General features: G+C 35.9%; 10 protein-coding genes across 12 annotated transcripts; 5 read left to right on the top strand and 5 right to left on the bottom strand.

Annotated features, from left to right (window-relative positions):
* Positions 1-7,704: 7,704 nt before the first annotated feature.
* Positions 7,705-8,963, top strand: LOC106618574 (uncharacterized). Its single transcript, XM_014236369.3, has 2 exons — positions 7,705-7,861; positions 7,961-8,963. Exons 1-2 carry the CDS (start codon positions 7,831-7,833, stop codon positions 8,860-8,862), a joined length of 933 nt encoding a protein of 310 aa, XP_014091844.2. The 5' UTR covers positions 7,705-7,830; the 3' UTR covers positions 8,863-8,963.
* Positions 8,964-13,747: 4,784 nt separating this feature from the next.
* On the bottom strand, positions 13,748-14,672 carry LOC106618563 (uncharacterized). The gene is made up of 3 exons (XM_014236359.3): positions 14,645-14,672; positions 14,165-14,532; positions 13,748-13,983 (listed from the first exon to the last, which is right to left on the bottom strand). Exons 1-3 carry the CDS (start codon positions 14,670-14,672, stop codon positions 13,774-13,776), a joined length of 606 nt encoding a protein of 201 aa, XP_014091834.3. The 3' UTR covers positions 13,748-13,773.
* Positions 14,673-17,288: 2,616 nt separating this feature from the next.
* Positions 17,289-22,402, bottom strand: LOC106618571 (collagen alpha-1(IX) chain). Of its 2 annotated transcripts, none has more exons than XM_036360593.2 (7): positions 22,075-22,402; positions 19,126-19,580; positions 18,873-19,064; positions 18,511-18,819; positions 17,977-18,457; positions 17,819-17,920; positions 17,289-17,761 (listed from the first exon to the last, which is right to left on the bottom strand). In XM_036360593.2, exons 1-7 carry the CDS (start codon positions 22,157-22,159, stop codon positions 17,355-17,357), a joined length of 2,031 nt encoding a protein of 676 aa, XP_036216486.2. In that variant the 5' UTR covers positions 22,160-22,402; the 3' UTR covers positions 17,289-17,354. The 2 variants fall into 2 exon arrangements, with proteins under 2 accessions (XP_036216486.2, XP_014091841.2); XM_014236366.3 differs by having other exon boundaries at positions 19,126-19,571; positions 22,075-22,329.
* Positions 22,403-25,938: 3,536 nt separating this feature from the next.
* Positions 25,939-27,749, top strand: ImpL1 (Ecdysone-inducible gene L1). Its single transcript, XM_014236365.3, has 2 exons — positions 25,939-26,610; positions 26,665-27,749. The coding sequence occupies exons 1-2, from the start codon at positions 26,580-26,582 to the stop codon at positions 27,621-27,623; spliced, it is 990 nt and encodes a 329-aa protein (XP_014091840.1). The 5' UTR covers positions 25,939-26,579; the 3' UTR covers positions 27,624-27,749.
* A 3,440-nt stretch (positions 27,750-31,189) lies between these two features.
* LOC106618564 (uncharacterized) lies at positions 31,190-33,001 on the top strand. The gene is made up of 2 exons (XM_014236360.3): positions 31,190-31,672; positions 31,763-33,001. The coding sequence occupies exons 1-2, from the start codon at positions 31,618-31,620 to the stop codon at positions 32,917-32,919; spliced, it is 1,212 nt and encodes a 403-aa protein (XP_014091835.2). The 5' UTR covers positions 31,190-31,617; the 3' UTR covers positions 32,920-33,001.
* A 2,043-nt stretch (positions 33,002-35,044) lies between these two features.
* Positions 35,045-36,875, bottom strand: LOC106618569 (transmembrane protein 19). Its single transcript, XM_014236364.3, has 4 exons — positions 36,618-36,875; positions 36,273-36,521; positions 36,064-36,216; positions 35,045-36,003 (listed from the first exon to the last, which is right to left on the bottom strand). Exons 1-4 carry the CDS (start codon positions 36,733-36,735, stop codon positions 35,522-35,524), a joined length of 1,002 nt encoding a protein of 333 aa, XP_014091839.1. The 5' UTR covers positions 36,736-36,875; the 3' UTR covers positions 35,045-35,521.
* A 119-nt stretch (positions 36,876-36,994) lies between these two features.
* On the top strand, positions 36,995-38,802 carry rept (RuvB-like helicase 2 rept). The gene is made up of 2 exons (XM_014236371.3): positions 36,995-37,620; positions 37,686-38,802. The coding sequence occupies exons 1-2, from the start codon at positions 37,153-37,155 to the stop codon at positions 38,646-38,648; spliced, it is 1,431 nt and encodes a 476-aa protein (XP_014091846.1). The 5' UTR covers positions 36,995-37,152; the 3' UTR covers positions 38,649-38,802.
* Positions 38,803-39,446: 644 nt separating this feature from the next.
* nes (lysophosphatidylcholine acyltransferase 3 protein nessy) lies at positions 39,447-42,793 on the bottom strand. 2 transcript variants are annotated; one of them, XM_014236370.3, is made up of 5 exons: positions 42,548-42,793; positions 41,233-41,361; positions 40,435-41,172; positions 40,086-40,378; positions 39,447-40,015 (listed from the first exon to the last, which is right to left on the bottom strand). In XM_014236370.3, exons 2-5 carry the CDS (start codon positions 41,339-41,341, stop codon positions 39,671-39,673), a joined length of 1,485 nt encoding a protein of 494 aa, XP_014091845.1. In that variant the 5' UTR covers positions 41,342-41,361; positions 42,548-42,793; the 3' UTR covers positions 39,447-39,670. The 2 variants fall into 2 exon arrangements, with proteins under 2 accessions (XP_014091845.1, XP_036216488.1); XM_036360595.2 differs by lacking the exon at positions 42,548-42,793 and adding an exon at positions 42,144-42,496.
* A 647-nt stretch (positions 42,794-43,440) lies between these two features.
* Positions 43,441-44,375, top strand: Bet1 (blocked early in transport 1). Its single transcript, XM_036360597.2, has 2 exons — positions 43,441-43,575; positions 43,644-44,375. Exon 2 carries the CDS (start codon positions 43,774-43,776, stop codon positions 44,119-44,121), a length of 348 nt encoding a protein of 115 aa, XP_036216490.1. The 5' UTR covers positions 43,441-43,575; positions 43,644-43,773; the 3' UTR covers positions 44,122-44,375.
* Max (MYC associated factor X) lies at positions 44,291-45,768 on the bottom strand. Its single transcript, XM_014236361.3, has 5 exons — positions 45,530-45,768; positions 45,353-45,418; positions 45,020-45,127; positions 44,832-44,955; positions 44,291-44,734 (listed from the first exon to the last, which is right to left on the bottom strand). Exons 1-5 carry the CDS (start codon positions 45,572-45,574, stop codon positions 44,574-44,576), a joined length of 504 nt encoding a protein of 167 aa, XP_014091836.1. The 5' UTR covers positions 45,575-45,768; the 3' UTR covers positions 44,291-44,573.
* Positions 45,769-69,970: the final 24,202 nt, after the last annotated feature.

The following is a 69,970-nucleotide window of genomic DNA, read 5'->3' as shown; positions in this document are numbered from 1 at the left end:
GCCACATAATTATTTCAGATATATATTTTATTTATCGAATTCAGTTTGAAAACGATTATAGGTATGAATTTATTGGTATATAATATATATTATATTACGAAAATAATTCATAAATGCATCAGTATTTTTCAATACAAATTAAGCAACATATCAATATATTATGAGCCCTCACTTGACACGCCTATGTGCATGGTGGCAAGCCAACGAAATAACGGCGAGTTCGCGCGGACATTGTGTTGTTGAAAAAAACCAAATGACGACTTTGCCGACAAACATACATATTTATATACATACATACAAACGAGCTCGCATACATATTGACGCCAAATTTTGCGCATCGTCGCGGAGTTGACAAAATTTGTTTCAATCGACAATTTTGCGACAATGTCGATCGGCTATGTTGTCTCGTTTGTCCTTTTTGCAGTGGTTTGCTATTGAAAATTGACTTATGCTCTTTTGAAATATTGCGATTACCAATTGGGCTGCATTTTCATAGCGTCGTATTTAGATAAAATGGGCTAAATCGAAAAACTATGAAACAATGATAATAAGTAAACATATAAAAGTACTATATGGACTGTGCTTAGAATATATAGAAGTAGTTAATGATTTCATATGAATGTCAATTTGATATAAATTTTATAATTTAATGCCATAAATAGTGCATGATATGAAAAAATATAAATATTATTTAAACTCGAATAGGTCATGTTGCCAATTCTCCTTTCTGAAGTGAACATCAGACAAATTCTTCAATTTCTGATTTTTAGCAAATGTTGTGAGGAAGCAGCTTGTGGACATACAAATGCGAGGGGGATGGTAGGATTTTCAGTGGTGGCTGTCAAATTGAATTTTTCTCGTTTTAATTTCATTCATTTATTTCGCATATGCGTAGGAATTCTATATGAAAACCAAATGTGGTTTACCAGGCGCACAGAAAAAATAGCGCGGCGCAGAGTTATGAACGAACGCACTTTGCTTTGAAGCAGCGCACGTTCCTTATGAATGAATTTGTTGTCGTTGTAATATAAAATACTTAGAAAATAAGCCGCGAGTTTGCTTGAATATTATTGGCCGATGCTGGTGCGTCTACGTTTTTTTGTCACTTGCGCGAATGTTTGATTTTTTGCGAAAGACATATTGAGGGACATACATATGTACATATATGCAAATATATTTGGACATGCGAATGAAAGAAGGCAATTTCAAGAATATTCACATATGGACATATGAACATTTGAAGCAAGTAAACAATAATAGCTGTTTGAATTCACAGATTAGACTCAAGAGCTTGAATATTGTCTGTGGTGCTGCTTGTATAGCAGACTTCTTTATTGCAATGTGAAATATTTTGCCTAAGTTCAAATCCTATCAGATATTTTTTTATACTCATTTTTTATTTTTATATTCCTTTTTTATTAAATGATATTTTAATTCTATTTTAGTATTATTTCCCTCATTATTTATATTTTCTTGTCGGAAGTCAATTACTTTCATTTTTATTATTTCAATTTTTGTTTATGCGCATATCAAAGAACATCTGTGCATATGTATGTATATACATTTTGCTTATAGAGTGGTGTAGTTCGTTGCGTAAATTGACAGCTGTGGTGACATTTTATTTTCGAACTTGCGCGTTTTCGATGTTCCTTCTTAGCAATTAACATTTTAGTACTGCTAACATTTGCTCCTTCTCTACTCTTCAACATTCTCTGCATTTGCTCCTTCTCTATTCATTTACGTTCTCTGCTTCAACATTCTCTGCTTTGTCTATTCATTAACATTCTCTGCTTAAAAAGTAAATGGTTGGAAACTCAGCTACAATAAATTCAAGCGACAGCGGCCTCTAATGGTCAATGTCAGCAACTAACATCCATATATACACACACAAACTGGGTTGACGGAAAGTCATTTAGTGATAAAAATGAAAATCAAACAAAGGACTTAAGCAACAAACTTGATTTAAAGCAGTGATATATTTATTTAACTCAATTCAATTATCATCATATTCGACTACATCATATATGTAGTCGTCAAAATTATAATTAACTCTGACGGTACAATGGCGAGGTAGCAGCGCCGGCAGCCGATGAATACTGAAAGAATGAAAAAAAGTTGTAGTGAATTTATTGAGTAAGGAGTATTGACTGACTGTGTACTTAGCAGAGTTCTGTCGACGGCCTACATTGTTCTGTTGGAAATTCTGGCGCGCTCGCACTTTTCGGCGCTTTATACCTTTGATGATGAAAATTTCGAGAGTGAATTCTTTTTGTCTGAGACTTAACTCACTTTAATTAAGTAGAACGTATTAAAATTTTTGGTGACCTTTCTAAAGCATCAGTAATTTATGGTTTATTCAAACGCTTGGATGGAGCTTTTAAAAATATATATGTTGGGAAATAAAATATGGGGAGCAATAAACTATTTTATAGACAAAAAAATCATAATAAAGAATCACATTGAGATAAATACCAAATTTGAAAAACTAAATTTCTACTAAATTTTCCAGACAATAAAAACCGACTTTTTATTCTAAATAGAAAAGACCGTTTGAAAACATGACGCTAACAGCGCTTACTTTGTACTGTAAGTAAGCAAGTAAAAGAAATGTCTGGTACCACAAAATTCACTCATCTACACACCTTATAACTTTACTCCTACACACCCTCATCTACGCAATCACTATAGAATCAAAGGAATGACAGCCACGTCTACTCATCGGTCGTAATCTCAATAATCTGCCTGGCTATGCAACACCACACCGCATTTGTATGCCGGGCGCACGCGGTAGTCCTGATGAACCAAGTACGGCTGAGGTGAAGGCACCACTTGGCGAAATTGCTTTAAAAAGACCAAAGGGACCACAAGCTGCTATTGGTGCGCATAGTTTGCCTGGGCCCACCGGCAGACATGACCTCCTCGGTGCTCGTAGACTACCAGGTCCAATGGGTCCCCCTGGCTTACCAGGATCGCAGGGAGTGCAAGGTGCGCCTGGTGTTGCTATAAGTACAACGTCCACAATATCGTCGACTTTAACGTAGTGGTCATCTACGCGGCGTTAGAGAGAATTAATTTTAAAACATTTGTCTTTTGTAGAAATCGGATTTTCGCCGTAATCTGTATAATAAATTGTGTAAGAGAAATTTCATTCAAGAGGAAGATATTTGAAAGATAGACATAGGAGCTTCTGCATCAGCCTGTGTTTCGTGTTTGCACAGCATGGAGAAATGTTGAGAAGCTTTAATGTCTAGCGTCGGAGGACCTAAGTTCAAACGCTGCTTTCAACCATTGTCAAGAATGTTAGGTCGTTCGTACGCAGATTATGAAAAGCCTACAAAGGTATTGTTTCTATAAAAAAACTTCATATAAAAAAGCTATGCTAACCCACAGGAGCACGGTTATATATTCATAAAGTGACTGGTATAATTAATTGTTAGCTTTTGAAACCAACTTCAACACCGAATACTCCATAAAAAAGGAAATCAAGTTCCTTTAAGCCAAAGTGAAGAGGATTTAGAAAACGTTTAGCATCAATAAATTAGGAATATAAGCCACGACATTTCCGCTCGTATGATTTGAAGATAAGAATATTGCCAACAAAGGGGTGAAGTTAAACAACTTTAATTTTATATAAGGTGGTCTTCTAAAGTCCCCACTTTCGTATCGAAACCAGCCGATGCTTTTAAGTATAAAACATTGCGTTTATTCAACCAGACATTAACTATCTTGATCTGTTGGGTATATACTATTATACGAAAACCAAAGAACAAATAGCTCGTATAAATCACATATAATTAAATAATGATAGAATTGTAAACGGCTTAACCACTCTAATGTGGCATTGATATAAGTACTTTCTATAATAAATTTAGTTGGATAACTTTGTTCTTGCTCTTATTTGTAATTTTTTGAGTTAATAACAGAGCTCAGTAGCGAACAGAACAGTGGTGAACTCAAGATGGTTTATATACTAAAATTACATCCGACTTTCAAGTAAAAATGTAAATTCTATATTACATATGTATGTGTATGATTGCTTGCTCTTCTGCATTATCGAAGACCTCTTTGACAGCGCTGTTACCTTACCTCGAAAGACTTTCGAAAGAGTTTTACACGCAATCTTAGCAAAGCGATACTAGTTTTATGATAAAAAAAAAATTTAGTATGGTAAACTTTTCTAGTAGACGCCCGATCTATAATTTGAGCTCTATAATCATTTTGATTCAATTTCATATAGATCAACTGACCAATTTTTTCAATAGCAAAACATTGTGAAAGCGTCTCCATAAAGTCGTATGCCCTTAAGCATTGTCTGTCAGCTTTTTCATTTCAACAATATCACATTAATGATGCTGTGTAAAAATACTTAAACATATGCACATACACACGATAGCAGTTTTCTTTTCAGTAATCACTCAACTTTCCACCGCTCGCTTAAACCCGCTCCCCACAAAGACTTTTAACACTCTTCTCTATAACTTTCAACACGTGATTTACTTACTTATTTTTGCCTATTCCTTTTGAGGCATTACCTACGAAAAGAGCTTACAATTCCAGCATCACCTTAACACCGATCATAATCATTAATTATGCATGTCGAGCTTGTCGAATGGCAACCAACATGCTACTACTGTTGTTATTCGCGCGCCTCTGTTTTGGCTACATTTTATGTTTTGTTTTGGTCCAACTTTAATATTATTTTCTTTTTTTTTAAGGTATTTCTATTTTTCTTTTGTTTTTAATTTTTATTTTTTTTTTATTTTAATTTTTTTTTGTGTTGGAAGGTTAATGCACCTTCTGTCACTAAGCGCGCAAATCAGTGTGTGTCATTGTGTCTCTTGGTTTGTTGAAAGGCAACAAATACATACACACAGCAGACGAAGCTAAGAAAAGGTCGTGAAGTAGTAGAAATAAAAATGAAATGAAATAAGATGAATATTGAAATCGATCAATAAAACCAATAAGCATTGACGTTGCTTTTAAGTGGTAAAGAAGAAAGTTCGTCGCAGTCAATCTTTTGAACTTGAAGAAAGTTGTTGAAACGCTATTAAATTAAAACAAAAAAGTTATAGCGCAATAATGTTAATGTGTAGCAAGTACTAAATAAAGGGCTAAGCACTGGCAGAAACGAACTCGCCACAATTAAGGAACAAGTAATTAGCATTGTTTTTGAAAAAATACCATTATCTGGAGAAATTGTAACTATCTCCTATAAGACAAACGTTCTGAGAGTGAGGAATCGAACAAACCACTATTATAAATCAAAAAGCCTTGCACAAACAAATACGAGGCGTGTCCAAAAAATAACGGAAATCTTCGTTTTTGCAAACATTTTTTATTCATTTGTGTACATTAATGTTGTCAAAATAGTCCTTCAAAATAGTCTCCATTCGTATTATGCACTTCTGCCAGCGCTTCTTCCATCGTCGAAACACTACTTAAACTCGATTGTCGGAGCCTTTAGCTCTTTCAGCGATGCGCTTTTAATGTAATCTAGGCTTGTAAAATGACGGTCCTGGGACTTCGTTACAGTATTGTTTTTGGTCAAGAATTCACGAACGAATTCTTTGATCCATTGTAGCTTTAGCTGCTGCTAGAGGCAAAGTAAGCAATGAATACAACGGAAAATTTTACATATATACATTATTACAAGGTAATACTACTTTAATGAGCTATACTCTAACTCTTTAAGATCGAATTTAACTGTATAACTTTGTTGTTGTAAATTTTTTGCCAATAGAGCAAGATTCAAATAGATTTGACAGAGATTGACATAGTGTGGCTCTACCTATAGTCAAGCTATTCAGGTCCATTATTTCCGTATGTATGTATTTCAAAAAAGTTAGTCAGTTGGCCTGATCGTTTAACGTTGCTTTAACTGATTAATTTGGAAGGTATTAATACTAAGTTGCTTAGCTAGCTATTTTCTTGGACGGGACTTATTTCGGAGAGAGAGAGAGAGAGAGAGAGAGAAAGAGAGTAGTGAATATAACTTTCACTGTGACACATTCCATTCCAAATCCAAAAGGTGTAGACTTAAAACAGGAGTTATGTTCACTTATACGGCATCTTAAAAAAGCTTAAAAAGATACCCATAGTCAGGGTTGCGAATTTCTTAATTCAAAAATTTGGGCTTAAAAATTTAATTACAAATCTAATTACAATTTTTAACCCCGATGTTGGCATGATAATTATAAATTAATTTTTAATCCGGTGTTTGGGGTTAAAATTTTTTTTTAGCTTTTGATCCGGTATGCGTAATTAAATTTTTTTTAATCCTGTCTTTGGAATTAGAAAATGTAAAAACAATTTTAATTCAATTATTTTTTTAATGCATTATTTGCAACCCTGCACATAGTGTAACCTGTTTTCTTCACTTTGCAAACTATTCATTTATAAAATGACTTTAGAAACCGTTTTATTTTCAAGGATATATAGTTTTGGCAGTATATGATACAAGAAACTTGTTACAAGGCAGTAACTATTACGGGTTTTTGTTTGAAGATGCGTCAAAGGTGTTGTAGCTGCTCCAGTCTTTAACCTTATTATTATCTTACAGTTTCGCTCGATCCAAAGTGTTTCGTGAAATGTTTCTGATTAAAATATAACAATTATAATTTGAAATAGTCGATTTTTATAAGCTTGACCCTCCGATTCGAACAAACGGTTTATTACTACTAATTTATTCATTAATAATAAAATATAATGGTTTTATGTTTACTATAGCTTATATGTATATGGTAGAATCAATATATTTACGTGCGAATTTGGCTTGTTTGAAGCCTTCAGATGTCCTTCTCTTTATTTCATACGAAATTTTTAAAACTGAGCACCTATGATATTAGGTAAAATTATAATAATACAGATTTAGTGATGCCACCTTTTACTTAATGCTATTTTACTGCTCTTAATAACCACTGGAAAACGTATTGTCGAGCATTCGTGGGCTCCCTCAGTATTACAGTATTTCGTTTGATTTTTTGTCCAGTGTATTCCTAAGTTCATTTCGTGATTGTATCGTGTATTTTTTAAAAGAAAAACGCTAGTATTATTCAAAGTTTACGCATTATGTAAGAGTAGGTGACGTATCTACAACTGTTAGGCAACTTCTATGTGTCTATACATATTCACATATGTATATAATATATACGATATTTTTTGCCAATAATAAAATTTACTATTTCTTTCTAGGTGCAAACTTATAACGATACAAAACGTAGTGACTCAAATACAACAAAACTGAGTGAACAACTAAGGTGTCAGTACCAAAAATCAATATGCCAATTTTAAATCGATTATTTAAACCGAAATACTAAAAGCAAATTTAAATAAGCAAAAAGCCGAAAATGAGAAGCGCAAATAATTTCGCTTTCTTTTGAAAACAGATTAACACAACATATAAAAAAAGAAGAAGCTTAAAAACGCAAGTCCGAAATTTCAAGATGAGGCGCGAAGCTCTGGGCCATGCAAATCGAGCATAAAACACATTCAGCAATTTGAAAGATGCTGATCGAGAGTATTGCGAGCAGCTTTTTTTCCTGCGGCAAAAGCGAGCTGCGACGCCGCCAACACACTGCCGTTATTGTCATTGTTGAACGGCGAAATTGATTTTGATTTTTACTTTCATTTTTACATATGCCAGCAACTGCTAGTACAATTTTTCGAATATATACACTTTGGTGTATGTATCTATGTATATGTATAACTGTGTATGTGGTTATATATCCGTTAAATGTCCAAACATGGCTGGGTATATAAAAGACGACGACGTTGCGCTGAATTCGCTCATAAAGATCGCGCAAACTGCAGACTGAGAAAGTAAAATACGAAATGGGTGTCCGTGTCTTCAACTGTTGTGCCGGTGGGTTAAACTTAATTAACGGCAAATAATAACAAAAAAACATTTAGAGTTTCGATTAAAATTTTGTAACTTTTCAACAAACAATTTTGTCACTTTCAGTTTTATTAGCGGTATTTTACGTGTGCTTCGGCGCTATTAACGCCGCCACCATAAATGGTGGTCCTCGCAGCGCAATCGCAGCTGCCTTGACGCCAGCCAACGTAAATGTGCACGCGCTGCGCATGGCGCGACAAGCTTACTCTGATGAAGATGACTCTGAGGAGGAAGATGATGTGCAGGCACAAAATTTCGCACAACAGCAGCAACAAAAAATACCTGATGATTCGCAAGAAGACAGCGATGAGGATGATGCCGACGATGATGGTGACGATGATAGCAGACGTCGGCGTCGTCGCGACACACAGACCGTAGAGGCTGTGCAATCAGAGTCACCAATGCAGGAGGAAACCGTAGCAGTACCGGAACCTTTGCCAGCGCCGGCCACAAACGGACCGACCGATACACTCGATAAGGAACCCGAACACAGCGTTGAGGCTAATGCACCTACCGTGGCGACTGCGCCCAATGCGCCCTCACGCAATACTTCTGTACTCATACTCATACGCGATGCGCTGAAAAAAGTCACCACATTGCCCACCGAGCAAGTGGCCACCAATGCGCTGCAGTACTTCCAGCTCTTCGAGCATTTCATACAACAGACCATCGAAAATGTAATTGGCGATGATGATGATGATGAGGATGAGACAGCTGGTGTTGCGGCAACTACTATCAAGCCGAGTGGTATTTTCACACCTGAGGAAGAAGAGATTATTGCCGGTGTTGAGGAGATTCTAAAGGAGCCCGAATTGGTCAACAAGCAACCAACACAGGAACCAAAACCAGCGGATACACCAGTGGAAGTTGAAAACGTAATGGGTGAAACGAAACCAGTTCCAATTCCGGACTTGCTCATGGAAGAAAAACCAGCAACGGCGGCGGTACAAGCTGCGAGCGCGGCTTAATTGGCGCCGTTTAATTGGTATTCTATAAAGATGTAGTTGTATGTATTTATTTATTTATTGCATAGTTGTTTAGAAAAATAATAAAGAAGTTGTTCATCAAATTAGACGTTTTTACCAATATGGGTAGTCCTCCAATTCCTTAATTCGAAATTAAATCCTGCTGGCTTCGAAGAATTTAAACTAGAAGGTTTTAAGAAAAAAAATTGCGACCCAACTAATTTTTTTCACGCACATAACATACACGACCTACTAAGTATCCTAGAACTCTTGTAGTTGTTACAACAACAACATGAAATGACCAAACAAATCAAGTGACAAAAGGCATATTCCGACTCAGGCTGACTTTAAATATTGTATATATCAAATCGAAAAAGTGTCGAAAAGCTATTAACACTTCCTCCCGGAAAGTTATTAACCATATCGAAGAAGTTTTATTTCTTTACATTTCCACATTATCGGCGAACATGAGTTCATTCTACAATTTATAGATAATTTTTTTTGAATATAAATAAAAACTTCCTATCGGTTGAGGCATTTGCCGATTTCGACTTTCTCAAAATATTTGAAAGCATAAAATAACTCTCTGGAGCTTTTATTGGAAATTTTAAAAAGTAACGGAGTTACCACTTTCATTTAGTTGCAGTAAGTGCTGGGTATAGGTAAAGGCTTCTCATTTCTTGACTCCAAGAGGCCACCGGAAGATTAACGTCAAGGAACAAGAGTTTTAAATACTTAGACAGTTGTACAATACTTCATAAGACTTTGTGGTACTATATATCCTATCAGTGCATGAATTCTTCTCAAATTTTCAAATAGAATGACTTATTAAGCACATTTTCGAACTTGTCGTAAATCGCAAAAAAAACTGACTGTACTAGCCCTTCGATATTTTGGGTTCTTGGAAATATGTTTCATAGTAGATATAAATATGTAATTCATAGCGTATAATTTTACTTATATGTATAGGTGGAACCTCTAGAGAAGCAACTAAACAATTTATGCAGGGTAGAGACAAAATTTTTCTGAGTTTCACCAAGTCTAAATGAATATTTTGGGTTCTTTGAAATTCTCTTCACGCTAGATAAAAATATGGCGCAGCTCTCAAAAATCACCTAAACAATTTATGACAAGCCCACAAAAAATTTTTCTGAGTACCCAAAAGCGAACACTAACTGCTTTTGTTCAAATTTCCACCACACGCCAAAACTTCGAAAAGAATCTTTGAGCCTCTTTCAACGTCAAAGTAATACGTCTGTGTTAAAAAGCGATGAATAATATGAACAGCTTCACTTGTTTGCGATACTAATTTGGCTTTTGAGAAGAGAGATTAATGTGTTTTCTTCAAACCAAGTAATAAGTATCTAAATATCTAACCGAGACGGAATCTTACGATATTAATAAAGGTTTTTTCTGGACGAATTTCGGAAAATAACCTCTAATTTTCAAATTTTTTGACAGTGAACGAGTTCTTATAAAAATTGATCATCTAAAAAAATTCGATTGTTCTAAACCTGTACATTTGTCCGATGATATCTAGGAACGCACTACCAAACAGAGAAGAAATACCTAGATTGAGCCTTTTGTGGTTTTAGTCTTGACTAAGCGCTTCTAAATTTTATTCTATTTTATTCTACAATATAACTTTTTATGAGAGCACAATTGCTGGACCCAATGGAGATCGATGGCACCAATTATTGTAATATAGTACTGAAGAAAAGTTTAGTGCAATACTGCAGCTTAAACGGAAATCGGAAAAGAAGCGTGAATGGTTTATTATTTGTAAAGAATATCAAAACTCATCTATAAAATGTACAGGAAAACAAGCAACATTTTCAAAATATGCACAATTTCTCTAGCTACTTAGAAGCAAAAGTTTTTCGGTTTCCAGTCGAGACAATGCAACCGCTGCACACTTTCACTTTCCTAAACAAAAAACCGAGAAAGAAATCATATCGAGCGGGGAGTCAAAAACAAGTTCTATGCAGCTAGTAAAATGTAAATTCGGTGGCATTTAAACCCATAGTTACATCATTCATCAATGGGTGTATAAAAAGACAATGATGACACTTAAGTGGCGGCAAACGTTAAGTGGAAGACAAGCCGAGGAAATGCAATTCTGGAAAGCAACGACAGCAAGCTGCTTTTGTTTGGGTTGGAACAGTGAAAATATTAGAGCAAGCTTTACCTTTTCACACTTCAAACGCCGCCAGTGTTGGACACCTAGTCACAAATACTCGTATACACCAGTCGCAAAAGCATGTGGACACTCATTCTGGTGAAGTAACTAGTCGTGGCGCAAGCTATAACCAAGCCGATTATGATTATGATGAGAAGAAAATGAGGATGAAGAAGCAGAAGAGGAGGTGGAAGCGGCTTTAAGTGGTGCCACAAAGTTCGGGGGCGCAAATGTGGAAGCGGAGGATGAAAATAATGGCAACGATGATAGATGATGGTGATGAGAAGGGGCGTGCATTGAAAAGAAAATATTTAATAAAAAAGTTTATGAGAATAAAAATGTAGCAGGAAAACTTTATTTCAAATAATAAAGCTACTTTTCTTTTCACGAAAACAATTTGAAGGAAAAAAACTTGTAAAACCTGAACTGGGGAAACGAATTATTTCTATACTCTTGCTACAGAATATAATAATTTTACACACCAAACGGTTATTTGTATCACCTAAAATTAATCGAGATAGGTATGGAGTTATGTGTGTATAAATGATCAGAATGACGAGACAAGTTGAATTTCGAGTGACCTACTGTATATACAAGGTGCGTTCCAAAGTAAACAAGACTTTAAAAAAAAAGACAGAACATATGGTTTTATCTCCTTCTGCTTTAATGAAGCTTTTTGCACGGTCCAAAAGCATGTCAAATGAGTGTTTTAGCTCGTTGCCCGGTATAGCCGCCAGTATGCCGGTGCAAGCCTTTTGAATGGCCTCCCCGTCTGCATAACGCTTTCCTTTCATCCGCAAATCCATTTTTCCGAAAAGATAGAAGTCGCACGGTGCCATATCAGGTAAATACGGAGAGTGGTTGAATGTTAAAATGTGATTTTTGGTCAAATAATCGGCCACAAGCGTCGATCGATGAAACGGCGCATTACGTGCAACAAACGCCAACTTCCATCTTTGCGATATTCGGGCCGAACACGTCGAATACGGCGCAAGAAACGCTTCAAAACTCCAAGGTAGAATTCCGCACTAACGTTTTGGCCGGGTGGAACAAATTCTTTGTGGAAAATACCATTGGAATCATAAAAACAAATCAGCAGTGTCTTCACTTTTGACTTATCCAGGCGCGATTTCTTGGGTTTCATGTTCATCGCCATTTATGTCCTCACGACCACTTTGAAAACGTTGAAACCACTCGTTCATTCTGCTACGGGAAACATGTTTCATCAATTGAAACGTTTCGGTAAAAGTTTTACCAATTTTAAAACAAAATTTAATGTTGGCTCTTTGTTCGAAGCTCATTTTCGCACCGATGGCAAAAACATACTGACGCTTAAAACGCAATAACTTCACTTCCAATAGATGAAATGTCATGAAATTCGCACTAGTCGACATATAGATGGCGCCACTAGAGTTTACTTTGTTACTTTTTTACTGTTTACTTTGGAACGCACCTTGTATATATATACATACATATATAGAAGTGTTATATATATATATATATTATATAATAATATAACTATAATAACCAAACTTTCTCAGGACAAATCTTTTTGACATCCTTGCCCACCCTGTGAAAAAGATGAATTCAGATTATAACTCTGCCCACGCCCCATATAACGGTTTTGTTAAAAACTACTGAAAGTGCGATAAAGCTATAACTAAATGCGCCAGAGACATAAATTTTACACCCGAGATGGTACGAGAGGGCTTTGTAGGAGCCAGTTTGCCGCATTTAGATGAACTCCACCGATTTCACCCACATTCGGTAGGTAATATTGTCCTCAGATTCCTACATTACATTGCAAAAATGGGCAAAATTAGACAGAAACCACCCCTACTTCCCATATTACACCATTTTCAATTCCATCTGATTCTTTAACTTTCCAGTATAGAAAAAATTAAGAACCAATCAATGTGTCCAGATAAAACTTTGCAAAAATAGTGCATTTGACTTGTGCCACCTTATGACCGAATAGAGTTAGAAATGAGTCTTGGGACAGATATTCCGCCGTGGACCCAAAAAGGCTCTGGATTTTCATCTTAGTCATACAAGAGACTGTTCTCGCAAGACTTGGAAGATAAAAGACAAGTTCTGCCTTTAGTCTGATTTTCTCTCATAGTATTGTAGTTTTGTATTCTCTCAAAATTTGCGGAGCATTAAGGGATATAGAGATGTTTGTATTGATGACCAAGGCTGTTTTTTAAGGCAAACAATTTCACAATAGGCAAGAGCTTATATATCTGAATTAATAATAATGTGGAGTCTTCATCACCTCTTGCATTCAGAAAAAGCTGCTATGATTGGGAATTTTGTTAGAAAACTAAATTTAATGCCAACATGCAATACAAGGAATAGTAAAGACTATCTAACAAAATGTTGCTAGGTAAAAGGCGAACCTTGATTCGACCTCAAATTTAATTCCATATTTGAATGTTAATTGATTACACACAACAGTGTTACGTAGACGGTGTTCTCTGCTTGCGGAGCAACAGTTTCGTCGCGGTTTCTCATAAATCTTCCCTTATGACTTGTCTTATGTCTTCATCAGCTTCATATTCTTATTGAGAAAGGTTTTTTCACACAGAAACGCCTAAAAACTGATAGAATTCGGTATATAATGCTTAACGGTTGATTTGGTACATAATGTTCCTACAATAACATGAAGATTTGCTCTCTTTCGTGAGAAATAAAATGAATATCAACAAATTATATACATTTACTTTATTTCTTCTCTATGGCAACTTATTGTATAGCGATGTTGGAGAGACTTCTCTCTTTAAAGCACCCTTTAAACCGATACGATTTGCTTTAAAAGGAATCTGTTGACCACCAATCGATAGTGTTAATGGCAGACCTGCCGATGAATTCACATATATGGGTATGGTTATATAAATAGGATTTCCGCTGTCTACGGTAAGAGGCTTAGTTTTGTGTGGTTTTAACTAGGAGGAAAAGATATAAAAATGTAAAATTTAATTAATGATAGTGGCCTGATCATGCCAAACAATATTCTATAAATATATTATCGATATAATTAAATGATTACAAGACGATAACTTTATGTTGCGATAATGATTACTTTGCATTACTGTACTGATTAATTTATGTTGCTACCACACTCACCACAGCATTATCAGCTACACTTTGTGTATTCTCCGCGATAGTTGCAATGTTATTAATTAATTCACCGTTACTAGCATGCTCCGCTGCTTCTTTTTTGTTCATTACATTTTGCATGGTTTCTTTTTCTTCTTCACCATCCAATTTCTCCTCCTCAGCGGACACAATTTCCTTAGCACTTTTACGCGAAACTAACGGTACTTCCTTATATTCATAATCTCCAATTCGTTCAGCGTTGGGCATTACATGTAATTGTGTTGCAACAACAGTTTCTTCTGGCACCAGTGACTGAACAGCGGGGTCAAGCGTAATCAAGTGTCGATAAGGTAGTGCGCTGGCGAGCGCCACAAATGCGTTGACAAGAAAAAATGCTACAAAGAGTTTACACTTTTCATTAGAATATTACCACAAATGTTCACCCAAAAGTTCAAAATTTATAAAGAATTTAAAATCCATAAAGTATTATTTTGAATAAACGCCTACCTAATAATTTGGTGCTGGACTGCTTCATCTTTACGCTTTGTAAATAAAACTAAATTTCTTCTCGAATGTTTTCGCCTTTTTATAGAAATAGCGCAGATCTGTAAATGTGCCAACTCTCGCAAGATTAGGTGTGGTAAAATTTGAAAACATAAATAAATAAAAAATAGTAGTAAACAACAAGAAACCCTATGATATGCTGCGTTGAAAATGAAAGCAGCAAAAAAGAATAATAAAAAACGCGCAAACCCGTTAGAATCTATTAATCTGATGTGGCAACTTTCTATAAATAAAAGCAGTGCCGGCAAAAATAATGATTATTTTAAAGTTCGAAAATATATTTATATATTATACTCCTTACTTTGTGCTTCTCCGCATATTATTTCGCATGATACCACTTTAGGATTGATTTAAAACTCTGTTCTACTAAATGTTAGTCACGAGCTAAATACAGTCGCCAGCTTTGTAACCAGAACACATACGTATTTATAAGCAATAGAGGACCAATTAAATCTCTTCCATTACCGACCGAGCCATTAAATATGTGAGAAAGCAATTTAAATAAAAAGAAGAAAAACTTTAACATAAGCTAAGCCCTTCACAAATATAAAAGTTTTCCATACAAGGACTTGATTTTGATCGATCAGTTTGTATGGCAGCCATGTGCTATCCCATCTGGACAATTTGTTCGCAGATACGACCTAGATACGACCTGATTACTCGGGAAACATATTGTTTATTTTAATGTCCGCAAGTTACATTCGCCATGCTAAGCAAAATATCGGAAAGATCAGGAAAGTATTAATATCCATCAATTTTTTTCATACCGAGCTCTAAAACCTTTATACTGCTGACAGCAGACTAAACTCACAGTTCAGCCATGAACTACAAGGGACTATCACTAACGAGTCAATCGCTACTTATCATAGGCCGAAATTCACAGAAGAGTACTTTAGTGCAACTAAACAGATTGGAAATACCATATAATCTTCTAAGCATACCCCAAAACTCGTATTCCCATCTTAAACTTTATACAGGCAGGGCCCGATCTAAGGGGGGCAGCCGGGCATTTGTGCAGAGCGGCAAAAACTGAGCGTCGGCAAAATTTACTTATTCCTATCTTTCAACTTTTTGTTCGATATTTTTTAGGTATCGATACTTTTAACAAAAGTTAAGTCACATCATTAGATTTGGGTCGTAGAGGATTACCCTTCTATATAGACAATAGCATATGTTTAGAGCGTGTGTTGTCAGTTTCTCGTGATTGGTACCTTTTTTCCCATTAAGTAGATTTGTTTTTATCAATTAAGTAAAAAATTGATGCAGCCATAAACTCTTTAGAATTAAGTTTTTCCCAGATTTCTAAGCACAGTAAACATTTTACTTTTTTGTATATCATATATGCCTTAAGTGAACTTCCAAAAGATGAATTGTTAGAACATTGTAAGAATCTCGAGGTAAAACAGCCTCATGAGAACACAAGCGATATAAATGCATTAGAACTTTGTGAGAAGTTGTCAGCCCTTTGTATGTTTTTAAATAGTAATTTATCTCCTCAAGATGTTTTAAAATTTGTAAAAGATTTAAGATTTGGTCCAAATATCAGTATTGCGCTCAGGATTAACTTAAACTTTACCATTAACAGTTGCAAGTGGTGAAAGAGGCTTTTCTAAATTAAAAATAATAAAAAATTACCTGCGATTCACCATGACACAGAATAGATTATCTAGATCGGCTATGATTTCAATAGAACACAAGATTTGCGACAGTATAAATTTATCAGTTGTTATTAATTATTTTGCAGAACAAAAAGTGCGAAGAAAATTACTATAATTACGAGATAGAATTAAATATTCTGAGAAAAACTGTTTAATTTTTGGTTTCATTATTTTAAAAAATAACTGATTTGTTTTGTAGTAACATAATTGTTTTTTGATCAGTAATAAATTTTAAAACAAATCTTTTGTTGTGTCTTTTTTATACGAATTGTAAGAACCTTAACTTAAAATATATGAACCGATTGACCATAATAAACAATTAAACAGCTTGTTCCTAATATTTTTAACTTCTGAAATGATTTTGATGAAAATTTTTTATTGTTCCTTTAGTTAAAGCCCGAAACAGTTAAAAACAGCACAAGGGAAAGGAGGCGCAGCAGTGAGTCGCAATGGGTTGATGATGATGATAAAGTTGAAAGGTACATAACTATGTCGATAAAAATTATATCAATTTCTGTGAAATTCCTTATAAAGACATACATTGTATACTTGCTAACATAAAAACACACACCAACTTTCGTATAGGCATTTCTTCAGAAGGCCCAATAGACTGACGTGAATATTATAGAAAGGTTAAATCCAAAAAATATCACGTATTTTATGTAAGTACTTGTATACTTAGCATCCCCCAACAAAACTAGCTAATGACTTACAGCTTTGTGTATGTAAAGGGCGGCGAAAATGATCTTCGCCCGGAGCGGCTAAATAGCTAGTTTGGGCCCTGTATACAGGTACGCTAGTCTTCCCATAACAAATCATAGATACAAAGTAACTGAATTTTTACAGATATACTGTGCTCTCCTGAAGACTTTCTAAAAAAACAATATTTTTAAACACTCAAAGGCTTCAAATACAAAAACTTTTCTTCCTTCATTTAAAGAAAATTTTTATTTAAATTAAAAAAATTTCAACATTTTAACAAAAAACAATTAGTTTTAACCCTTATTGTAGTAATTGGATGGCCCTTTATTGTTGTAGTTCGGTGGACCTTTATTATTTTGTTGTTGCTGTGCCAGCAGTAGAGGATACGCATAAGCTGCTTGATAGGCATTACAGTCCTGGCAAACTCCAGGCTGGCCAGGAGGACCGTGTGCACCAGGTTGGCCAGGTGTACCAATAGCACCAGGTTCACCAGGTCTACCAGGCAAGCCATCCACACAACGACCTTCAGGACCTTGTGTACCAGGTAAACCCATTGGTCCGGGGTGACCAATACCATCTTCGCCGCGATCACCTTTTTGTCCCTCCGGACCTTGCGGACCAGTCTCACCTTGTGGTCCCTGCATACCTGGCAGCCCAGGATAACCGCGTTCACCCGGCGGTCCCTGTACTCCAGGATCACCTAAATAAATAAACAAAAGTAGCAACTAGTTTTGTTAATATGTGAAATGTATCATACCTTGTGCGCCTGGGTGTCCTGGTGGTCCGGGGCGACCGTAACCACGTCGACCAGGTGGACCAGGGGGGCCAGTTATTGTTGTTGAAATTTCACTTATGTAATCTTATGACCAATTGATTAATATATAATAATTACAATATAATTGTTCTTTTTGTTACCTCTTACAACAGCCAAACAAATCTCACGTATTTCGCGTTCTTCTATATTTCGCACTTCATTATTTGTTGTGCCAGACTCACCGGGAGGTCCAGGTAGTCCTGATGGTCCTGCCATACCCGGAAAACCTGGTTCTCCCTTTTGACCTAGTAGTCCTGGCAACCCGTCGAAACCATGTTCTCCTTTTTGGCCATTTAAGCCCGGTAAACCACTATCACCTTTAGGCCCGGGCAGGCCTACAGTCATATTACGTATATTTTCTGTATTACGTACGTCCGCTGTAATAATTCCAGGTAGACCTGGTGGTCCAGTTAAGCCGGGTTCGCCTTTTGCACCTGGTAAACCATCCAAACCACGTTCTCCGTCTTGGCCGGGTATGCCAGGCAAGCCAATATCACCTGGTTCACCTTTTTCTCCTCTATTAGGACGACCATCTTGCTGATTGGCATACGAATATGACTGCCCCGGTGCACCCACTCGACCCTTTTACAAATAAATTAAGGTCAATTCCATACAATGCAATATTATTAGCTCACCGGCGGTCCTTGTGGGCCTGGCGGTCCAGGTGGCCCTCTTGGACACACTTCAGGGCATGCATGCAACTCCTGCCCTTGCAACGCAACTGGAGTAGAAGTCAAAAGTGCCGGTCGGTAAGTGGTAGTAGTTAGAAATGTCAAATCTGGGCGCTGTGGTATTGGCGACGACACTACAGTTGCACGCGGCGTGGTATATGACTCCTTTGCCGAAACTCCCTTAGGGGCCTTTGCAAATTGCGGAAGATCTTCACACGTGGCACGATTAGGTTTATCAACATCACAACTAAAGATCATCCATTGCAAGTCAATCTATAAAGGAACATGTTCAATAAGTCTCCTGGACATTTTTACCATTTACTTACAGGAACGGTGCTTTTAGTTTTGCAGTCACGTGCCACAGTAAAAGCACCCTCAGTCGAATCAATTGGACTACGCACATCAAGTGGGGTATGCAAACTGCCACTACGATCCGGTACGGGTTTGCAATCGACCCAAAGGCGCACAGCATCCTCTGTAACTCCAAGCATAACTTTGTGCCATGAATGATCGAATATCTGCATTAAGTATAGGAATATAATTAACAACAATGATCATAATTTCCTTGCAAGTATTTACCTCCAGCTCCTCATACGTAACCGTCTGCAAGGTACCATCATATTTGGGTAATGAAAATTCCAGCGCATTATAAAGCGGATTCATAATGATGCTCATCTGTGACTCGTATCTATAATTTGAGATTTCGAAAAGAAACCACTCATTTGGTGGATCGAATTCCGGTACACGAAATGTGCATTCAAATGAGAAGGCGTCGGGTACACCTTTAGGAAATGCCTGCGACGACTCGATCGTCATATTGGAGTACTCTTCAAAGTGATACGCGGTTTGGTAGCCAGTCGAACCGACAATTTGTTGAACGCCTTGGTATTGATGATACGCCTCATCGAAGCGATAAGAAGAGATGATATCATAATTGGTAAGGTCCGGATCACCAGCTCGTTGTATGCTGCAAGGGCTCACCGGCACAAAGTCATCATCATCAAACTGCTCATAAGTGTCCAAGTCTATGTTTTCTCATAAAGAATAGAGAAAAAATGCATATTTATAAATATTGCTTTAATTATAAAAATAGCTTAGAAAGCAGTTAGCATGAGATCCCATGAGTTTAGGCCAAAACAAATCTTACTGTAGGTATTTTACTATTTAAGGTCTAGTAAACAGAAATCCATTATTTTTTCTTGAATTTTATTCAGCATATTAAAAATGATCCGATTTATGTTAATCAAATATCTATGCACCCTAGTTCCGTACTACAAAAAACCAGCCAACCAAGCTTCCGGAACTTCTAGCGAGTAACTATCGATATCACATAGCAACACCTATTAAACTGTCAATACTGACATGGCCACCAATTGCGCCGGCTCACCGCGATTTGACCACAACCGTTTTGGATTTACGTAGATATAAGTGACCCACTCATTTCATCAACAGTCACCATTCGCTTCAGATATGGATGGAATTTGTTGCGATTCAGCAGCGATTGAAATTCGAACTATGAGGTTTTTCGCATTAACTGGTGTGACACCTATACAACGGGCTTTTAATTGTATCCAGCCTTATTTAAATGGTTTAAATCAGTGTTTAATGCAATGTTTAACTACTGGGCAATAGAAACTATGTTTACATAATAGTGGGACTCAACGAATTAAATAAATCGCTATTTTCGACAATTGACCTTCCAGAGCATGATCGTTGATCTAATATTAGTGGTATGATCATGAAATATCCTTTATTTATATTACATCATAAATCTTCCTATTCTAAGGATTTATTTATGATAAAATAATAATTTAACTAACAGTCTAATTAACTTTCTTTGACGCCAAATAACTAATTTACTGATTTACTTTTTATTTATAGAAAAGAAGTAAGGCAAAATATAAAAATATGTAAGTCGGAAATCGGCGTTATAGTGGATCTCTAAAAACAAAATATACCTATAATAAAAACACGTTAAATTCATTGCTTATAAAAAAGTCTACTTAAACTTCCTTGCTTCTTTATTCCGCAGTTTGGTCCTTCTTACTCGTTGTCTTTTTTATTGCGACATAAGTTGACCGAATTATAATTTGTTAGGCGTTAACAATTCAAATTGAAGTTTAATCTACAACATCCAATTTCTTTTACAATACTTTTCTATATTTAGTGCGCTTTCTACATGCATTTCATATTTGTCTATTTTGACTTATACACTTTATTAATGTGAGCGCGCGCTATGCGCTCTTCCTCTGACTGAGGAAATAGTGTCAACAGCGGAGGTTATCAGCAATTGTGTGCACTAATTTTAATTTAGCTGTATGTTAGCGGCTTGGTGGACTACATAATATGATATTTCTTGGAGCAAATTTTGAGAGGTTTTTTTTTTGAAATTAGCAGTTAAGTAATATCTGTCGTAGTTATTTTCCTACTTTTTATAGAAATCTTGCTGATTTCGATCGTTATTGTTGTTTTTTATTTGTTAATTGGGAATTTTTAATGGGACTTAATTTATGAATATATGATATTTTATTCAATTTCTATTTATTTTGAAAAAATATAAATAACAAATTTTTAATTTTTACTTTATTTAATGTTATTTATAATATTTTATTTTATTTTTTATTAGTTCCATTTAATTTTATATTATTTTCACACTCTTTTTTATATTACTCAAATTAATTTGTCGCCTTAATTTAATTTAAGTTTATTAATATTAATTGTATGTTATTTCATTCCAATTCATTTTGTTTCTTTATTTTATTACATAACATATTTTATTTTCTTTTGTTTTTTTTTTCTTTTTTGTATTTTCACATAATATTTTTTACCAGTAATTTATGTAGAGTGTTTATTTAATTGTGCTTTAAATTATTTTCATTTGTTTTATTTCATTTTACTTTACTTTACTGTATTTAAATTTTTTTCGAATAACTTAATTAAATATTAAATCTTTATATTTATATTATTTTAAATTTATTTTATTTTATTTTATTTCGTTTTATAATATATTTTTTATATTTCATTTGTATTTTAATTTTTATTTTTCATTTTATAATATCTCCGTATTAGTTGTACATATCATATTTGAATTTCTTTTTTACGTTAATTTAGTTTTTTATATATTTTATTTGATGATTTTTGTTTATAAATATCATATTTTATTTCAGGTATAATTTATAATGTATATATAATTTTAGGTTTTACTCAAATTTTTTTTTGTAATTACTTTTTGTTCCATTAAACAAACGTTTTTTTTTACTTTTTAAATAAATTTCAAGAATTTTTTTATTAGTAATTGAATGTTTTCTCTATTATTTTTCCGTAACAGTAATTTAGTTTATTAATAACTTTGTATATAACTAATTACAATATTTTATTAATTTAATTTTATATATAATATTATATTATATATAATACATACTTTATTTGATATATGAAATTTAATATAATTTAAAAACACATTTCCTTAATATGTTCATATTTCTAATCAAAAAAGTTCTCTCCAAAAATTTCAACACCGATACACACCACTTTGACGCTTTGACACAGCAGCTAGATTAGGCAGAGGCCCCAAAATGAGCATAACTGCCAATATTTTGGAGAATAACTTCATTGTTTGTTAATTTTTTTTCACAAAATTATTTATAAAAACACTATTTTAATCAAAGCCTTTGCATTTTAAGTATAATTATTTCACACTTTTTTCTTCTAGTCAAGCCAAAGCTCCTTGGTCAGCGAAGACCGCCACGCAACTAAATAATGGACTACTTGAGTTATCTCAGGCAACCATGCCCAACGAACTACTCCCGAAACATAGACTCATACATACACTTATGAGAAATGTATAAGTTTATATTGTATTCCCCTAATCTACTCAGTTGCTACATTAACGAGATATATTTATGAATGATGCTCTTTTTGTTTTAATAATTCTTATTTCATATGCATTTGTCATCTACTTGTATGTCTAATTTATATGCCCCATCTTATCGCTCCGCACTTTTGTGTTGCCAATGGGAACAAGATTTTCATTTTAATCGATCTAACAGTTGATCCATTAGAACTCATGGGTAGCATATGTTGATCATTTAGTGTTGCTAGAAGTATGATCTGTTCACGACTCTACTCTCTTAGTGAGGTAATGAAGCAATTCTTTGTATGTCCGATGTTGGTTTGTTTGACAATTTTTATACCTTTTGTAATTTCGAAATATAATATTATTCCTCACATGAGTTTGCACCTACAGTGGCACATAAAAATTATAGTATCGTTAAGAAAAACTATGCAAAAAGGAGGAAGAAAGAAGTGAGAACGAATAAGCCGAGTTAAGTGGTTTGATGGGCTGTGAAATGAAATTACTGTGATCTAATCGACTTTGGTTAAAAATAAAAATATATTAACCTTATTTCTAACATAATATATATACACAATATATTAGAATCCAGTACCGATTTAAAGAAAATAGCATAATATTTCATACTACAGAAGTATGATGTGGACAATGCAAAACCTTAAGGTATTAGAGTTTTTGCTGAAAACACTAGAACACTTCCTAGTAAAAGACCTTGGGTGGAATTGATACTTACGATTTCTCCTCCTTTAGACGATTTGTATTCAATAGTAATTGCTTTACCAAAAGAATACAATAACTATTGCATGAACGTACCATAAATATCATCAGATACTGTACGCTATAATGTATGGTATAGTCATAGGCAGAATCAATCGAAAAATTATGATTTTTGTTTTCAGTAATGACCTTGACCAAAAAAATTATTAAAGCTGTGCAAAACATAAATATTGTTAACATATAATATTGAAAGGTCATCAATTGAGGGTTTTAGAAATAATTAGAAATAGCTCGGTTAGACAAAAAAACCATTTAGTTTTTTTTTTACTTATTTAGGTTAATAATTTATTCGAGACTCAATGTTAAGAATTCAAAAAAACTTTTTGTGTTTTATTTAGAGCGATTTGTTGTTGTGGAAATAAATTAAATAGGTTAAGTTGGCTTAATTCACAATTCTGACTATTTGAATTATCCTGTACAACCAGTTCGAGACTCGACGCTGTGCTTTCTCTTAAACAATAATATTTTCGTTTAGCATAAGCGAGAGATTTAAGTAGTTCTGACAATTAAGCTAAACAGCTTGCATAAGACTCGACACTGCTCAATCTTAAAAACCAACTTCGAATCAGAAGCCGCAAGCTAAAATAATAGATGTCAGGTAAAATCAAAATATAGATAAAGTGGATTTAAATTTTATCAAGCATCTTAGAAAGTCTTTCTGCTTTCTTATTAAAATTATCGAAACGTTAATTTGACCACTTTCAACTGCAAAGTGATCTAGAGATATTAGGACGACTTTTAACCAATGCAAAGTATCATAGTGTGTCAAATTAGCCATCGGATTTTTTTTAACTCTGCTATCGGAGTTGATTGTAGCTGTTGAATGTTCTAACTTTTTAAATAGTTTTCCCTACGCGATCCTCTGTCAAGAACCATTAAGAAGCCCGTATATTGTATTGAAACCGCAAAACTAATCGTCCCAGTAATTTAGGTATTACTACTTGCAATGGAATTGTGTCCATAAATTTAGGAAGATTAACTAATTTAACTAACCACCGATGGCATCTGCTCAAAAATCAAAAACATGTATTCGACCCATGAAAATACTAAAAAAGAATAGAAACACAAAATATGCAAAATGGCAGGTGGAGCGGTGTAATAGTTAGACTAACTAAAAAAATATGTTCTGGCATCAATCGCTTGTCTGGAGGCAATGGAAAAATTTTGATTGCATTTCTGACACGAAAAGCTTGTCTTAGATTAAGACTTGTAGAACTCTCCATTTCTCGGTTAACTTTCAACTAAAAATATACCACAAATTGACAGAGAAACTCGGGAAAGTTTCAGTGGAAGCGTAGTAGAAAGTATATAAGAAGTATGAGCTGGAGTCTTCTGTCGGGAGCTCTCCACTAACTCTAGTTTCAGACCACAAGATTACCGTAGCATTTTCAATCGGAATTGTCTGCTATCAAGGAAGCAGTAGATGTACTGCTCCGAAGTGCAGCTTCCTTCAGAGAGGTGTGCATTCACTCCAAAAGCCGAGCGGCTATTCTAGCTTTGACCTCGTTGACTGTGATCTCAAAGCTAGTCAAGGAGTGCATGATCTCACTAGCTGTAGCAGCAAGATTCTTCCATATTGTATAGGTACTCGGTCACAGCGGAATCGCCGGAAACTGCAAAGCCGATGAACTTGCTAGTAAGGGCTACCGTTTCCCTTATTTCATCCGATTTTGAAGCTAGTAAATTTTTCGTTGTCTTCTGGCGTTCTAGAACCTTTGGACCTCTAGTAAGCTCAGCAAGCACTGGTCAACAACCAGAACATGTGCAACTACGAGATCCTTCGGGTTCAGAGCGAACCGTAAGCGGTCCACCAAATTACTTGCTCTTAGCAAAGTCAATCTCGCCACAATGGTATGTGTTCTGACACGACAGTGTTCAATAGGTTCACACGGTGCGGCTATATTTTTTCGGACGCTCTTTGCCAAAGCTGTTTAGAAGAAGGCGAAGTGAAATCATCTTGTCAGTTTTTCCTCTATTGCCCGGCTTTTGCCAGACTAAGATTGAAATGTTTCGGTAGACACGACTTTGGTGAAACTAACAAAGTTGCTGTGATTGATATTAACCGCCTTAATAAATTTGTGGTAAGCTCAAAACGCTTCGTCGATCAGTGAAGATCTGATGATCCACTTTTTTGAGTTTATGAGTAACAAAAAGTACAAATATCTGTCCAGAGAGATCCATCAATTTTGGATCAACCCTACGACCTAACCTAACATCACAGATGAGCCGTATAGAACACTGTTGAGTTAATCAAAGAACGCTGTTGAGTTAATCAAAGAATTTAGTAAACATTTGATGGCTCTCTTGGGGCTCTTCTCATAGATTAACAAACAAAAACGGTCGGTTGGAGTTTTCTCAAGGCAGTAACTGAAAATCGTGAGTTTTTCACTTCTGATTTTGATTAAATTTCGCGTTATTCTCATTTAGATTTTTCTTCTTTTAGAAATGATTAGAAGTGTAGGCCACCCTTAACTTTTCTGTTAATATAAGGTTGTGGGGATAGATCAGCTTAACCGTAGACAAGAAATAAACGCTTAAACATGAGAATACACTAAATAACTAATCTTCAAGCCGCTGCTAATTTAAGAATCAAAATTTGCAAGATTAAAACGATTTTTCACACATGCCGGCAAAAACTATGCGAAATCGTGATGCGAGTTGGTGAAAGTAACGCACTTCAGCTGGGTTCAAGTACAAGTACCCAACGTGTATACAATTTCTTTTCAAAAAACGAATAAATTTGATAACAACAACATTTCAATTTCTCTCAAAAACTTCTTGAAGCATACGACTTTTTTTCTGTTAAGTGCAAACAAAATAGCATAAGAGAAATAATTCAAGCGAATCAAAATAAAAATCAAATGACCCATTTACCAAAAAACCGGCTGAGGCTATACTCAACACAATAAACCGCATCTCCACTCGATATTTATTTGTTCAAAACATTAAGAAGCTGAAACTTCTAGGAAGCTGAGGAGCGAACACCACCACAAACACGGCAGACGCGCATTTAAATTTCACCCAAATGAACTGCGGCGGCTTACAAGCACGCAACGAGAAAGCGGAGAAACAAACAGAAGCAGCCGCAACCACAGCTGGAACTATGCGATAAGCACACCAACTACCGATAAAAAAGATACCAGAAAACAAAGCTTGAACAAACCAGTCAAGAAGAAGACACTAAAAGAATTCCCAGTTAAACGCTTTTTTATTTTATTTTGTACTTTTTTTCACCTCGCTCTTACAAGTTCACGTATTTTTAAGTTACTTAAGCAGCCCGCGGCTTGCTAGCGAGCGCAGTTGTATTGCGCCTGTGCTTACATCCAGTTAGCTCTTACACGAGTGCATTCCTACACAACAGAAACTCGCGTCACTCATTCGAAATCGCGTTCCAAGTCAAAACATGCAGTTTTACAAGATCACATTTATTTCGGGTAAGTTGATAGTGCTTCCAAGCTAAATCGTTCACTAAACTTGCATGCTTCCAGTGCTCATTGTCTTGCTTGCCATCGCCAGCGGAGAAGCCAAAAAACATAAGAAACACAGATCCTCGTACGGCGGCGCGCCTTCAAGTAAGACCAAAACCAAAACTAAATGGTCCACTTCCACCGATCTAGGACACAATGGCGCACAGCTCGCCACCGAGGAGCACGGCTACTATGTGAAACGCACCTTCCTGCCACTGAACGCTACGGCAACACCACGTAGTCCACCCTACTTGGGCATACCGATTGCTTGGTACGCTTGTGAAGGTGCCGCATGCACCAAAGCAAATACGGCGGCCATAAGCAGTAGCGCTGCGGTGTTACAAGAGGGTTTTCTTTGCGATGATGACTGCGTAGAACCGTACGAGCCCATCTGCGGTAAAACATCTAGTGAACTGGCTGTGTTCTACAATAAATGCAAGTTAAATGTGGCCAAGTGTCGTTCGCATGGATTGTGGTTGGATGTCGCCTATGAAGAGTGTCAGAAGACGCACACCAAAGCGGTGGCATATGCTGAGCGCAAATTCAAGACATCACCATATTTCAAAGACACCAAAACTATCGCGGTGCAGAAGAAAAAAGACAACGATAACTCATCTTCCGAGGAGGATGACGTTGTATTCGATGTGGCATTGCAGGCATTGGACAAAATAGGTCATCAAATCGCGGCCGCCGAAGCAGAAGCTTTGGACGAGGCCGCCACCACTAGCACAGTGGTGAAAAGTGAAGTTTCGCCCATTGCGAAGCCAGTTCAGGCGGATCGTATGCAGGAAAACGTCGCGATCATTAAACCCGTTAAGGAAATCAGCACAACCGCAAAGCCTATTAAAGCGAGCGTTGCACAAGCAGCAGTGGAGAATAATGTAAACAAACCTGTTGAGAGCGATCTCCTAAAGCCAACAGTTGATGTTGCTGTACCGGTGACTGGGAGTAATGTTGCCACCGTAGTTGTTAAGAAATAATTATGCGCAGGCATGGTTATGTGATATTTCTTTATCGATATTTTTAGAACGCTGTTGCACTACAAACATACTTACCATATACCTACATATAATATATTAGCGAATAAATATTTATTACTTTGAAACTGACGAAGCTACAGACTTTATGAAGCTAAACTTCTATGCAATAAAGATGGTTTGAGGGAAGAAAAAAGTATTTTACGCCTTTAGCTTAGCTATTTTATTTAGGTTGTTATTTTTTTCATTTAGAACAGAGCAATAACAACAATGAAAAATTCTCGAAACAAATGAAATAAATAAAAATAAAATTGTCTATATCCATCAACCACCAATAATTGAGCAGTATGAGGTCAGTGAAAGCACGACGAAACTCAGGTATACTTTATAAACTCGAGGTTAAATACAAGAATTGTTTCGTCTAACGTGAAATCATCGACAGACACCGATCCATTAAACAACAAGACTCGAGAGAATGGCTTTAAAGTCGCCTGAATGTTGAATAACTACCTAACTCTATATAATGACATTTGAATATACCTCCAGGTTAGTCAGATTTAGTATGGACTTCTTCGAGATGGTTCATATTACAAAGAATTTCGGAAAAGGCGACTCACAATCATTTCATTCCTCTAGCAGCCACTTCCATTATTCCATAAACAACTTTTTTCCACATGAAAACCTTCCAAGCCGTCCAAACCTGATGAAAAATAAGCTTAAGAAAACTACTTTAGAATAGCAAAATTACCGGTTTTTACCATTATCCAGCCAGAAATGTATTTTTCTGGTGGACTATGTAACGTTTTTTGTTTTTTAGACATGTGGTTTTCAATGAGGCATTACTATTTCCAGAATTAATCTTTTTAACAGCTGTCACCTGACTTATATCAGTTACCATTTTATATCGAACAGAGGGACTTAGCAACAATTCTTGAAAATCGTACAAATTTGTTACCAAAATAATGTTTAGGTTAGCGCGACGTCGAATAGTGGATCGACACAATCGCCAAGCAGAATCAGTAATTAGAGCGAACATGATTCAGTTTCACACAACATTTACTCTAGTAGAGAGTATCTAAGAAGACCGGAATAAGTCCATCCATCATCGCGCGCAACATTGGAGCTCCATCCACTTTATGGAAGATTTTGCGGAAGCATCTTGGTTTGCGGACTTACAAAATAGAAGCCGAAACCATCACCCGAATTGCTGCAAAAGTGGTCGAAAACCACTCGGCTAGAATTTTTTCGAGTCACTAGCTCGAAATCCGTTTTAAAATATAAGGGCAAACCCTTATCTTTATAATAAAGCTAAATTTTTGGCCATAACAGTAGATTATATATGTTATATTTCTTCTTGAACACCACATTTCAAAAAAAAAATATCCTTCTTTGCGTTCTTATGTTACCCTCTTTAATAATTAACAATTACTTTTATTTTCAAAATATACTATTTCAAATATTTTTTCTGCAAAATTTTTGCAGTTAAATTTACTTACATGTTTGCACGCAAAAAACTGACACAATTAATTTGAAGTGAATAATAACCGAATATTTACTTGTGAATTCGTTTTTTCTAGCACTCATTTCCACTCGGTATTCATTTTGAAAAAAAAATCTGGAGTTTAAAAAGTAAAAGTGAAATATATTGTAGAACACCGAAAGTTGATTTGCTTAAAATTCACACGGAAGTGAATTACAGAATCTGCTTATGTATCTCTTTTAATTCTGTTTATAGACGTCCAAACATGACATCCAGCAACTGTTTTCAGCCTAGTACTTTCGTCGAGCCTGTATAAGTTCACCCTAAATTCTTTCTTTCAATTTTTCCTAATGTTTGTTATCAAAATTTGTTTCGTAATGAAAACTTCTCTGACTGCTAGAGCTTATTATAAAATATTATGTGTTGATATATTTTTCTTTAGTTTTTAAGCTAGTAAGCTCGTTGATGACTGAAATCATTTTCGGGATAAAATAAAGTAGAATTGCATATTTCATTAAGTAGTCTGTTCATCTAAATGCATTCTTGCTGAGACTAATCTTTGACTCACATACTAGATCATCTCATTTTGGTGCTATACATTGACATCACCATTGAATCTTATGAGTTGTTTGAGTCTTCAGACTTCATTTACATAAAACATTTCAGTCCACAAAAGTTTCAAATCTGAGTAGTAGTCTACTGCTGCCTGCAGGTGGTGCTTCCATCAACAGAGAAGAGTTTTAGAAACGAAGACTCTGAGTCTAAAAAACACGTAAAAAGAGAATTTTTGCCAATTGTTGTTATTACCAAGAATTCTCTTGCCACTTAGAGGGTCCCACTACAGGTTTTAAGAAGTTTCCGACCGGCTGCTGAGGAATCTTTCATAGCGGAAACGCACTGAGAAGTTTGACGTTGACAACCTCGAAATTTTTACCACATTTTTGAACGAACTTTCAAATCAATTTGTTGTATGTTAGAAAATTTGGGACGGCTTTGAACGGCGAATGGTTTCGTTCAGTAACTCTGACGTTTCAGAATAAGCCAGGTTTGACGTTGTTTGTCGGATAAAAAATTTGTTTTATTTTCGGCGGTTTTTGAGGTAAAGACCCAAACAAGTAAAACTCACATTTTCGAATTAAATTAAGTTGTCTCCTAGTTTTCAAAAAACAAAAAGTAAAAGTTCTTCCTGTACATTACGAAAGAAATACAATAACAATTAAACCCGTTTCTAACACTAGAAACCGCTACCTATCTCTCCTCTTCATATGTATACATGTGGGTATACATGTAGAAAGCAGACAGAAACCTTTAAAAAGGTTTAACTTTCTTTTACTCGTAATTGTCGGCGCCTTTTCGGCTCCATTTCATTAATTTGAAGAGTAAAGTTAATCATAATAAATAATGAGCCACCGAAAGCAAAATCCGTTCCCCAGGCTATACAGAAGTCGGTAGAGTTTAGACAGTTGTAGCTAAGTACCACACAACTTTCTTTGATTGAGCATTCATTAAGGCTGCGTTATGCTGTGGCCGCCCACAATCCGCTAGTGTTCGACGTACATATGTATGTGAAATAAGACACACGTTGACACATATATAGGGTGCTAATTTTATAGGTATATGATTTCAAAGCATTTTATAGATCTTTTTTTTTAAGCTATAGCTAGAAAAGTTTAAAGTGACATGGCTGTTAAACAGCTCGTTAAAGGGTGTTTTTTTAGAATGAGAGAAAGTTCAGTAGGGCATGTCAAATCAGTTGTCAAGCTCATATATTTGATATATTGAGTATAAAAGTATGAGAAAATGATCAAGTAAACTCTTACAATGAAGCACTTTAAAAATCATGGAAAATTGCATCAAAAATTCGAGTTCTGTAAGATTAATTAAAAAAAAAAGTTTATCGTTAACTGTTCTTCAGCGATCAGACACCTTTCCGGTGTACGGTATTTATAATGTGCAACAAATTGGAAAGTCTCTCCAAGCTGTCCGGATTCATAAAAAGTTAATATCTGACCTTTCTGGTAAATGAAAGTTCCATGCCTGCAAAAAAGCACCCTTTACTTATAAGTAATTATATACGCAAACAGTTAGGTTACGTGAGTGATTGTGCATTACCACCACCACAGAGTGATTTAAACATGATAGGGCGCTTTGATTGTTTCGATTATGTCTCGAGTGCGCCATAAGAGATCACTTCACATATTTAATGAGTAACTCATTAAAAGAATTTCTAACGTGAAGATGTTTAATATGTTGCGGCGCTCATTACGCGTTATTGAGGCCACTTCTATGGCTGCGAGAATTTGAAGGGTTATCGCAAAGAATTAAATTAGCTGCGAGACAAACGCACTTGCAGCCAATATGGGTAATGGTGTAGCCTAAAGTCTAAATATAATATATGTTTTTTGTTTATTGACATAGTTTTTGGGTTCTCCGAAGCGCTTGCTTTTAGGAAGTGAACGTCAACAAGGTAACGGTATAAAAGCCAACGCAAGGTCGGCGCAGTGATGCATTAACAGAATGGCTACACGAAAAATCACTACAGCAACACTATACCTCGGCTTGATTTGTGTTGGTAAGTCGAATATGCGTGCGGCACTACTGCTACACGGGATTCTTAGCAGCAAAAGTGATTATTTTTTTTAACATTTCTAATTCCTTGCAGCGCACGCAGCCGCCTTAGAGCCCATATTGGTGAATGCCACCACCACGAGCGCGCCTGAGAGTGCCAGTATCAATACGAGCACAACAACAACATCGACAGTAACACCGCTCACTATTGTAGACACCACAATTAGAACCACCAACGAAACTCAGCTACAGAACGACGAGCCCATGGCGCGCCAGACTGTTGAAGAGGGTCGCGCGGTCACACCGATTGACACAAAAGAATTAGATGGACGTAGCGCCTACATAAACAATCAATATGTGGCTGATGAGGCACCGCTCTCATACAATGATACCTCGCCGCCACTCTATCAATTTCTGCAGGAGCAAATGGAGCAAATACTTGCCTCGAGCTTGCCCGGTGAATATCGCTTGGAGAACAATGCCGCCAATAAAGAGAGTGGCGTCGTTGGCAAGGTGATGACGACCAATGGTTATGGTGTGCCAGCGCTACAAAACACCGTCAGCAGTCCCGTATTCGCTTATGGCGGCAGCAATTTTCAGGAGGAAGATGATGATTTGGTGGGCGCCTATAGTAAGGGATCGAATGATAAGTACTATCAAGGCACGGCGCCTACAAAGCCCAACACGCTGGAATTGCCAAAACCGATTAAAGTAAATAACGTTATAACGCGCCCAAAATTGACGCACACAGCGACAACAACCAGTACCACCACAACAGAGACACCGAAAGCACCGAGCTTGGGGGGCTATGATGGCAGTCAGGTGTCATTATCAGCGGTTGCCGCAGCGCAACAGTACAAGCCACAAGTGTCCAACAATAACAACAATGGTTATGGCGCACAGTCTATGTCCAGCTACAAGCCACAAATTAAAGAAGAGTATTATTCGCCCAGCCCGAGCAAGTACACTTACGTGCGTCAAAATAGCACTGTGCATATGCGCAAGCGTCGCATCACATTCAAAACGGTGGCCTCGGCATCACAGATTATCTCCACGCCGTTGGCAGATTTGATGTTCAAGTACTCGATTGGTGTAGCGAAACCTTCGATGGCGGCCGGTGGCAACTCTTTGTACGAGCATGATGATCAGCCAGTACATAATTCCCCTTCAAGCGGTTATAATGACAATCTGGATCTGCCAAAGCATACCTATAGCGGTAAAATATCGTATAGCAGTCACAGCAAGAATTAAGTCGGTCTAGCTTAGCGATTTTCTTACATATAAAATATTATTTATTGCATAAAGTAAAAATTTGAAGACACTATTAAACGAAGTGTGAATTATTCACAGTTGTTTTTATTTCCTGAACAGGTTAAATTAAGTTTACCACGAAGTTTGTAATACTCATAAAAAAGCGTTGGATACCCTATAATATTAGATTAGATTAGATAAGGATAGAGGCGATAGAGCCCTCCCCTAGGTCACAACGACTCATCTAGCCCCAGCATATTGATGAAATCCAATATACTGCTAGGTGTTAGTGAGGCGATGCGATCCCTGTTTGGAAACATGGATCCCAGGGCCTTAACTCTGCGTCTGCAGACTGCTGTGCAGTCCACTAGCAGGTGTTCTGGGGTTTCCGACTCCATGTCACAGAACCGGCAATTTCCAGAAGAGACTAAGCCCATGTTAAATAAATGCTTGTTGAGCCTGCAATGTCCGGTGTAGAACGCGACAAGTAGCCGGAATTTATTTCTAGGGAGATTGTTTACGGTTTCAAACCGTCTGAGGTTATTACCCCCAATCAGCAACCTGGCATGGCGTATACCTTGGAGATTTTGCCAATGTGTCTCCCTGTCTGCTCGTTTTTCTTTACGGAGCAGCTCTTTAATGGTGTGTGGACCAACCGCTATGTACGGTTCTGATCCTACCATTTTTGTGGAGGCTGCAGAGCGGGCCAACTCGTCAGCCAGTTCATTTCCTGCTATACACCTGTGACCAGGCACCCAGATGAGGTGCACTCTATTGTGGCTTGATAGGCTGTTCAGCCGTTCTATGCACTCCCGCACTAGTAGCGATTTGACCTCAAAAGCCGAGCTCCCTTTTAGTGCCGTCTGACTATCGCTGAGTATGCTGATACTCTTATTGCGATTGTTGCGTTGGAGGTTTATCTCTACACACCGACTTATAGCAAATACTTCCGCCTGAAAAATGCTAGGAAAACTTCCCATGGGAATGAAGAGCTTGGTGCATGGTCCTGCGACCACCTGCGAATATACTCGTATATGTTTTTGTAAATGGTCAACGTTACGAGCTGAGTCAATTTATTAACATCCGTTTTTCTGTTTATACTCGAACTAGTCGCTCACTTTTTGAGTTATCGATAAAAGAAATTTGTGCCCGTCTTTTTCTCCTTAAAAACTACTAATTTATGGGAACCGCTGATATCGGACCACTATATCATATAGCTACCATACAATATGAACGATCAAAATCAAGTTCTTGTATGGAAACTTGTGTGAAGGATATTCTAGCTTCGGTGCATCCGAAGTTAACGTTTTTTCTTGTCTTTAAATCTTTAAGACCCCGTTTTTTCACAAACTCCTCGTATAAATCCTCTCTAACCTATGTATATAATAATTATATATATTTATTCTAAAATTTCTATTTAGGTTAAGTTGATCTTTTTTTTAGGCGAGCTGAAGTTCAGTTAGCGAAGCCAACATTTCTGTCTTATCGGACTCGTAGTTTTGTTTTGAGTGTGCTTGGATTTTGGAAAAATTAAAGAAAAGGAAAGTAATTCCAGTATTGTTTTTAGAGAAGAAATCGTGCAGTGATATTAAGATTGAAAGTGTTCGAAATATCATTACTTATCAAGATCATTACTTATAGAAAAATATATTGAAAAGCTGGCGACGCTATAGATGTCGCGTTTGCTCACACCGGATAACAAGTGCAACCGTGAGACCACTTCGCCTTAGTGTTCGAGGCTGTTAAAACGTAACCTACAGGAAATTTTCAATCGTTTCGTTATCGCCGAAACATGAATCCACACTACCGAAAGGACAATCCACCTGATGAACCTGTTCTGAAGACGACGATGGCCGTCCTATGCCTTCTGGAAACAGCCGGCTCTACGTAAGTGGAACTGATCCGCTTTATTATCTGGCAAGGGCTGTCTACTCGCCAGCATTTTTCAAAACTATTTAGTTCTCTGTTACAACAACAAGACTGACTGTCGTTTTCTGGGATTCATAAGGTTTAATCTATTGTACATGGACTACCTGTGTTAGGTGCCAAGACTCTATTATGACGAATTATTGAACCAATTCGACGCCTAATTACCAAAAAGCGGCGCCATTTTAAAGAGTCTATATTTTATTTTCATGCATATACAAATGTTTATTAGTCACACCTACATGCATAATATTATATTTAAAGCTGCCATCGATAATTTACAATATAAAAACAGTTCTTTTTAGTTACAGTTTGAGACACATTTCCTGGGGTGAATAATTAAAAATATTTGTATAACCTTTGTCTAAACGTTTCACGTTATAGATCAGTTCTAGTAGTTGCATATTTAAATAAGATTCAAAAACATCAATCAAACAAAAATAATTAATACAATAAACAACTGCTTCGTAGATATTCGATACGACATTGCATACATACATGCAGAAGTATATGTGGATGAATTTTAGCTGCTGCACGTGTGTATGTTTAAAAAATTCGTTCGAAAATGGTAAGTATCGAATATACATACAGCTATTTGAAGAATTTTCATGTTTTGCCAAATATCAGCAGTTGTCACACATTTATAAGTAACGAAAATCATATCGTTGATTTTTACTCAATGCAAAGGCCAAAACTTTAACGCTATTAAAGGCATAGTCACACCTGTCACAATGCTGGAAATCAAATTGACACTGTGATTGTCCAATATGCGTAAACCGCTGACATGTCGTACACCCACTCCAGGGCATTCGACAATTTTGCCTTCTTTATCGACACCCGAATACTGCATTGTAGCACCAAGCAATGAATCCAACAAAGAACCAAGCAGCCCAGCAACGCCGCCGAATATTATAATGGGCCACTGTGAAGGGCTAACTTGTAACGAGTGCTCTTCAACGGTATAACGTACGGTTATATAGTAGACGAACCCAACAAACAGACCACCAGCAAGACTAGCCACTAGGCCTGGTATAGAAACACCACCGTTAGTGCCGCGTGGCACACGGCGACGCGTTGTAATGAGAAATGGTTCCTTTTTGGAAAGCACGCTGCCGAATTCACTAGCCCATGTATCGCCATTACAGCATGCGAAAGCGCCTGTCAAATATTATTTTAAATGCTAACTTTGACAGTAGATATTTATTCGTGTTTGCTTACTCATAACTGCAACGCCTAACCAGCTGGAGCGATACTCGTTTGTAAAGTCAATGGGACGCTCACAACTGCCGCAATCTATGAGATATAATAGGGCTAACTGTGTAGCCATGCCACCATTACACAACACCTGCACCCAGTTGCGTTGGCCTTCACCTGCGCATAGCAATTTTAAAATAATTTCGTTGAAATAAGTTGAACCGAACACTCACCTTCCTTGAAGTCCTTTTCGAACTTTCGTTTCAAATGCGCACGAAATTTGGTTGCACGTGATGAAGTAAAGAAAAATGCCGCCAAACTGGCGAAAAATGCATGGTTGGCGATGGATAAAATAAAGGAAAATATTATACCCAATGCGGCACCTGATTTGTTAACGGATTTCCTGCGTAACGCTATTGTCATTAGCGTAAGCGGCGCTAATGTTGAGAAAAGCCAACGTGTCGGTGGTATGACGGGTGGTTCTACAATAGAAAATATAAAACTCGCAATTATTGCAAACACACAAATATGCCAATGGGTGGTGGGTTCTGTTTAAACTGATTTATGTGTTGATTTACCTTCAAACTCATTAGAATGCCAAAATTTCGAAAAAGCCAAATTGCCCAGCCACATGAATAATGATAATGGAATGGAAAGACTGCAAAAGATCATCGGCAACCAGGCGTGGACATCCATCGTGATTAAGCAAACTTGAGTATTTAAGTCACTGAAAATAGAATGCAGACGAGCAAATGTGGGATAAGAGAAATTAACTTTCTTATTTTTATTTTTTCAAAGCTTTCACTTATGTGTGGTGATAAATGCGAATGTTGATAGCAAAACAAAATAAAAATAACACATTTTTGTTGTTGTTTTTTCTGAATTACGAAATGCAATCAACCCTGCCTGTAACGCAACACAGCACCCGAACTATTTAAGCGAATGTCAGAAGCAATAAAAAGAGAAAAACACGTTAAGCAAATGAAAAGGCAGGCGACCGGTAATATTTCTTAGCAACGACAAACAATTATAACTTCCAGAAAGTTTCGTCAGAAATCGATTGCTAATAAAAAATAAATTTAGTGCAAAAGAAATAAAAATACAATACTAAAAATGGCAGATGGTGATAAGATTGAAGTACGAGATATTACGCGCATCGAACGTATTGGCGCGCATTCGCACATACGCGGTCTAGGCCTGGACGATGTGCTGGAAGCGCGTGCTGTTTCACAAGGCATGGTTGGACAGAAAGATGCACGTCGTGCCGCCGGTGTTGTAGTGCAAATGGTGCGTGAGGGCAAAATCGCTGGACGTTGCATATTGCTAGCAGGAGAACCGAGTACAGGCAAAACGGCAATTGCCGTTGGTATGGCACAGGCTTTGGGTACCGAGACGCCATTCACCAGCATGTCTGGTTCAGAGATATACTCGCTGGAGATGAGTAAAACTGAGGCATTATCACAGGCGCTACGCAAAAGTATTGGTGTGCGCATCAAGGAGGAAACCGAAATTATTGAGGGTGAAGTTGTGGAGATACAAATTGATCGACCAGCAACGGGTACCGGTCAAAAGATTGGAAAGGTATATTTACATATGTTTGCACTGTCTTATAACAATATAATCGTTTACGGTTTTTGTTTTTATAGGTTACTTTAAAAACGACTGAAATGGAGACAAATTACGATTTAGGCAATAAAATCATAGAGTGCTTCATGAAAGAAAAAATACAAGCGGGCGATGTTATTACGATCGATAAAGCTTCCGGTAAAGTTACAAAGTTGGGTCGTAGTTTCACGCGTGCGCGCGATTATGACGCCACCGGCGCACAGACACGTTTCGTGCAGTGTCCCGAAGGTGAATTGCAGAAGCGCAAAGAGGTCGTACACACTGTCACGCTGCATGAAATCGATGTCATCAACAGTCGCACACACGGCTTTCTAGCGCTCTTCTCCGGCGACACTGGCGAAATTAAACAAGAAATACGGGATCAGATCAACAATAAAGTACTGGAATGGCGTGAGGAGGGTAAAGCCGAAATTAATCCGGGCGTACTTTTTATCGATGAAGTACATATGCTAGATATTGAATGTTTCTCCTATCTGAATCGCGCTTTGGAGTCGGATATGGCACCCGTTGTCGTAATGGCCACAAATCGCGGCATTACACGCATACGCGGCACAAACTATCGCAGCCCGCATGGCATACCAATAGATTTATTGGATCGTATGATTATCATACGCACAGTGCCATATACCGAAAAAGAGATTAAAGAAATATTAAAAATACGTTGCGAAGAGGAAGATTGTCTAATGCATCCAGACGCTTTGACCATTTTGACACGCATTGCAACAGACACCAGTTTGCGTTATGCGATACAATTGATTACCACCGCAAATTTAGTGTGCCGACGACGCAAAGCGACCGAAGTAACCACCGAGGACGTCAAGAAAGTGTACTCATTGTTTTTGGATGAGAATCGTTCCAGTCAAATACTGAAGGAATATCAGGATGAATATATGTTTAATGAAATACAGGAGGTTAACGACTGTGAAGTTGAACCAAAACGTGAGGAGACAAGCGGTGGTGACGATCAGCCTATGGAACATTAATTATATCGTGGCTGGGCGTAAGGGAAGATAATGTTCAGTTCAATTGCATACACACCTACATTCGATCGATATTTTGCACTTTAATTGAAACAGAAACCATGTTATTTTTAACACTTTAATAATAAAAAATATATATACCTATTAATTATAACAACGTGACAATCGTTACACTTTAATACAACAACAAAAGTAAGTTCGTAAGGTGTAGTGTTGTGAATATATGTGAAGATATATAATTTTTTTAATACGTGTAAAATGCTCTTAAATTAAATTCAAAAAATTAAGCTCGTATAATAACTTGTGGAGGACATTGCACATTTAAGTATGTAAATAATATAATTATTATATATGCATGTGTTGTGTATATAATGAAGTAAATTTGTGTAAATTTAAATATTTTGCATTGTGTCTGCTGTACGCCACCTATAAAGGATAATTACATCATTATAAAGCGCAGCTTTTATATAATGCATTTGTACATACATATGTACCACAAATAGCCTTTTAAAGCTAGAAATATGTTTTAGTTGTTATTTACAACACAATATGTACAATGAAGTGTGCCTGAGTTTGCTATAAATTAAAATTAACTACTGACTAGAAGGCTGTAGTATATGTTGCTGCAAAATTACTAAAGCACACATTTTTGCAAGGGTCAAAACTAACAGCGCTTTAAGAAATATTAAGTTAAGTGTAAAAATATAACTTTTTTGCTTTATGTGATGATAATTATAAATACAGAAGTGAAAAATTAACTATGACGGCATTACAACTTCAAACGTTAGCGCCAAGCAGCTGTTTGTTTTTTTTTTATTATTATTCTTTGATACACAATAGTCAATTTGGGTGCGACAAACTCTTTAAGATTTATAAAAAATATGTCTTTCACTTTTTAACAGCCTTTTTCACTTGCACAGTTAATACATAAGTGCTCTTAAAATATTAGTAGCTATATATTTTTACAATTTTAATATTAATCAACGGTTGGATTAAAAACGCCTAATTATTGTTAAGTACTTTTACTAATCTCGTTTGTTATGTGCGCCATCGTTGATTATTGGCGAAAGTGTTGTGGCACGACCGAAGGTTGAATCTTGTTCGCGTCGTTTTGCGGCACGTGCATAATATTTGTAAGTTTGATAAAAAATTGTCCAAACCAACACACCAATCAACACAAAATAATTGACGGCGCTATATGCCTTCATCCAACGCGAATAACTGAGCAATATGAAGGGTGTCATACACCAACCGATAACGAAGAGATCGTAGAGCTTTTGTACGAAATACTTAAGTGCAGGGTAAACAAATGGAGGACTAACAATATCCGCGTACATGTCAATATTGGTTTTCGCCCAGACGCTGGCAAACTAAGTAATAGAAACAAATAAAAGTTTGAGTAAAGCGTTTTTTTCTTTTTGAGTTTGCATCAATACTCACTTGTTTCTCCACCGTCACGGTCATATATTCATTGAGGAAAGCCATGTAGTAGCCACTGTGGAAGCCATGCCAGACCGCCAAGAAGCCCAAAGCCGCTGCATAACTAATCGTACGATTGTTAAGAAACTTAAGTCGTTTATAAACGTATTGACCGAGCCATTGATTTGTATTTATATTGAATGAGTGTACGTAATGCTGCATGGTGTAGCCTGTCTCCAATATTATCAGATTAACATTAGAGCAACCAGACCAATCGTGTTTGCCATTTTCCTGCTTGCCTGCATAGGATATGCCTGTTCGAATTTGAGAGTTATGACATAAATAAATTTTAATTTTTAGAATTACTCACCCAGAATTATGAGCGCACCCTCCGTTAGTAGCCAGCATGCAACATACCTGTAAATTGCCACTTTCGCCCATATGCCCAAATAGGCTAGACGCCAAAAATATGACACCTTCGCATAATCATCCGATAGAATATAAGAGTTGGGGAAGTATACAGCACCGATTTGACTAACAATTAAGTACACAAATCCTACTGACATACGCTTGAGGCCTGCCTCCAAGTTGCCATCGTGCTGCTTGAATTCACCTTCAATGAAACGCTTATAACGTCGATATGGAAATTGTGGTCCAATTAGAAAAGAACATGGTAAATAAGCGAATGCAAATAATTCGAGTGCTGAAGGTAGCTCTGCCAGAGCACACTCCTTTTGCTCTTTAGAAAGTTTGTCATGCTCTTTAAGACCATCTGCTAAATCAAAACCAAAGCCGATTAAACGCAGCACCAGCACACAATGCGGCATAGTCCAAAGTATGTCATATTCATCACTTTCTGTAAAATGGTAGCCAACAAGCAGATATGACATATGAAAAATGAAGTTTAAAATTTTAAATTCACGTGGGCAACTACGAAGTAAACGAGCCAGTATATACGTTGTAGTTATTGCTATTAGTGAATGATATGTGTCAACGCCAAAATTAAATAGGCAAATCAACAAACCGCAGATGACGAAATAAAGGTGATGCAGTTGTTTATTGGGTTGACGTACGACATGTTTGCGATATAAAATAGTAATACCGTAGCCTGAAAAATTAAAATATTATTCAAAAACAGCGTAAAAGATAAATATTTTAAATTTTTTACCTCCAAAAATGGAGAGCAACAAACGCAGCGCAGCTTCATTAACGCCAAGTGATTGCGCCAACTTCCCTATTAGGCCAAGCGCTGGCACCGCGACATCATCTAAGGACATATCTCAAGTTTCAAATAGCACTGCAATTACAAAATAAATTTGAACGAAAATGCACGCAACTTATTTGCAAGCATATAAGAAATGTATAAATATGCACAGCTCTTATCATTTATAAATATTATTTTTAAAGTCTGGAACATACAATGTGAAACAAAGTGTAATTTCTAACTTCGCTATATCTATTGCGAATAATTTTATTAAAACAACGTCGCTTTGTAACGAACACAAAATATGTAATTTATAACTTCGTAATAAAAGTATATATTGCATGAGTACATAAATAAATGTTACTAAAAAAACAAAGATCAATATGACATATTAACATACTGACCCATTGGCGGACAAAACCAATTATAGTACAAGCTCTCGTACTATGAACCTTAACTAAACCTTTTGCAACATTTAACCGGATTGTATAATAATAATATAACCGCTTATATGTATGCAGATTAGCAGATTTAGGTATAGTACATGAAAAATAAAAACAAAGATTATACTTGTGTTTGCGCGCTGCACAATGGCAAAACGCCAAGCGAAGTCACCTTAGAAAATGTAGATTTATAGATACAATAAAAAATATCGGCTGATCAAAGTGAGATTGCTACAAAAACAAACGTACAAAAACAACAATTACGATAATAGGATATGTATATATAAATCTTTTAATTATAAATTAAAAACGCATTAGCATACTTTAACACACACATTTTTATTTATAAATGTTATTGATTATAGATTGTATGTTTGTACATCACTTAAAACATACAAAGACGCACAACGAAAGCTGAATAAATGACACTACCTCAAGCGAAGTGCGATTATTTTTGCGCTAGGAGAAAAGCCACTAAACGATTAAAAAATGTATTTAACACATTTGAGGGAAGTAACTGATAGATTGACAAAAATAGATTACAAAAAAAATATTTGCAAAATTAGATTGCGTACGTGTGTATATGTATTTGAGCATGGTATATACATATATAACCTGCATATGATAAGCTATAACGAACAAAGCATACACGACTAACATTTTGAACAAATCATATTGGTTTTCACTAACGTGTGTGTATGTTTTTGTGGCAGTTAGCCATATTATTGACTAAAGGTAGTAAATAAAGTTTTTACTCTACTTCAAATTTATATTCGTATTTATTATACTGATTACGTCAAATGCTTTGTAAATAAGGTCATTCCATCTTTGTTTACCTTGACTTTGTTATGATTTTGGTCAGTGTCCTTCCCAAAGACGTTTCAGAATTGGTACTATTTAACCACTGGCTAACAGAGGCAGACTTATATTTGTTATGAATACGCTCTTTTACACTACTCAGTATTGATTTTCAACATTTTGCCACTATTAATTTTGTTAACTTAAAAAACATATATATACAAATAGATATGAAAGAATACTGAAAAATATTCATCGAATCCCATCAAATGCAAAACACAATTGCTCATAAATATTCACAGCTGTTCGATTTTATTTGTTTACTACATTGTGAATGGTTTCCACGCAGAGTTGCTATGCGATTGCCTTTACCCGGACGTTACACGATCAAGAAATTGCTTAAATGTTCCAATCCACACACACTTTTCGAACTTGAAAATCTCCTTGATGTAAATTTTCTCATGCAAGTCAAGGGGCAAGTTGACGATCAAGTTTGAACAGCTGATCATATAGTTTTGCAAACAAATGACATGCGATTAAAATATGAATATTTTTGATATTAATATATAAGTATAATTTCGTGCAAAATTTTCAAGAATTTTAAACAGTTTCCATGACAATGGCATCTTGAAATTATTATTATTAAGTTGGTTCCAGCTTATGTCTGGGCTCTATTTAAATCCATTCTGACAAGTAGTTTAGTATTTACCAAGTAAGTCACGACTACTGCCACTCTAGTAATTTAACCGATAGTTGGTTTGCAGGGTCATTGTCCTCTCTATATATAAAATGGTTTAAAAATATAATAATTATTTAAATAAACGACTTTAGTATATATGACGATTAAAGTATTTTTATAGACGTTTTCGTATTGTTAACGGAAATAGTTTAATAACTTTTTTAATTTAAATTGTTTTGATTCTTTAATGTCTTGCAATTTATTGTGAACTCTGGCATTCCATTCATTCACAGTTACGTATTATAAATTCCAGCAATAAAAGATAATTACTTGCAGGAAAACAAATAAATGTACAATTAAAAGCAAAGTAGTTATTAAAAACATGCAGTGAGTTCATTAACAGAAAAAAGAGCTGAAAAGTCACAACAACAAAATTCAAATACATACTCTAGTAGAAACTACTATCCACTCAACTGACGTGTCAAAACAACTTGCACCAAAGCAACACAATTATACATTCACATTATAAATTAACAGTCGTATTGCATTGATTCCAACACAAACCTGGCGCATTCCGGCAACAGTATGCGGCGTAATAATTATCCGTATCAACCGCTTGACCAGACGGCAGGTCAAAGTGCATCACCACATGACGCGCTAGAAGAGGAGAACGAACGCGCTGCCGAGGAACTAAAGCATAAAATAGGTGCACTAAAGTCATTAACTATAGATATTGGTAATGAAGTTCGTTATCAGGACAAGTTATTACGTGGTATTGATGATGACATGGATAGAACGGGTGGGTTTCTTGGTAATACAATGGCGCGAGTGGTACGCTTAGGGAAGCACAGTGGTGGCCGTCATATGTGCTACATGTTTCTTTTTATATTGTTTGTATTTTTAATATTATACGTTGTCATTAAAATTAAGTGAATCGATTGCTGGGTTGAAATTATAATGAAAGGTTTAGTTTAATTATTACTAGAAACGAATGTGAAACTTTCAATGTGTTGTGAGCTATGTACATGCAGCCAAACTTCTTGCGACTGTTGAAAAAACGAGCTATTAACAACATTGCGACTACATATAATAGAATAAACTATTTTTGTAAACATAAAAAATATATATTTGTTAGATTTTTTAAATGTAAATAAAATCTAAAAGCATAACCTACAAACCAGTTACAAGTATTGTAAAAGAATTTATGTTCCGTTATCATTACACTGCACGAGTTCTTAGCTTAATTGATTCGTCTCTCATAATTGAGGGGATTGTTCTTATCATTAAAAAAGTGGTGAGCCACCTACAAAATATTTGGACGCCATTTGCGCTACATATATTATAGTTTCATGGTAGCAACATTGGAGACAGCCGTTTGACATTATCTATGTTTGATAGGATGTCTTCATCTTTTTGCTGCGACGACTGAAGTCCTGCTCATCGCCATCCGAACTATCTGCCGCTGAAGCTTGATACTCTTGATTCAGTTGTTGATACTCGTTAGGGTCTATCACATAGCCTTTTTTTGCCTCCTCCAACATGCGAACTGTAAAAAACGAAAATGCATTTGAGTGTGTATATAAGTAGTTGATCCATTTTCGTTTAAGGGTAAAGTGTAAAATCTTCACAACAGCTATACTTACTTTGCTGTTCCAAAATTGCATTTTGTTTCTTGATATCTTCCACATCTTTTTGATTTGCTTGTATTTTTCGTCTCATTACTTGAATGCATTCTGTCGTTTTCTTCAATATTTGTGCACGACTGGCCTGCGGTGGGAGTTGCAAGTTACAATCAATTACACAATGTTTTGAAAAATTTCAGCATTATTACCTTTTCACCCTTAAGTGTTGGCACTGCTTCACGTAGGCTTGTAAAGCTCTCCTTTATATGATCACGTCTTTTTCTTTCCAAAGCATTGTGGTGTGCACGTTTCTCTGCCTAAAAATTAAATAAAAAACTAACATATATTATGATTTCTTAAACAATTTTTATATGAAGACAATGCATTATCGTCGTAAATAAACAACTAAAACGGAGGAAAAACCTACCACCACTCCCCAACCCTATTGGAATAATTCGTGTATATATTTGTTGGTGTGCGTAAGCATGTGCTAGCAGCACGCGCTCGTCAACACACACGGCCACAAAATGACAAACACTTACCTGCGTAAAATTTTGTGTATTTGCATGCCTTGATGACTGTGCACCCGTATCAGAATCGTTATCATCCTATGAGTGAGAAAATGAACAGTACAAAGTATCATTAATAACAATTATAATGATTGTTTTGTTTAGCGAAACAGTTGTTGTTGCTATTTGTTGTGACAATTGATTCCTTACATCACTTTCAATGTCAATATCCCTTTCTTCATCGCTCATTATCATTGATGCGAGGCCAGAAGTGACTGTTAAACTTTATTAAAATAACGTTCTAATTTTATTTGCGCAAGACACAATTTTCAACAAAATATTTTGTATTTTTTTTGCAAATATATCACAAATATTGATACGCACTTAAATCCGGGCCTCAAATTTTCATGCAAAAGCAAATGCGACACTCAAACAAACGAAAAACGTGCATGACAAAAAAGTAAAAAATTAATGAGAATGATAAGAAAAGCAGAATGATAAATAAGTAATAAATGGAGTTGCCAAGTGACAAAGTTTATGTAATTGCGAAATTTTTTACGAAAGTATGGAAGATCTGCTTTGAAAGTAACTGAAAATTAGATTTGAACATTCTGTTATAATTTATTTATATGATTTGAACAAAAAAAAATATTTATGGCGCTAAATAATATGATTTTAATGTAGAATTCGAATGAAATATTGCTAGCATATGTTTTTAAAATATTTTTGTATATTATGCCGTTGCATGAGCTTAGAATTTAAGCCTTAAATCATAAAAGTAAATAGTTTATTATTATTTTATGTGCTTGTTTCTTCTTCACGAATAGTTTACACTTATATTACTAAATATATTTACTTTAGTTGCATTTTATGGTTTCTGTCCATACAAATTAAGCGATTACTTTTACCCGAACTAGAAATTATAAACAATTTATAGCCGAAGTGCAAGCTATAAAACCTTAAGCATAAATAATTTTCGAAAGCATGCGAATTATGGTTGATGTTCTTCGTCAATTTTTTCGAATATTCCAAATAAGGGGATTTCGTAAAAGTGAACTATTTTATAGCAATAATATTTAAATTCCTAAAGTTCTATGCGCTTAGTAACCAAAAGCTTTTTAAGAGTAAGCTTCTTTGAAGCTTCATAACTTTGTGGTTGCGGGCTGTACCATATTAAGGGCATTCAGATCTTAAACAGGATGTGTGAGAAATTCACAAGAGCTTTGGCCTTTTCGCCAGAGAACGTATATCATATAATATATAATATACGTTCTCTGTTTTCACTTTGAAACCAAACATTCTTTTTGTTGCTTTTGTGGCGGCAGAAAAGAGTGAGTTTCTTTGACGCTTCATGGCTTTGCGGTTGCGAGTTTTATTGTAGCTATTTGAAACATACGCATCATAAAGTGGGTCAGTGGAGAAACTTAAAGAAGTCAATAATTAACCAAAATACAAGAGTTAGAGTTAGAGTCTTAAACTGTCTTTCATCTTAACGAATCTTTATTATTAGTCTTATATTACTTATGTCCATACTAAGAAGTTATTAGGCTATCTGAATAAAAGAGAAACGCGCGGTTTGTATATAAAATCATCATTACAGATTTAAAATAAATAGCATTCACGTTACTAAATATTCGAGCCTTCAATCCAATCTTTTTTCTTAGTGATGGAATATGTCGATTTTAGTTTCGCAGTCGTCTGTGTGGTTTTGTACGAGTTTAATAATAAGATCTAATGTGTTATTGAGCTTAAATTGTTTTTGTGTTGGTACCAAATGATTCTAAATTTTAAGAAGTGCAGTTAGCCCATCTTCATACCTACTGAATACTGTCCTGAGCTAGCCTTCTTCCGGAATGTGACAATGAATGTATGCTTTAGTACTTGCGACCAGAGTAATTGATCGTTTGTAGATTTACGAATTGGTATTGCTGAAGGTGATTGTAATCATATTAATCATATAAGTTCAACCAGCATAAACGTTTTCGATCAATTCTCAAGTTATGTATGGTCGTCGATAGCTAAAGTTGTCTGGAACAAGGCAAAGTAGAAATATCTCGACATTTTCTTCTCGGGTGTCCATAATTCACCAGACTGAAGTTGAAACTTATTGGATGCTATGCCTTCGGTCATCCGGACGTTGTTTTGTTTTTTATCGGATTTATTCGCCGCAAGGCTCAAACACTTCAAGGTCACTTGATTCGAAGCTAAGGATTTTTGATATCACAAACGGCCGGTGTTTCAACTATACAATACAAGTGTTGGTGTATATTTCAATAATAGAAATTATACAGTTTAAAAATAAAAATGCTGGGGGTTTTCAATGAACTACAACTGCTTTAAGGGGTAATTTCCACTTGCGAATTGCATATAGATATATTGAATGTATAAACATATTGTATATTTTAGAATATTTTCAGAAAACTTGAGGTCGAGCCAACAAATAGTTTCGGTGATATGAGTGTATTTATATGAATACTTCAACTTAGTATAATCGGCTCGCAAAACCTTAAACGCGCTCTCGCAACGCTTTTTTCAGAAAGAGAGAGAGAGAGAGAGAGCGAGAGAGAGGAGAGGAGATTTGTCCGAAACGGCTGGACATTTTTTGAAATGTCACAAAAAAAGCCACATGTTTTTGGGGAGCCGCCATTTTGTCAATAAGAAAATTTTGACCAGTCCTTCGATCATTACCTGTATTTATCTATCGTAATAATAGTTTTTTTTTATTTTGAGATAATTTTAAGCAGAAAAATCTTCCTCACCGCCAGACACCCTTTTTCAGAGATCTTATTGAAGATCGGCTACGGGATCAGGGGAATCCAAAATCGTCGTTTTTTAAAGTTAATTAAATTCTGCAAATGTAAAATTTCATATTTATTTATTAAATAAAGTACATTTTTAAAAATTATAACTCACAAACAAAATCGTTTTACCGGGACATATATACCTCAAAATTTCCTAGGTTTGTTCTGTGAGGATGTCTTCTCCTCTACGTTGACCAATGAAAACAGACTCCAACTTGATACTACATTCGTAGTTTCAGAGCCACCACTAACGGTATCGCTTAGGAATTTATTTCTATGTACTAATCTAATTGAAGTCTTTATTATACGGCGATGTCAGAGGCCAACCAAACTCGAAGGCTTCTGGGACCTCTGCACCAAATATTATGTGTACAAAATGTTGTCTGAAGGAGAACTTTTACAGTTAATGTTAAAATGCACCCCTGCAACATGTGCTGAATCTGTTTGCGCGGTTACCCCTGCAAATAACAGTGGATAAAGAGCCGCTTAACATTAGCTGAATACTTTTAGGCGCAAAGCAAATTTTTTAATAACATTTCGATGCTGCCGAGAGCGCCCGAAATTATTTAAAAATCGTTGACTGGGAATCGTGACAGACATTCACATGCGTTTAAAGCAGCAATATAGGTGAGCGACAGCACATGCGAGCATTTGAGCTTAGCCTCTGATTGAAACCGATGTGATGAGACAGCTGCTGCCTAGACGTGCTTAGCTATAAATACAACGCTGAGCAGGTATGAAGGTACGTGTGGAGATAACGACGCAGCCTTTTCACGGTGTTAACTTGCATTAGATAGCACGGTTAATAGAGACGCGCTGAGCCAAAGCGGGTTAGTAGCGTCAAGTGAAAATGGTGCTTGCTTCGTATGTTGAGCTGGAATCGTTCGTGACGTCTATATTTTTTGGTGATGAGTTTTGTACCGAGTGTATCCTTCAGTCACAGTGACAGCGACGGTGTTGTTAACGGCGTCGGTAGAGGCAAAAGCGTGGAAGGTACAATTAGACAAGCAAATAAATGGGACAAGCGAACATACAAAAGAAAAAAATAAAAATAAAGAAGAACAAAACAAGAGGAAAGCGCAAATAAACAAATACTCCAAATACGGGCAAATCTGGTGGCAGCCGCACAGTCAAAAAATTTACTACGGAGACCTCACGTACATAGGTATATATGTATAAAGGAGAATTGCTAGCGATAGATATATGCGTCCAAGTGGCCATTAAACCGACAAAAAACTATAACGCCGACAGATAGTAAAACAGCTGCTGCCAGCACTTTGGTGGCAATGACTATGCTGTACTAAAATAGCTTTGCTTTGCGTGCCTGTTCGCCGGTTTTTTTTTTCCTTCTGCTTCTTCGCGTGATTTTCCCAAACCGTTAAGTCTGACGCCAACCTCCCTTAAGCACGGTATTATCCATAATTCTTGGCTGCTTAGTACTTGCAATCTGGCGACACATATTTTCCCCACTATGGTTTTTCGACATACATACATAGTACGGTTATAAGCTTTGCCGCTTTCCCATGGTTAAATATGTTAGTTTATGTAAAAAGCTAAGTTTAAGCGCTTACCTATATTTTAGTCTACATAAAGGCCATGAAGGTGCAGAATTTAATAAACTGCTTAGTAACTGCAACGAAATGGTGGATGTGGGATACAATAGACGAATCCCTAATAAACTGTTAGTTTTTTCGAGAGTAATTTCTAATAAAAAGAACTCCACTATTTTTACATTAAATTGAATATTTCATTTAACATAGTTAAAATGATTGTTTTAGTTTAAATATGTACTGTTTGGCACAATAATTGTTGCCATTTGGAAGGTAATGTCAAAATTCCGCTCTCATAGATCCCTATTTGCTTAAAACTGGCACAGTCGATTTTCACAAGCTTCTCTTGAGACGAAATTATCGCCAGCAAAATCAATCGCCATAGATGGAAACAGGTAATAATTACCTGGTGCCAGGTCTGGACTAATGACTAAGATGGATACAAAAGTACCTCACAATCAAGCTCCCGGTGCTTCTGGTGAATCACTATCGTTGGGTGTGGCCTGGCGTTGCTTTGACGGAATTTAATTCCTTTACCATTGGCCAAAACTGGTTCTAAGCACTTTCTTCCTTCAGACGGTCCATTTGTTGACAGTAAAGGTTCGAATTAGGAGTTTGGCCGTAGGGAAGGAACGCGTTTTCTCTTGACATTGTCGTAAGTGATCCACTTTTCATCACTAGTAGCCATCTGTTCCAAAAATGGATCGATTTTGTGATTCAGCAGCGATTCGCCGATATTAATTTACGTCTCGTACGCCGCGGAGAAGATAAAATTACAAAGCTGGAAGAATCTTCAGATCTAAGAAAGAAGCCATTATTACTTTGAGGCAGACAACATTAAAATTAGTAAAGTGCGATTTGACATTTCCATGTTCTCTTGACAAAAATTTACCTCGGATATACTCAGTACGGACAAAGCGATTTGAAAACAAAACTTTTTTGCAGAGCTTTCCGTTTCGCTATACTAGATGATAAAATCTAATTAATTTTTCGGCAGTAGGCATTTATGGTTCAGATAACAGCTGGAAGAGAACAAAGATACATTCACGCAATCTTCTTCAACTTCACTACTCTAGAATAATAGTATTACAAAAACCGTGAGTCGTTGTATTCCAGGTAGGCTAAAGAGACTGTTGCGTTCATGGACATGCGGGTATGTGAAAGCTCTAAGTAAACTGAAGCTGTGCGAGCTTATAAACGATTTTTTGTTACTATAAAACCTATCTTCGCTTCTTTACAGCCGGGACCTGCCTCCGTTTTCAACACTTTTTAAATACTTTATTTTTATATCTCTCTTTAAAAAATCGTCATCTAATACGAGAATAGCTTGAAATTTTTATGCTGTTCGATTTCAGGTAAAAAGCAATTTCCTTTTGTTTATAGGTTGTGGTTTAGTTGTTGTTTTGTATCATTTTATATCAAATATAATTGTAGTAAAATTATCTGCACAATCTACACTCTTAACTCACTACTTTCTATCCTCAAAGCTTTCTCAAGCCCTTTATGTACTTAGCTGCCACAGCATAATTTCACTTGCTGTTTTTGTTATTTATCAACACCATTGCCTTGCAACTATATGGCATGGAAAATCTGTTTTCGTGGCTTCGTTATTGTAATTTACACTTCGTTAAGTCCATAAATCTTTAAACATTGATTTTTAATGGAATTTCCGGTACAAACGCGCCGCTAATTCTATATTCTGTTGTTGTTGTGCTGCTGTTTATCAGCTTCAAAAGTGTCGGTATATTTTGTAATCCAGGTCATTTAATTGCCACTTTATTGCTGGCTGTGTTTGTAAGCGGTAATTCGCCTCTTTCAATTTAACAACTTTTGCTGGTTTGGTTATTTTGCATTATGAATATCCACAACGGTTGCTAAAATATTGGTTTAAAAAGCCCCAAGGGCCGATGGATAACCGGCTGAGCTATTTAAAGCCGGCGGCGAGGAGCTGAAAATGGGCATTATCCAGCTGCTAAGCATGCTTTGATCTGCTTTATCCACAAGAAGGGAAGTCCCGCAGTCTGTTCTAATTATCGCGGGATTAGTCTTCTTAGTGTTGCCTATAAGGTTCTTTCGACAGTATTGTGTGAAATACTTAAGCCCATTGTAAATAAGCTGATTGGACCTTGTCAGTGTGGCGTTAGACCTGGCGAATTCACCATAGACAAGATTTCCAGAATACGTCAAATCCTGGAGAAGAGCCTTGTCAAACCCATTTGGTATACCAGCGAAACTCATACGGTTAAGCAAAATGACGTTGAGCACAACAATCAGCTCCGTCAAAGTCGTCAAGGACCTCTCCAAGCCGTTTTATACCAGACGAGGTTATAGACAGGGTGATTCCCTCTCGTCTGTCTTTTTCATTATAATGCTGGAAAAAGTGATGCCTGCCGCTAATCTGAATCGTAGTGACACTGTCTACTCTAAAAATACAATGCTACTGGAAGAAAGAAGCCAAAGAGGTTGGTCTTGTGGTGAAAAAGGGCACGACAAAGTACCTGGATACCACATACAGAGATTCCTCGCATTTTGGGAATTATGTCATTGTTGGCAGCTATATATTTGGAAAAGTTAAAAAAACTCTTGCCAACGGGTGCTACTTTGAGATCGGTAGGCAATTGAGAAGCAGATCCCTCTCTCGACAAAAAAATTACGCTCTATAAGTCTTTCATTATTCCCGTTTTATTATACGGCGCAAAAACATGAACGATGACGACCCGAGATGAGAAAGCACTTGGAACATTCGAGAGAACTGTACTTCGCAAGATCTTTGGAGTTATAGTGTATGGTTATAGTTAAGCGCATTAAATCGTTCGTATAAAAGATGATGCTTCAGCGAAATGCTTCTACTCTAAAAGACTCGAAACCCATGGAAGTACCAAGTGCATAGCGTCCTGTCTGCTCTTGAGATGTACAACTACATATATTTAATGATTTAAAATATTTAAAACTATTGATTTAGAAGTAGTATATGTTAAAAAAGAAAAGCTAGCATATAATTATATTATTGAGGCTCAGAAAAACGCTTAGCTAAGTTCTAATGAATGTAATTGAGAATAGTTGAATAATTGACGAAGTGAGAGGCAGTGAAGGCTAGGAAATATATTTAACTGAAGCAATTAATAATGTCAACTTGGATATTGATTACGTGAACTTTCAACACTCCTTTACTATTAATCCCGCATATATTAAAAATGCAATGTGGGACAGATTCCCAAAACGAAAATGAAATACGAATATACATATGTATAACGTGGCTTACTGAGCTAAGTCTCATCTTGCCGATTAAGATCTTATTGACAAACCTTGCTTAACTTTAAACTGACTTATTAAAATATCTAACCTCTGTATATCTTTCTTAAGCTATTGTTAATGATAGCTAGCATCGGAAACTTGGAACTAAAATGCCTAACAATATATTTGAATTGAATATTTACCAAAAATGATATTTGAATGGATTGTTGCAGGTAGCATATGGAGAAAGGATTGGTGAAAATAATATAAATAAATTTGAGAAAACTTTTTTTGTACCATGTTGTTACAGAAAGTGATATATTTTCAGTTTCAGATAAATGCAGCTGCTCTTTTTTAATGTAAAGTAAAGTCAAATCTATAGGGTACTTATCTCTAAAATATCGCAGTCATTACCAGTTTGCTGAAGGTTATTTTCAATATTTCTATAGATGTTTGTAATAATTAGTTCACAATGTCTGCTGCAAGTCTTTTATAAAATATAAAAAAAATTAAATGTTTCAACTTCAGATAGTCAGAGCTAGTGGAGCATATATGTATGTACATATATCTGCCGTAATTTTGCTTTGGGATATGTCTTGAGTCATCATCATTCAAAACGTTGTTAGATGCTTTTTTTCTCCAAGCGGTCATACCTCACCCTACAATGTCTTGAGAATATACTGTAAAAATTTCAGACAGAAATTCGAAATATTTCGGGAGTTATAACGAGTTTCCCAGAGTGCCTCGGAGTCCAACCTTTACGGTTGTTGAACTTTAAACGCGTTTCTCTCAAAACATTGTTTTTCTGGTCGGCCCGGATCCTAACTTTTTTTCTACTAACCGAATTTTAACAGGCTGTTCTACACACTTACAGTTCTCTGCGGTACTAACGAGAATTTTTTTCACCCCTAACTTTTTATTTTACAACCCTTTCTTTGCTAAAATAAAAGGACTTTTTTTTCAAAGTTTTTTATTTACCTTTAAAATTTAACTCCAGTAATTCCGACCAGAATGACATGTCTATAGATCGAGAATAATCAAGAATATTTCATTTCAGATAACATCAAGAGCCCAAATCACCCGGGCCACTCACGTGCATTGTTTTTGAGGTTATTCAGATAAATGGCAGTGTATTAGCTGAGTAAAGCGCTAACTGTGAAAGTGTCTTGTGATTGGCATGGTGTTGCCCTCTAACTCCAACTTAGCAATGCGGGGAAGGGCTAAGTACGCTTACACTCATTCTTCCTTTTATTATTTTTAATGTTTTACAAATATTTACTATTTATTTTCCCATCTACTTGTAAGAGCTTCTTTAACTTTTTTGAAGGCCAGTAGTACATTAAAGCCCCTTGATGCAGAAATAAATAAAGAAGGCGAATCACAAATCATACCCACAAAGAGCATATTAGAATCATAATAAATATAAGAACTGTGGGGATTAACTGGAGCAGCGCACACATTTATGAAATGATACATTTTATGTAGGTGTGTTTGCATATATATGTACTATATTAGGGTGTCCGTTATACCCCAATTTAATTTTTTTGCAAACCCTCGTCGAAGTTTCAGTTTTTGCCCTAAAAGAAATCATTCAACTCAAACAAGATTTTTATTTTCAGCTGTGCCTAAATCATTTTATATTTCCCATACATTTTACATATTTCCAAAGCAAATGTATATATGATATAACCTTAACTGCATATAACTTTAAGCGGAGTGCTTTAAATGGAAAAATCAACCCAACCTTTTTTGTGGATCGGAATTTTTTGTATTAGAAAATCATTTGTAGTTTACTTGCTTAAATAACATATATATACATGGGTAAAAGAATCATGATTCAGGCACAGTGTAAATTGAAAGGAAAGAGCTTGTTTACGCTAGATAATTTCTGTTAGGGCAAATGTAAACAAAACATCAACTTGGGGAATAGCGAACACCCTAATGTGCATGCTATACAAGTAAATGTGATCTATGTAAACAAAATCATAACAATTTTTATACCCAAATCCTCTCTCCATTAGCCAATTGTACTTTCACTGAAAAGCGAACATCTTAAGAATTACAATTTGCATTCCCATGACACCAACTGTCCGCAAATGTCAGAATAGCAGCAACACGACGAGATAGTGGTCACAATAAAATTACTACAATGCTAACAGAAAGAAAAATGCGGGAGTTATTTAAAAAAAGGAGAAGAGAAGACATTATGCACATATAAGAAAACGAATTTATAGCAAAGGAAAAATAGCAGAAAATATTAAAAAAAAAAAAAAAATTTCACACACAACTCGGCAATAAGTATGCATATACAAGGGCTGTCAAATATGTAGTTCGCATACAAAAGATAAAATTATTTCTTAATATAGTCTCTTTTCAGCTCACTACATTTGACCCAGCGTTAAACCAACATTTTAACTCGTCTGGAAAATACTTTTTCCGAAGTTCTTTAAAGTAAAGCTCCTCATTCGACTCTAACTTTTGCTAACGAGTCACTTTTTCAAGTTGGGAAACAAAAGAAGTCACATGCGACCTAATATGGAGAATATGATAAATAAGAAAATTGCGGGGCCCCACATCGAGTCTCATCAAAAATCGACGTGTGCCCAAGTTGAAACTCGTTAAACCAATTGTTGACATTCACTATCTAAGAAGGAGACTCATAGTATACAGCATCAAAGCGGTCGCTGATTTCCTTTTTCAATTTCGCTTCCATAAATAATGTTCGAATAACAGGTTGATTTGTTTTTTTAATTTTATCCTCGGACACGACGGTCTCCGCACACGTTCAAACAACACAACGCGTCTGATTCGGCGTATTTGGCTATTTATAGTAGTCGTCTTCGAGAATATACTACACAATAGAAAATTGCTTTTGCGATGCTAATAATTATACTTATCGTTCCGCACTCGTATAGTGGACAAAGCCTACTTCTTGCTTAGCCATGTCACTCAGTAAGTCTCAGTGAAGCGAGCTGACAAGCAGAAAATGGAAAAAAGTACAATATATATTTTTTGTTTGGCAAAGAACATAGAAAATATAAACCCAAAAATTTTAAAGAAATACCTACACTTTTTCTAACGTATGTAGTTATTGTTGTTTTTCATATTTAAACATATTTGCCAGCTTTTGCAAGTTCAGAAATCAGAGCAAGCACACACACACATTATTGGCGTTATGGCCCAAAGCGCTGTCCAGCGGCAGCTAACTGTGAATTGCTGAGTGCCAACATGGCGCAGCTGCCAAACGAATACACACACACACACACAGACATAAACCGTTCGAAGCCAGCTGCCGTGCGCCCTTGACCTTACATTCGATATGCACACAAATTCACTCAAAGACCACACACACGCACGTACATTACATAGATAGCTACACACACATACACATGTACATATGTATGCAGTTTGTTAAATGTCTAAGGTTTAATGCTTACTTTGAGTTTTTGTTGATTTTCAGTTTGAACCTTTTCCCAGCGTTTGTTTAGCCTTGTATTTTTTGTTGTTTTTGGTGGGCTTGGCTTTCAATGAGCTTTTTGTGCATTCATTCTGTCTACGCGTCAGGTTTCTATTTTCTTTCAATTTTTCACTTTTGCCTTATTTTTTGAGTGGATTTCCTCTATTTTTGCTTCCAATTATTATTTTTAAGTGAAAAGTAAACATTCTCAAGTCTTACGTGCAGGGATTATGTTAATTTCCAATGCTTTTTGTGGATGCAAATTTTTTTACGTTATTATTATATTTTCTTTTACATGCTAGTTTGCGCTTATAATAAATTTGAGTCATGTTGTAAAAATTGCCTCACCAGGTGGTCGTGTGTAATTGGAAGATCACATAAAAACTAACGGTTATGCGTGACGACCCTTTTCGCACATAAGACGCCTTCAGAATGGAATTAATTACATAATTAGAGAGCGTGAGAATAAGAGAAGTTGAAATGGTGAAAGGGAGAGGTATTGAGGGAGATACAGTTGCCTAATACTGACACTTGCGGCTTTATTTCAAGTACGTCTAAAAATTTAGCTAAACTTTAAACTCAGCAAGTGGAATCACGTTCTGTAATTAGGCAAACAAATCTCATGTGTTCAATAGTACCACATCTATCATAATTAAGGCTTCTACTATCAGAGTTCAACGTGCAATGATACTGTTTCATCGTGTTTTTGTGTTTACGCTATTCACAGCAAGTTAAAGTTTAGACCAGGGAACTTAATAAAAAGTAGATCGAACTCGAATACAAGTTTGGTGATTTCAATGTCGCGAAAAAATACTGATCGCGAGATAATAAAAAATTTAACCTCGTAAACGCAGAATTGTTACGAAATAATGAAAAACATTAGGTTACTGACAAGAGTGTATTTATTGCTCACTTTTGAAAAATTTCAATATTAGCGGTATATTCTTTTTCTGTATGACATATTTTCAGCTTTAATTAGACTCGATAAGGTCTAGGGAAAAGAAATCAATTATTGATGGCTTTAGTAATATGTATCTGGTGTTGTATAAATATGATGAGCTTACGCTATATGGCGTTAGAAGGATTGCTTGACTCAGTATTGTTTGAGTTTTTCTCATTTTTCAATTTTGGTTTCGTTGATTCCGTGCGTAAAATTTTGATATCAAAGATGTATTACGCCCTGCGTCAATTCCGACCATCATGTTAGCACTGTACCGATTGATTGTCAGGAAGGTTTTGATAAGTACTTGGTGGGTTTGGCAGAGTATCATCTACTATGAGCTGCTCCCCTACGACCAAACTCTTCATTAGGACCTTGTCAACAACTCTGTCATCTAAAGGAAGCAATAGCCCAGAAACTGCCAGCTTTGACCAATAAGAGAGGAATTGTGTTTCATTAGGACTAAGCCAGGCCACAGACATAGATAGCGACTCGCCTAAAGTTTGGTTGAGTGGTTCTTATGCATCCACTTTATCATCAGAGCCAGTCATCAAGTGATTACTATCTATACCCGTCCGTAGCGAATGATTTTACTGGTTTTTCTCAAGAGCAGCTTGTGAAAACAGACTGTCTCAAATTTTTGCCGATAGGAAAGATGGTTTCTATTACAGTGGCATTATGAATTTACCTTAAAAAAAAGTTATCGTACAAAACGGTACATATTTGACTTAAATTTGATCATTCTAACTTGGCTAAATAAAAATTTCAATTTAATGCAAAAGTATTGTAATAGATTTCCTTTTACTAGACCTGACTGAATTCAGAAAGTCATAAAGACAGGTTCAACCATAGTAAGATCCACCTTTAACTAAAACGTGCCCATGTTTTCTTCTTTATTAAGTTGTGAGTACTTAACAGCCACATTGTTAATTTTCAGTCTATAAATCTACCATGGGTTCACTCTAGGAGTAAAGTCTTCGTATCGTAGAAACGATAGAAATGACAGTCTGGGAGTAGAGCTCTCTTAATCTGAAAAAGATACATATTAGTCAAAGCAAATATTTATTTCATTCGCCATGTATGTATTTTTTGAACATGTGACTTATAATAAAATCTCAGCTAACGGATAGTATTCGCTAAAAATAATTTGCCGACAGCTAAATATTTTCCACAATGCACGTAGTAGCCAAATCAACATCAATTACCAGTAGTTAAAGAACTTTTCAACGCATTTGTTGTTGTTGCTGGTGTTATACCTTTTGTACCATAAACAGAGTACATTAAGTTTGCTAAGATGTTTTTAATACCAAGAAGGAAACGTCAATGACCCTCTAAGATATATACGATATACGTATATACCGTAAATGATATATATATATATATATTACCATATATGGTAAATAATAAAATAAATAAACTAGTCTCTCAGTTTTTGAGAAATCAAACTGAAATTTTGCACACGCCCATTTCTCCCCAAGAACCTGCTCATTTGTCCAAAACGTCGATATCGTACGGATATCGGTAGGATATAGCTGCCGTACAAACTGATCGATCAAAATCAAGTCCTTGTATGGAAAACTTTTTTATTATATGAAATTTACTTGTGTAGGGTATTATAGCTTCGGTGCAGCCGAAGTTAAGGTTTTTTCTTCTTTGCTCTTAAGTTTTATTTCAGCAGCTAAGTATTTCATTTGCAATCAATTAGAAGCAACATTCAACAAAATTTTTCCATTAAATTTGCATCTCCAACACCCCTCACAACTTTGTCTCTAATTCCGTTTTTATTTCGTTCTATCAACATTCTCCATCGTCATTATCAAACTAAACTCATTCGCATTTTGAATGAGTTGAACGTAGATGGACTTTTGGTTTTTGTTGTTGTTGTGTGGAAAAAATTGCATATCATGCCACCCTTGCCATTGCCGTGAACGAGGCCACCGCTGCGCAGACCATATTCGTGCTTACAATGTTAATCAATACAAAGCCATGCAAGATAAATAGTGGAAGTGATCCGCAAATGATAAACAACTGCATGTGGAAGCACAGCGTATGCGTGTACCCCCCACACCCACACATAAATACATGCACCTAAACACAAACCATTGACATGCGCATATGTAGATGTAAATTAACGTATGTAAACATGCACACACACACGCATGCATGCGCACATATGCGCATATATAAGTGCAAGTACAATTGCCAATCCCACAGTTGCATGCAAACGAACTCATTAAATCACTCAATCACTGCAACGTGCACCGAAGGAATGCCAGCCACTGTGCATAGAGAGCGTCTACGGTGGAGTGCGAGAGAGTGGAGTGCGGTTGCAGCGGAATGCGGCTGGCCAAGCACTTTAGGAATGCAAATTCAAAACTGACAGCGGAAAAACGCGAACTAGCGGAAAAAAATACACGCCATTCGCACACATACACATATGTATATGCTGTGTTAAGGTAACAAAAATGTAAAAGCAACAAGAAATAAAATGCAGTGAAAGAATCGTAGAATCAGTAACTGCGCTTTGGTGCTGATTGCTAGTGGTGGGAGGTGTGGAAGAAAGACATTCAGGCACGGGAGTAAAAGTGTTTTAAAGGGTGTAGTAATGGGGTTATGGAGAACTAGTTTATGTGGTATATGTATGTGCTGCTGTTTTATGCAGTTATTAAATTAATCGGTGAGAAAAATGCCGCGGAAGTGACTCTATTAAAATTTGTTTATACATTTCTTTATTATATATATATCCTGAACAGGGTATATTCAGTTATTTGTAATACCCGGAAAGAAACGTCGGAGACTCCATTAAGTAAACATGTATATGATGACCATGATGAGCTGAGTCGATTTAGCCATATCCGTCAATCTGTCTGCCTGTATATACGCTAGCTCCTCAGTTTTAAGATTTTGCACACACCCCTTTCTCCCAAAGAAGCTGTTTATTTGTCGGAAACGCCGATACTAGACCACTATAGCATATAGTTGCCATACAAAACTGAACGATCAAAAACAAGACACTTTTGTGCTATAGAAATGCAACTGTAAAGAATATTATAGCTTCGCTAAATATGATATGCTTGTAAATATAGTTTTTCATGTCTTCATTTTAATAAAATGCGTGTCAATGTATGTTTCAGGAGGAAAGAAATCAAATAGACCATGGTTGATAAATTTTGATACAAAAAAAAATCATTGCACTTAAGATGAAACCCATCGGAAACAAAACATAAAAAAACAAAAAATTTAGAGAAAAATAATTTACGGGTGATCTGCGGTCGGGAAAAGCAAGGGGCAGGGCTTGATTGATTTTTTAAGGATAAAGATCTATCATTTTTTTATACAGACTTTTTTTTACATAATTTTAAAATTTATGTCAAATATTCAAATATCTAAGTTTTTGAGTTTTTATTTTTATCTTGTAGAAAAAAATTTTTTATCGACGAAATTTAATGTGAACTTACCTTCTTATGTTCCAAACGTACTATTTTTTTTATATTTAAAATATTTTTTTTCTTTTTATATTGACCTAAGTGACCCCTATAAATGAGTCACACCATCACACAATAATTTTGTGATCTCGTCTTTAACTCCATTGGAGATAACCATTTTCAGTTTGCTCATGTCTGCCAAAAATGTCAACAACAATAGCTGCGGCATACGAATTGATGAAAAAAGTTCATGATGATGTGTAAGTCGTACTCAAGCTTATACGATTTAAAAAAGTCGTGAGGATTTAAATGACGACCAAACGCCAGGACGCCCAGAAGCTGGTACTCGTGCTGGACGGAATTGATGGAAAAATTGCGTGCAATTATTAGTATCAATGCAAATTTTACTATGAGAATATTGTTTGAGGCATCAGCTACGAATAAAGACACTATTTGGAAAATTTTAAGTGCAAATTTGGTTAAAAGAACGTATGTGCGCGTTTTGTTCCACATCAAATAAATGAAAACGAAACAATTTAACGATTATGCACCTTATCTATCACCTTGTGACTGTTTTCTATTTCCAAAACTGAAAACCGAGATAAAATGATCATTTTATTATGATATCCTAGTTAACCACGCAGCCGTAACCGGTGCTGAAGAACATATCTATAAATGACAGAAAAAAATCTATGCATTCGCTCGTTGATCGTTCCAAACGTTGTATTGAGTATAATGGAACTTTGAATAAATAATAACTTGCATATTAATATAATGTGCAAGTATATTCAAAAAGTGCGATTATTACATTAGTATACATCTTGTATGCAATTTCGTAGTCTCATGCCTAACAGTCATAAGTGGAATGATGTTAATAGATATATATTGATTTTATAGAGATAATTCAAGCAACGGCAAAATATGTAAACTAGCTAAAGATATAAAATCATTAACAACATTGTCTAACCATTTAAATTTTTACAATACCACTTATACGTATATGGCATGTAAGTATAAGCTACATCCAGTACCATGTGTCTAAGAATATTTTAAATATTTATATATTCTGTAATTTTTTTATATTTGTATATTGTATGTATTTAAAAAGTTATAATTGTGATGAATATAACGGATATCGGTATATTTAGATATATAAATCACCTAGCATTAAGCTAATCTACAATAGCTCTTTCAATTGAACTACAGTGCGTATACGTAACGTATGAAAATGCCAAAAAACCAGCAAATTTCACACATTTTCTAATCGAAACTCACTGTACATCATTTTAGCGCAAGGAATTAATTTACACACATTTACTTTTTGTCAAATTGTAATGTAGCTGATAACTCTATAATATTTCACACATCTCATAAATATTTGTTATATATTGTAGAAAGAAAATATTTTGATATACAAGTAATATTGATGAAAATTCCTATTTTGGGTAATTTTTTTTGCTAGTAACAAAACAACAAAAACGAAAGATCCTTAACTGAACATTAGTCCCTTTGCTATTTGAGACATTCTATAACTATAGTTCGGTTGGATTAAGTTAAATGGTCGATTCTTGCGACAAAAGCCATTAAATTTCATTATTGACAGCCAAAAAACACCTGGTCGTTGGGATGCCTAAAACTTTTACGAATTAGTCATAAAGCCTCTCATAAATCGACAAAGTGCCTCACGCCTGCCACGCATTTTTTGTGGCGTCTCAAATAAATGCCGGTTCGCCAACAGCATAACTATAGACATCTTTCAATCTCAGTCTTGCAAGTGCCGAACAGTGTAGAAGAAAGTTCCTAGAGGTTTCTACTTCAGGCTTGACTATTGCGTAATGTCCAGTAAGAATTCATCAAGAAAGTGCTCATTTGGTGCAACCACCGATATCGGACTACTAAAGCATATAGCTGTCATACAAACTGAACGATTAGAGTCAAGTGTTGTACGGAAAACTTTTTTCTTAGACGAGTTATCGTCAAGAAATTTCGCATGAGATATCATCCAAAGCAAAGGTGTAATCTCCGAAGAAATTCCTTAGATCGGAGCACTATAGCATACAAACCGACCGATCAAAGCCAAGTTGTTGTAGGGAAACTTTTTTTATTTGTGATGGGTATTCTAACTTGAGTTTTTATTATTTTTAAAATATATCGTAACTAAAAAATTTTAAACTTCGTGACACATTTTTTGAAACTTTTTGTAGGTGTAGTCTTCTTATAAGTAATATTTTTTTGTCAAAACATATTTAAGTACAATTTTCTCTTATACTATTCGGAAGGTTTTTTTACATAGATCATCAATATTGGCATACATTTGGTAAAAAATAATATTATTGTATATGTAAATGACTAGCGTGACGTAGTTGAAGCTCTTATTACATTCTAACCTCTTTTTTGACAAAAGGGGGAAAGTTCCTCAACAATTACATTTAGATCTCTATATACATATTTCGAAGCCGGATTGTGGTGTAGGTAGCCGATGTATAAAATTGTATACCTATATAACTAAAATAATTTTTTAAAATTAAATTCATTCGAAGCATATAATTAGATTGACAAAAACAATGAAATATTATTTTGAATTTAAGATTGCTCGTTTCTTTTACTTTTGAATAACTTATATGGAGCTGAGTCATTTGGTAAATAAATCTCTCGAGCCTACAACAACGCACGCCTCTCAGCATTTTGCTCCTTCACTCCTCTGCATAAACTTATATAAAGTGCATCTTGTGTTAGGCCAATGCAATCACATAAAACCACAAATAAATACATTTCTATTGAGCACTATCAATGGTGGAAGAGTAGGCATAAAATCCAAAAAAGAAAACTGCCGACGTAGACGAAAAGGTTTGGCCATATACGCATACAAGTACATACACGTTAGCGGATGACCGCAGCGACCGACGAACCCTGGTGTACCAGCTAACCAACCAACCGAGCGACCAAACGTTGCAGTGATTGCCACTTCAAGGACTCGCAGACGCACTCAAATTTCCAGCTTGCGAACACCAACCCGCGCCCTTCATCAAACGGATGTGTGCACTTTATTACGGATTCAGCGCCGAGTTGGCGTATTTAGATTGGCAAGTGCGACGTTTACGTACCGTAACTGGCGTTTTTAACGTCCGAACGTGTTTTTTGTGCACACGACATTGCCTACTGTGGCATACAACAAACGTTATCAACACCAAGTACTCAATGAAGCCTATATATGCGCGGATATATATATACATATGCAATTGCTTCTCAATACCACTAGCCAGTCGCACAGTCGCTCGCCACATTGGCGAATAGAAAAAGTAAAAAAAAGTGTTGCCAAGCGAGCAAAAACCGAAAATCCACGAATTTAGCGAGTAAATTGCGGTATTGGCGCGCTTTGGTTGTTGCCAACGTTGTTTTCTGACTCTCCAGCAGCCGTGCTTGCCTTGTTGCACGAAAGTCTGCGCTTAACACAGCATTATCACCAACGACCAAGCAAATATTTACCGATTACAAATAGTATGTCGCGCAAAGTCATCAAAGCGTTCGCTGACTAAATGATGATCGTTGCGGCTGTATTGCCGACAAGAGACAATCGGGACAATAAATTCCACCCGAGAAGCAAAAAATATTTGAAACAAAGGCAGTCTACATCAACAACCTAAAATTCAGGTCGAAAGAATTATTATTAATCATGGCTCTATAGCGTTCCCCATTGACAGTAACATTATGGCTGGCTTCATTTTTGAAGAAATATATACCTATGATCTATCCCTTTGCCCATAGAGCAAAATTTTCTTGTGAAACTTGGGATCGGTGGCTATCTCGTTTTCGGCCCATTCACCGAATGTGCGATGCGCGTGATGGTCCTTCGTCTTCAATTCTAGCATGAGATGGATTTTGTAAACCCGCAAATCAAGATTCTTTCGCAAAATCCCTTATAAAGTCCATAAAGTTGATGGTGGATGGACACGGCTCCGATTGTTGAGCACGTTGGCGGGTCTTCTTCTCTGCCACAAAGCAGCAATAGTTTGCCAATTTACAATTTAGTAAGTTTGTACAAACTGTCAAAAAGGAAAGTCTACTCTCTATTACAAAATTAAATTAAGTAATTTTATTTGCAGCTATTTTTATAATTTTTTGTTTAACTGTCAACTGTCATAATCAAAAATCGATCAAATATAATAAGCTATACACATACTTGTACTGAATTCAGCTGAATAACTCTGTTGTTGTTTTCATATACAATTTTTGTTTACAAAGGAGCTGTCTTGAATATTTGCGAATAGAGCAATGCTGAATCGAATGCGTCAACACCAACTGGATTTATTACGTAATCAGTTGCACAATAGTTAAAGATCTTTCACAAAAAGCATTGCAACGTTTCCACCTGCTAATATCCACTTTCTAAATAACCCAAAAATAACCGAAATTAATTTTTTAATATTAAAGTACCATATATTTGTCCTGAAAGCTGGGCAAAGCTTTGCACGCACTATTTATTCTATTTGATTGAAATCTCAAATATTTTATGAAGCATAGCTGGTTAAAAATATTTTCATGAATCTCGATTTTTGTAGTTTCTTTTGCGAAGCTTTGCTATTAAAAGAGAATTTTTCAAATTGAAAATACGAAAAGTACGGCATCACATAGCAAATAGGTGCTTTGCTCACATTTCGAAAGAAATTTCAAGTAGCCACGCTTGAGCATGTCGAAATGAAATCAAAACCAGCAAGCAAACAGAAAACCGAAGCAAATAAAATGCAATAAACGGGCAGAGCGCTGGATGAGGGAGCTAGTAAAGAGTGATGTAGGTGCTTTGTCGAGCGTTAAAGTGTGCGTGTGTGTGTGAAAAGCAGGGCTAAGCTTTCTTTGGACTCAGTTCGTACATCTTAAAATGAGGCATATATAGCGTTGTTGTTGTAGAAATTATACACACCCAAGCGCTTAAAGTGAAAAATGTATGTGCATGTATGTGTTTGTAGTGTGTGTGTGTGTTTGCTTATGATATGCCAAAGTGACAGACAGCCGGACATAGTCTGTAGTCTGTAGACGCGCACACCTGCATTTAAGATTACTCTTCCGCATGTAGCATGTATGTAATGCGCAAATATAGCAGTAATAACTGTATATATGTGTAGGTATATATCATATATTAAGCCACCTCTATCTCTCTGATTGTGTGTGCGTGTGTTGGAAATGGGAAATGTGTGGAAAAATTGGGGTCAAACGTGATTCATTCAGACATAAAGTAGCATCAAAACTTAACAAGTGCAAAAAACGAAGAAAAAGAAGAAACAGATAAAAACACACACGAATGAAAAATCGTATACAAAATAAAAACAGGTAAGGAAGAGCTAACTTAGGGTGTAATCGAATATTTTATACTCTCGAAATTCGTGACACTTATAGACGGCGAATATTTTCAGCAACTGACAAAACATTAAATTATAAAATGTTGAAAGATTTTACCATTAAAAACAAACCTAATTAACCAAGAGACGAGATTAAAAATATTGAGAATATGAGGGAAAAGAAACTGGAGGCAAGGATACTGTTATATTATGAATTGGAGTTAGGTACCGGTCTCATTTATATTCAGCTGATGACTAAGAAATATTTAATTTAATGCGATGTCGCAAATATTGTCATAAATAAACTGTTTAAAGTCAATTGAGAAGTCTGAAATCACCACATCAATTATATAGGTGTTTGAGGTAGTATTGACCCGATTTTACCCATATTTTGCATAACGAATTATTGTTACCAAAACAAGATGCTCTTTCTGCAACATTAAAATGCCTCACTTAAATTTATATACATATGGTATTTAAAGTATACCGGAAGTTTGAAAGTACTTATATTAAGTTTATGCGGGCTATAAGAAGTGTTGACTCGATTATAACCTTTTTCGTCTCAAGGATAGACAACTATTATAGATAGACTCTCTCCGAATTTCATTAAGATAATACTACAGATTGACCGATAAACATATATGGTATTAAGTCAACTGGAAGTTCGAAAATGCTTTTATTAAATATATGGGTACCAGGAGAATTATTGATTTGATTGAACCTGTTTTTGACAGAAGAGCACATTATTATCAGGAAGAGATGCTAAATTTTCGGTTTAAAGTCAGACATAGGCGCTGAGGTCCATATATACATATTCATATTCACACACCCATCTAGCTTACATACTCCGGCCGCTTGTTAACGCAGAAGGGTGGTAAAACACCTGTGTGCAGGGCAAAACGACCATGGTGTATTCTATAGGATTTCCACGCTCCTGGTGGTGGTTAGCGTGTTGTTAATGGAAGATTATGAAAGCCCTGATTGTCCTCTAGGTGATCCATTTTGTTTTATCTTCCCCGCATTTGTTCTAATTCTTCATTTTTGCTTGATTTATATACTGTTAATTGAAGCAATTAGATGTAGTCTAAAATTGTGTTTGATCGGAAGTAGGCGTCTTTTTAGTTCCATTTCACCGGTTTTCGCTCTGTGACCTAAGAACGTTAGGATAATATTATACACCAAATTTGGTTGAAATTGGTCGAGTAGTTCCTGAGTTATTAAATATCACCTAAAAGTGAGCGGTTGCAGGCTCATTGTCCAATTTTTATAATGAGTCTTATACAGTTTTTCCGTATCATCACGGTGTGAAATTTAATGTTTCTTTCGTATTCATTTAGGGATTTATCTCACTTTTAGTAGTTTTTAGCATTACCGTTGTATTTGGAGTTGGCGTGGTTATCATTCGATTTCATGCATTTCGCACAGTATGAGATGGTGCTAAAACTACTTGTTCTTGGCTAGATTGGTCGATTTAGTTTTAGTGGCTTGTGTCAAAAATACCTTCAAGTAAGGGTTGGACTTTGATGCCCGATACCAAGTTACTGTTTTGTATCTTAATTTGTGGCTTAATTATTGCTTTTTATAGTTTTTCACTAACGAAACTTTCTGGGAGGATGTCATAAAACATGTGTATCAAATTTCGTCAAGATATCTCAATTTTCGCTTCAACACGTCTCATTATCGTGATCATTTTGATATATAGAACTGTATATATATCTCCAATAGTCTAAGGCGTCAAAAGCAACCGTTATGTGAAAAAAACTATTATACTCTGTAGCAACATGTGGTGATGGTAAAAATAAATGTGGAAAGTAGCAAAAAAGTTGGCAAGTGTAAAGGTTGCAAAATAAACCATATAAATGCCAGCTTATATTGCCAATGCTTGGTGTAGCACGCATGGCACACACACATACAAGCTTATGTGTAGTGAAATGTGTGATTAAATGTGAGTATGAATGTGTGCGTGACAGGTTTAGCTCACGGTTACTGGGTTACCTGCAATTAGGGCCATAGATGTCAGGACTTTTTGACACACATACATAAATACATATAAATAACGTACATACATACATATAGATGATCACACGCAAACATACACTCAACTTCACCCACTTAAGCTTAAATCCACATTTCTTCGGTTGTATGTATAAGCAGCACTTTCTTACAGCTTTTACGCGCTTCGCTGGCTGTCTGTTGCAACGCGATTGCGGCATTCAGTTGTTGCAAGTTGGCAATTGGCAAGTCAGTGCCGTTGATCTACTGTGTGTTGGCGTCTTTGATGGATGATATTTGCGTAGACGTTCAAGCTGGTTGGCGACAAATGTGACAAGGAAAGTAAATAAATATATGCCACACATACAAACATGCTCACACACACGCGCGCATATGTTGATATATATATATATTTAAATGTATTTCGCGCGAAAACTATGCGGTTATGCCTGCACACATACATGCATATAAATTTGGTTGTTGTAAAATTGAAAAAGTAATCAATCTTGCAGCTGTTGCACGGCACTTGCAGCAGTCAAATTGCATGTATGTGTACAATATATATATGTGTGTGTACAAAGGAAAAGTGGCATGACTTATGGTTATGCATATATTAACCTACCGATATATATTGTATAAACGCAAGTTTGAGACAGATCTGCGGTTCGAGGTTTTCAGCCATCCAATCATGCCACAAAGCTGTTGCCACATCTGTTGTGTTGTGACATCTTTGCGCTCAGCACAGTAGGTAAGTTGTTGTTTGTGTTCGTGTCGGTCGCTCGTCTGTTAAATATTTTCCAAAACGTCATTCGCAACTTGTCAAACGTTTCATACAATATTTATTTTTGCTGCACGAGCGCGCTTATGTGTCAAAGGGTAAAGTGCTTGCTACATCCGTTGCATGTTTATTTGCATGCAATAAGCAAAGCTGATTGAATTGTCAGGCGAATCTGCTCTTGTTTTGATTTGTTATTATTAATGCACAAAAAAAAATTGTTTTACAAATAATTAAAGAGTTTTTTATTTAAATTTGATGCGAAAGTAAATAAGAAAAAACGTTAAATTCAGTTCAGTTCACCGAAGCTATAATACCCTTCACAAATACAAAAGATTCCAAATCAGAACTTGATTTTGATCGGTCAGTTTGTTTGGTAGCAGTATGCTATAGTGATTCGATCAGATCTGGCTTCGTTGGAGATATCTCAAAAATTGAGGCACTAGTGCGCATATATACAGACAAACGGACGGACGGACAGACAGACGGACATGGCTAAATCGATTCAGCTTTTCTTGCTGATAATTTTTATTTATATTTTGTAGTGTTCCCGATACTTCCTTCAAGGTGTTACAATCTTTGTGACAATCTTAAAATACTCTGTTCAGGGTATAAAAATATATCTATTAAATAAGTAAGGGAAAGAATAATTTTTCATTTTCGCTAAACTTCTTTCCTGTAGGCGTTTCGAGGGGTGCCAACAGAAAAATGTCACTGTATACCAGATCCAGAGAATACGCATAATGAGCAATTCGAAACCAAAATCGTTTTCATTGACTCCAGACACGGTGAGTTGTTTTGATTGTGATTGGGTGCGGCGCCCACTTAGTCAAAGAGATCAGTCAGTCAGATATAAAACTGTAATTTTGTTCAGGGTATCGCAGTGTATAGGGGCATCAGCTTTTTAAATTGCGGGCATGGTCCCACTTTAAATAAGTATAAATTACATATTTCGCAAAACCACTAAAGTTACATATACCAAAATTGCTAAAAGATTTCAGCGTTTTCTCATACTGTGGAAAAATGTATGTAATCGCATGATAATAACGCTCACTCCTCATATATCCGTTATGTTGAAACTACTCAAAATGCAATAACTTACTGAAGAAACACGTCGGGAGCATTAAGTTTTACTGTAAAGCTT

Source organism: Bactrocera oleae, chromosome 6 (genome assembly GCF_042242935.1).
Source record: "Bactrocera oleae isolate idBacOlea1 chromosome 6, idBacOlea1, whole genome shotgun sequence".
NCBI lineage: Eukaryota > Metazoa > Arthropoda > Insecta > Diptera > Tephritidae > Bactrocera > Bactrocera oleae.
Note: the sequence above shows the minus strand (reverse complement) of the source record. Positions and strands in the feature narration are given on the sequence as shown.

What these genes read in the sequence shown, in the direction of transcription:
- Bet1 (XM_036360597.2), top strand. Translation starts at nt 43,774, where the DNA reads ATGCGGCGTAATAATTATCCGTATCAACCGCTTGACCAGACGGCAGGT.
- Max (XM_014236361.3), bottom strand. Translation starts at nt 45,574, where the DNA reads ATGATAATGAGCGATGAAGAAAGGGATATTGACATTGAAAGTGAT. An exon ending in ATACACAAAATTTTACGCAG is followed by an intron (nt 45,128 to 45,352) that starts GTAAGTGTTTGT and finishes TTTAATTTTTAG; the next exon opens with GCAGAGAAACGTGCACACCA. An exon ending in CAACACTTAAGGGTGAAAAG is followed by an intron (nt 44,956 to 45,019) that starts GTAATAATGCTG and finishes CTCCCACCGCAG; the next exon opens with GCCAGTCGTGCACAAATATT.
- LOC106618571 (XM_036360593.2), bottom strand. Translation starts at nt 22,159, where the DNA reads ATGAAGTTATTCTCCAAAATATTGGCAGTTATGCTCATTTTGGGGCCT. An exon ending in TTACGTATGAGGAGCTGGAG is followed by an intron (nt 19,065 to 19,125) that starts GTAAATACTTGC and finishes TACTTAATGCAG; the next exon opens with ATATTCGATCATTCATGGCA. An exon ending in TTGTTTGGCTGTTGTAAGAG is followed by an intron (nt 17,921 to 17,976) that starts GTAACAAAAAGA and finishes ATTGGTCATAAG; the next exon opens with ATTACATAAGTGAAATTTCA.
- nes (XM_014236370.3), bottom strand. Translation starts at nt 41,341, where the DNA reads ATGTCCTTAGATGATGTCGCGGTGCCAGCGCTTGGCCTAATAGGGAAG. An exon ending in GTTGCTCTCCATTTTTGGAG is followed by an intron (nt 41,173 to 41,232) that starts GTAAAAAATTTA and finishes TTAATTTTTCAG; the next exon opens with GCTACGGTATTACTATTTTA. An exon ending in CCGTGACGGTGGAGAAACAA is followed by an intron (nt 40,016 to 40,085) that starts GTGAGTATTGAT and finishes TCTATTACTTAG; the next exon opens with TTTGCCAGCGTCTGGGCGAA.
- LOC106618563 (XM_014236359.3), bottom strand. Translation starts at nt 14,672, where the DNA reads ATGAAGCAGTCCAGCACCAAATTATTAG. An exon ending in GTCCAGCACCAAATTATTAG is followed by an intron (nt 14,533 to 14,644) that starts GTAGGCGTTTAT and finishes AACTCTTTGTAG; the next exon opens with CATTTTTTCTTGTCAACGCA. An exon ending in GTGTAGCTGATAATGCTGTG is followed by an intron (nt 13,984 to 14,164) that starts GTGAGTGTGGTA and finishes TTTTCCTCCTAG; the next exon opens with TTAAAACCACACAAAACTAA.
- LOC106618569 (XM_014236364.3), bottom strand. Translation starts at nt 36,735, where the DNA reads ATGGATGTCCACGCCTGGTTGCCGATGATCTTTTGCAGTCTTTCCATT. An exon ending in GCATTCTAATGAGTTTGAAG is followed by an intron (nt 36,522 to 36,617) that starts GTAAATCAACAC and finishes TTTCTATTGTAG; the next exon opens with AACCACCCGTCATACCACCG. An exon ending in CGAAAAGGACTTCAAGGAAG is followed by an intron (nt 36,217 to 36,272) that starts GTGAGTGTTCGG and finishes TGCTATGCGCAG; the next exon opens with GTGAAGGCCAACGCAACTGG.
- rept (XM_014236371.3), top strand. Translation starts at nt 37,153, where the DNA reads ATGGCAGATGGTGATAAGATTGAAGTACGAGATATTACGCGCATCGAA. An exon ending in CCGGTCAAAAGATTGGAAAG is followed by an intron (nt 37,621 to 37,685) that starts GTATATTTACAT and finishes TTGTTTTTATAG; the next exon opens with GTTACTTTAAAAACGACTGA.
- LOC106618564 (XM_014236360.3), top strand. Translation starts at nt 31,618, where the DNA reads ATGGCTACACGAAAAATCACTACAGCAACACTATACCTCGGCTTGATT. An exon ending in CCTCGGCTTGATTTGTGTTG is followed by an intron (nt 31,673 to 31,762) that starts GTAAGTCGAATA and finishes AATTCCTTGCAG; the next exon opens with CGCACGCAGCCGCCTTAGAG.
- ImpL1 (XM_014236365.3), top strand. Translation starts at nt 26,580, where the DNA reads ATGCAGTTTTACAAGATCACATTTATTTCGG. An exon ending in CAAGATCACATTTATTTCGG is followed by an intron (nt 26,611 to 26,664) that starts GTAAGTTGATAG and finishes GCATGCTTCCAG; the next exon opens with TGCTCATTGTCTTGCTTGCC.
- LOC106618574 (XM_014236369.3), top strand. Translation starts at nt 7,831, where the DNA reads ATGGGTGTCCGTGTCTTCAACTGTTGTGCCG. An exon ending in TGTCTTCAACTGTTGTGCCG is followed by an intron (nt 7,862 to 7,960) that starts GTGGGTTAAACT and finishes TGTCACTTTCAG; the next exon opens with TTTTATTAGCGGTATTTTAC.